The 68469-nt window shown below is 39.0% G+C and overlaps 8 protein-coding genes across 29 annotated transcripts in view; 3 read left to right on the forward strand and 5 right to left on the reverse strand.

Annotated features, from left to right (window-relative positions):
* LOC112286529 (uncharacterized) overlaps nucleotides 1–4310 on the reverse strand; it is a 7650-nt gene extending 3340 nt beyond the window's left edge. The window contains exons 1-3 of the mRNA XM_024528476.3: nucleotides 2748–4310; nucleotides 896–2622; nucleotides 229–359 (exon numbers count right to left, since the gene is read on the reverse strand). Coding sequence (XP_024384244.1) covers nucleotides 229–359; nucleotides 896–2587 — 1823 coding nt within the window. The 5' untranslated portion in view covers nucleotides 2588–2622; nucleotides 2748–4310. The remainder of the gene's footprint in view (nucleotides 1–228; nucleotides 360–895; nucleotides 2623–2747) is intronic.
* A 10319-nt stretch (nucleotides 4311–14629) lies between these two features.
* Nucleotides 14630–16888, reverse strand: LOC141045811 (uncharacterized). 7 transcript variants are annotated; one of them, XR_012218271.1, is made up of 5 exons: nucleotides 16814–16888; nucleotides 16352–16696; nucleotides 15247–16251; nucleotides 14862–15131; nucleotides 14630–14663 (listed from the first exon to the last, which is right to left on the reverse strand). XR_012218271.1 is itself a non-coding variant. In XM_073536458.2 (4 exons), exons 2-3 carry the CDS (start codon nucleotides 15292–15294, stop codon nucleotides 14901–14903), a joined length of 279 nt encoding a protein of 92 aa, XP_073392559.1. In that variant the 5' UTR covers nucleotides 15295–16251; nucleotides 16352–16793; the 3' UTR covers nucleotides 14630–14663; nucleotides 14862–14900. The 7 variants fall into 7 exon arrangements, 1 of the variants encoding a protein (XP_073392559.1); XR_012218275.2 differs by lacking the exon at nucleotides 16814–16888 and having other exon boundaries at nucleotides 15247–15842; nucleotides 16191–16251; nucleotides 16352–16781; XR_012218276.2 differs by lacking the exon at nucleotides 16814–16888 and having other exon boundaries at nucleotides 15247–15871; nucleotides 16191–16251; nucleotides 16352–16781.
* LOC112286286 (uncharacterized) lies at nucleotides 16865–24525 on the forward strand. 3 transcript variants are annotated; one of them, XM_073536440.2, is made up of 21 exons: nucleotides 16865–17019; nucleotides 17236–17608; nucleotides 18022–18146; nucleotides 18311–18661; nucleotides 18865–19050; nucleotides 19259–19457; nucleotides 19772–19917; nucleotides 20059–20119; nucleotides 20317–20405; nucleotides 20565–20669; nucleotides 20817–20915; nucleotides 21080–21205; nucleotides 21373–21480; nucleotides 21852–21932; nucleotides 22138–22284; nucleotides 22443–22622; nucleotides 22800–22892; nucleotides 23014–23097; nucleotides 23246–23311; nucleotides 23663–23875; nucleotides 23993–24525. In XM_073536440.2, exons 2-21 carry the CDS (start codon nucleotides 17473–17475, stop codon nucleotides 24239–24241), a joined length of 2844 nt encoding a protein of 947 aa, XP_073392541.1. In that variant the 5' UTR covers nucleotides 16865–17019; nucleotides 17236–17472; the 3' UTR covers nucleotides 24242–24525. The 3 variants fall into 3 exon arrangements, with proteins under 3 accessions (XP_073392541.1, XP_073392542.1, XP_073392543.1); XM_073536441.2 differs by having other exon boundaries at nucleotides 16865–17608; nucleotides 20326–20405; XM_073536442.2 differs by lacking the exons at nucleotides 16865–17019; nucleotides 17236–17608 and having other exon boundaries at nucleotides 18072–18196.
* LOC112286775 (acetate--CoA ligase CCL3) lies at nucleotides 24398–26359 on the reverse strand. Its single transcript, XM_024529032.3, has one exon. It carries the CDS (start codon nucleotides 26357–26359, stop codon nucleotides 24542–24544), a length of 1818 nt encoding a protein of 605 aa, XP_024384800.1. The 3' UTR covers nucleotides 24398–24541.
* A 390-nt stretch (nucleotides 26360–26749) lies between these two features.
* On the forward strand, nucleotides 26750–27842 carry LOC112286778 (uncharacterized). Of its 3 annotated transcripts, none has more exons than XM_090252968.1 (2): nucleotides 26750–26886; nucleotides 27148–27842. In XM_090252968.1, exon 2 carries the CDS (start codon nucleotides 27211–27213, stop codon nucleotides 27481–27483), a length of 273 nt encoding a protein of 90 aa, XP_090109094.1. In that variant the 5' UTR covers nucleotides 26750–26886; nucleotides 27148–27210; the 3' UTR covers nucleotides 27484–27842. The 3 variants fall into 3 exon arrangements, with proteins under 3 accessions (XP_090109094.1, XP_073392560.1, XP_090109095.1); XM_073536459.2 differs by having other exon boundaries at nucleotides 26861–27049; XM_090252969.1 differs by having other exon boundaries at nucleotides 26875–26963.
* A 362-nt stretch (nucleotides 27843–28204) lies between these two features.
* LOC112286779 (uncharacterized) lies at nucleotides 28205–30338 on the reverse strand. 11 transcript variants are annotated; one of them, XM_073536450.2, is made up of 3 exons: nucleotides 29944–30338; nucleotides 29596–29651; nucleotides 28205–29196 (listed from the first exon to the last, which is right to left on the reverse strand). In XM_073536450.2, exons 1-3 carry the CDS (start codon nucleotides 30043–30045, stop codon nucleotides 29175–29177), a joined length of 180 nt encoding a protein of 59 aa, XP_073392551.2. In that variant the 5' UTR covers nucleotides 30046–30338; the 3' UTR covers nucleotides 28205–29174. The 11 variants fall into 11 exon arrangements, with proteins under 11 accessions (XP_073392551.2, XP_073392548.2, XP_073392546.2 ...); XM_073536447.2 differs by having other exon boundaries at nucleotides 29780–30334; XM_073536445.2 differs by having other exon boundaries at nucleotides 28205–29185; nucleotides 29758–30332.
* A 244-nt stretch (nucleotides 30339–30582) lies between these two features.
* On the forward strand, nucleotides 30583–34278 carry LOC112286774 (pentatricopeptide repeat-containing protein At5g46580, chloroplastic). Of its 2 annotated transcripts, XM_024529030.3 has the most exons (4): nucleotides 30583–31139; nucleotides 31286–31692; nucleotides 31872–32196; nucleotides 32334–34278. In XM_024529030.3, the coding sequence occupies exons 2-4, from the start codon at nucleotides 31295–31297 to the stop codon at nucleotides 33762–33764; spliced, it is 2154 nt and encodes a 717-aa protein (XP_024384798.1). In that variant the 5' UTR covers nucleotides 30583–31139; nucleotides 31286–31294; the 3' UTR covers nucleotides 33765–34278. The 2 variants fall into 2 exon arrangements, with proteins under 2 accessions (XP_024384798.1, XP_024384799.1); XM_024529031.3 differs by having other exon boundaries at nucleotides 30605–31692.
* A 1379-nt stretch (nucleotides 34279–35657) lies between these two features.
* LOC112286777 (uncharacterized) lies at nucleotides 35658–37935 on the reverse strand. Its single transcript, XM_024529033.3, has one exon. The coding sequence runs from the start codon at nucleotides 37547–37549 to the stop codon at nucleotides 36047–36049; it is 1503 nt and encodes a 500-aa protein (XP_024384801.1). The 5' UTR covers nucleotides 37550–37935; the 3' UTR covers nucleotides 35658–36046.
* Between the last annotated feature and the right edge of the window lie 30534 nt (nucleotides 37936–68469).

Genomic DNA, 68469 nt, shown 5'->3' on the forward strand with positions numbered 1-68469 from the left:
TGAACTGGTGGACCCTATGAGTGAATTAAGAGGCGACAAACCAAGATTTCCATGTAATATTTTGATATCTCCTCTTTATAAAGTCAGGTAATGTTTAGGGATTAATTAAAGTTGGGACTGTAAGTCAGAAAGACTGTGTTTCAATACTATATACAAAATCAGACAGGTCATGAAAGGATAAGTCTTCCTTCAAGCTGCCAACGGAGACATGAAGCATAGAATGCAAACCTGAAGTGACGGGACATTGCTTGGAGGGCCAATATTGTGTAAGGAGTCGCTGTACTAGGTCCTGCTTGGGAATTGAATCCGGTGATGACTAGCTGCAGGTGCTCACAGTACCGGCGATACCTGGTTTCAACCTGCAAATGACCAGGATTTTCTATAAGAAAACAGCATCACTACATGGAGTATCAGAACAGAAATAGCCTGCTCGATACGGATACGCACGATGAAAACGTTGTAAAAATGAGGACTAATTTGTTTGTATAGCAAGGACTAGAAGTAAAAATGCGAGCGTTGGGAATTCAGCACTTGTTTGTACTGTGAACGCACAATAAATAACAACATTTTCCAAATATCACTGGACTTAATCATCTTGGTACCTTCGATTCAGGTGACTTTAACTCTAGAATATAAGAACTCTGGCAATTTTTTTCGATTTAGAGTAATCCAAGACACGCTAGCTCAGCCGAGAGAAAGAGCGCACTTGATCGATTGTAGATTCAGCTCTTCCAAAGAACTATAATAGTGGCAGTTAATGACATCAGATATCCCTTCGAATTCTACAAATGCCCAAGGGTCAAGGTAACGCCATATAATATGTAGCGTTCCAGTTCATTTCGCGTTACAGTTTTCCTTTTGTAAAAACAATTGATAAAGAACAGATCAAAATTACCTCATCGAGCATAAGGTTGAGCTTTTGCTTTTTCAGCTCTAGATCAACTCGGTTTTCACACCTGGCTGCATCTGCAAGTTCCTGAACCGTCTCTGAGTCAAGAGGAAGTTGAGAGACAGTCACAAGTGATGATGCGGTGACGAACAATGCTGGATCTCTGACGGAATCAACTTCGCCGGCGAGCATTGCAGAACGGTCGTCTCTCCCAGTATAAGTTAGGTTTGCGTCAGCACCTATAGATCTTCCACCAGCAACGCTCCAATGCTGCTGGTCAGGAGATCTAATAGGCTTTGGAGGTCGTTTCAGCGGCGTCACACTACAGACTTCGTTGAGAATGGCTTGTGCAGATCGTTCGAATTTAGAGGCTGAGATGTGGTTACTCGATCCGGCTGTACCTGATGGGCCACTGTAGTTACTGGATTCTAAATGCTTTCTACCTCCACCGCTGTTGTGCTTTTGTAGAAATCTTGCCCCTATTCCCACAACATCATCCCTTGATGGGGTTCGGAAACGACTCAGGTCAGCATTAGCTCCTGTCAGATACCTTGAGGCTAGCTCCTTAGTCTTAGCCATTGCAGCTGCTTGTGCTGCAACAGCATTCATGTGTTCAGATTCAGATAGTTGTCCTCCCGATGAATTGAATTGGGATTGATGTGAAGATAAAGACAGAGACAAGACCTGACCAGTGGTGGATGATCCGTGTGAACGGTCCATGTGCAAGCTAATTTCAGATTGGAGATGATCTGTTCGTTGCATGTGTGATAGATCTGCGTGACTTGCACGTGACATAGCATATTGCGGCAAATCTGTATCAAACTGGGATTGATGGTTTTGGTTCGACTCTGCATTCATCGGAAGAAATGGGTGCTCGTTTCCTCCATTTCGCCAGTTGTAGTGATGATTTCCGTCGTGGCTTCCTGAGTGTTCGTGAAGAGATAGAATTGGGACTGCTCCTGTAGATTCAAGAGCTCGCTGTCTCACTGAACCGTGTGCAAGAGACGCATGGGATATGAATGGAACGCCAAATTGTTGTTGGCTTTGGTCCGTGGAAGATTGTTGGGCAGAAGTACCTCCGTGCTGTGAAGGATACAGTGATGTGGTAACTAGTCCAGCTTGGCGTCCATCAGAATGAAACCCTGGGTTTGAGAATCCTGCCGCTGCATTTACATAGTACAACTGTGCCATTGAGTCATCATGGTGGTTAGATGAAGTGTAATAGATACTCCCTTGATCACTTTCACTGCCATCATTAAAGGACCCTCCATGCAATCCACCGATAAGTAGCTGCGCAGTTGTTGTGCTTGTGGGAGCCGCCATCATCCCACTTCCACTAATGAGAATGTTTTGCATATTAGAATTACCATACAATCCTCCTCCATTTATATTATCCCAGCTATTGCACTCGGGAGCTGGTGACGATCGACCTGGAAAGCTTCCGGAAGATGGAGAAGGCTCATGATTTGTATATAGAGTCTCGATCGAGGGGCCTGATGAGTTTTGAGCTGCTCCTTCTTTGGATGATTTATGCGCATGTGTCGACTCGTTTTGTTCTTTGAGAGGGACATCAAGGACACCTGCCCCGGTCAGAAAGTTATACGAGTCGGAAGCCATCAGTGACCCGTTGTAGGAATCAGTCTGCAAGTTCTTGTCGGAATCAGCCCCGTAAGCTCGAAGAGGCTCCGATGGATCCATGTGAAGACTTTCGAAATGCAATGATCCTTCGGTACCTGCGCAGAATGATCACGTAGCATGTTCAATAAAACTGAAACACTGTCTGAATCAAAAATATGCTTTATGCACTACCGAGAAAAGAATTTTCATATGGGTAGCAGGGAAAGTATAACGGACATACCTCAAATGGTACGGAAGAATGGCGATAAGCAGAAGAGCATTAATATAGGCTGTAAAGCCCTACTGAAAGCTGAGCTTGTTGAGAGTCGAGACCACTATGAAACAAGTCGGTAGGCGCTTGGTAGAAACAAACTCGACACGATGTTCCACTGACTTCATCACGATTGGAGCATTTCAGTGTTGATTTTCTGAGGTCATGCAGCAGAGCCCATCGATTGTCGATATCGTCCCATCGGAGCATGAAACTTATCCCTTTTCATAACTGTTGCAGCCTCCGCAACGACCCCTCCACAACACTGTACTTCAACCAGATGGGGAGTTGAGTATATAATAAACCGTGTAGGACTTTTACAATCTGAAAGTCTGTATTCAAGGCAGTACCGACTGCAATAGTAGTAGTACAGACAACATAAAAGTTAAACTATTGTACAAAAGCTCTTTTCGGCTCCAGCATTAGCAATGAAAACTGGTTGTCCTTTGGCGCTGTTCTCGATCACCATATTTTTTAACTTCCAGCTTTACGGCCCAAGACTTCCGTATTAGCCATGTATCTACATTATCGAAGAGCCAATCTATCGCTGTGGCACGTTCGTCAAGCAGAGTTCTGTAGATTACTCAACACCGATGTAACCTTATAGAATATTCAACATTGCTTTCCAGCGGAGTGACAATGCGTAGATATTCTACTTAACAATTTCAGTCCTCCATTATCCGAATCCATTAGTCATTCATGAATCACTAACACAAACTTCTAGCGAATTACTTCTATGTTTTAGCTCCTTAGTCGAAACTCTTCGACTGATTTAAAGCGTCACGAAGGCGCATGAAGTCGCCACCAGAAGATCGGCATTAGCTCTGTCATCAAAAAATGCAGGGGCGCAACCTAGCCACGTTCAATTACCTCCTGAATCCACTCTAACGTCCTCGACAAAAAGTTTTCCTAAAAAACCAAAAGTGCTCAGTAAACTACAGCCATATCCAGGCGCTGCCAAAGCATCGCACCACTTTCCACGTACACCTCTAATCTTTCCTTGGCACCTCACCTCGCACAAAATATCTACTTTCACCTTCGGGAACTTACACAGCCGCCTAACCCTGATCTCGTCCTCTCACGACTCCATCTTTCTTCCAATCTTCCACCACCACTTCCAACACTACAGCCACTGAGTCAATGTAGTTGACGAAAACACCTCCAGTTGAAATCTTCGGTGGCTGCAATAACAACTTGACCAAGTTCAGCTCTACCAGCGCCACCTTCTCGCTCCCAACTGAGTGTATGAGATGATGTATCCCGACATTTTCCTTCCTTTTACTTTCAATGTCCCTTCCGCCCCCCTTGAAGGTGGCTGAGCCTCTCCCAAACTCCGAACACAATCGCACTTACACTCAATCACGTCGAACGTCGTCGTCTGAAATCTCCGGCCCTCTTCCACACCCGGCAGCAGCGCACGAGCGTTGCCGTCGTCTACGATGGAGAGAGACGTCTCCCCTCCCGATGATGCATCTATTGATCGCCTCTTGTCTCGTCGTCCCCTTCCCTCTCAAGCATCTCCCTACTAAGCCTTCTCCCCCTTCCTGTCTCCTGTCTCCTCTCTCACCTCCCCCTCGAGAATCCCTCCCACATCCCCTAAAGTTTGTCCTTCCGAGCCAGCCCCAGCGCCCGCCGGGCAGAGTAAGATAATGTAAACTTCCACCCTCTTCGGCAATCACTTCCCATTACCTCCATTAATAAACACCATTACATGAGCCAAGCTCTTATGTACCAAATCCTGTTTCTAACAAAACTTCTTCATCCTTGCTGCTGCTCCCTCGCACCCTCCACCACGTCATCTACTACATCAGAGTTTGCTCTCCAACATTTTGCCTGCCTGGCTATCTTTCTCTCTTTTCGCCGCTTCTCTTTCTGTCGCGGCTGCCCGGACTTGGAGGTCTGCCCGGACTTGGAGGTCTGCCCTGTTCAGATCACCCTTTGTCCCTCGTCACGTTGCAAGGTACAAAACTAAATATATGTAGGTTCTGTGGATGGTTAAAAAATTTCCCTGTTTCGTTCTTTTTGCCGGCAGCAAAGGGCCGTGAATCGACTGTTTTGAAATCCAGCCGTAGTTGCTTCTGCAACCACGATTTAGATTGTCCACTGTCCAGTGTAGAGATTTAACAAAATTTGTGTTGGAATTTGTGTCTTAAGTTCAATCTTACTTAGACTAAACAGGGCTGTGTGTAATTGTGTTTAGCCGCTGGCTAGTCGATTGTTTTGAAAATCTCCAGGTGGTTCTTTCTACCCACGTTTGGGATTGGAGACGCAACATTTTGTACCGAGGTTCATTGAATCGAACTTAGACTAATCCAAGCTGCGTAATTAGTATTAGTAGTTGGTGACATGACATTAAAGTTCTAATCAAGCTTCTTCCTATTAAAGTTACATAATAGGCTTTGAGTGCATTAGCAACAATCATGGCGTTCGATGGTGAGTTTGCTAGACAGCTGCATTGATTACCTTGGCAAAATGTGGAGCGTGCTGAATTCTTCTTGAATGATTTCTCAAGAAGCTCGCCGTTGATTTTAATGCGTCTCCCTTTTTCTGCTTCAGAACCGATTTCTTGCCTTAATCAGCACACCAAAGCTATTCATCTTCAACCAGGTTACGAAAATTTACGCATCGAAGCATCACCTCTTTCCTCGTCTCTATTGGCTTTCATTTTGAGCTCCAGTTTTGGTTTTTTTTAAAAGCATATTCCACTTTGTACACGATTGCGACTGAAGCGACTTGCAAAACTCTAGGCAGTGACAAGGTGAAATAATGCATCCTAAGCTTGATTTTGATCGCGTAGCGTTTCGCAGTACAAAAGACAAAGTGACTGATTCCGCCGAAGTGGAAGAAAAGAAAAAATCCTCGGTCATTCTCGCAGCCTCACCTCACAACTTATCTGCAATACACAAAGAATTAAGTCGTAGCTCAACAAGGAAAAGGGGATCCCCATTCAGACGGAGGTGTGAAATGAGATATTTTCTATCCAATGCAGATGCTTGTGAAACATTATTTTGGTGTGAAATCAAAAGGGTGAAACATAGCTTGATTAACAAAATACACACGCATGTTTTGCTCTTCATAGGGAGCTGTTAAAGCCACACCCCAATGTTGTTAGGGAATGACACATACGAATGCATTGTGTTTTCACAAAAATGCATTGTTCCTAATTGTATTTTCAAATTCTAAATAAAGGACTATTGATATTTGTCATGTCAAATCATAACAATTTTTTTTCAGTCATGGTTTTGAGATTATGGTTGTAAGAAAAAGCTAGTTATCAACTTAAATTAGTTATCAACTTAAATTAAACATTTTAAATCTTAATCAATATTAATGTTGCATAGCATTGAGAAAAGTACTAGTATACTTTGCAAATTTTAAGTGCTTTTATTCTATTATTGTTGTATATTATTATTAAAAGAAACTTTAAAAGCTGAAAAATTTAAGAAATTAGAATGAAAATTTTAATTTTAAAATATTTTATAAAATATAAAGTTTGAGTTATATATATATATATATATATATATATATATATGATAAAATCAATCTTGATTCATTCAACTAATACTATTTTTTATAATATCATTGAGAATATAATTATAATAATAATGATATAATAATGATATAATTTATTCTTAAATTTAAATCTATAATTAAAACTTATAAATGTTTTTAACAATTTCATCTAATATTTTCTACTAAATTCTTAAAGTTTTATAATTTATTATAAAAATAAGTATTGTTTGTATAGTGGTATATAAACCTAGTTCTCTATTGTTGATTGTAGTATAATCTCTTATTTTCTATTATTTAAACTTATGTATTTTTTATTTATAAATTACACCAGTTTTGGGTACTTATTTATTTCTAAGAATTAAGTAACTATAAATTAAAATATTATATAAAATTCTATTAATATTTTCTTACTATCAAAATGTTAGAAAAATGTTAAGATTTTTTTTTAATAGACATAATTATAGATTGTAAAAAATTTAAATATTTTCCATTATGTAGAAAAAACATTACTGCTATTTTTAACATATGATATAAAATATAGTTTATTTCTATATATTAACATAGCTATAGCATTATAGACTATAAATGATATTATAGACATAATTAAGCAATTTGACATCAATAGTTTTTACGTTATAAAGATATTCTAGTAAATTTAGATGATATTATATTAATGCAAATATATATATATATATATATATATATATATATATATATGTATATATCTTATTTTTTTATTTAGAAGAGGTGTTGTAATGTTATAGTCTTGGCATAGGATGATTATTTTATCAAAAAAATGAACAATGTATGTAAACTTTAGGAATAGATATTTATTAGGATTTATGCAAAAATGCTTATTCATATTTGACAAGGAGACTAATACATAAATAAAACAACTTATAGCTATGGGACTTTGGAATTGCTACAAAAATATTTAGTATAAAAAAAAATCATAATTAAGTTATGAATAAATAATCTTATGCAAACAAGATTAATATGTATTATTAAAAACTATTAGTATAAAATATGATGATAAAATAGTCATTTTAAAGAAAAATATAAAATTTTAAGATTATAAAATAAAGATTTTAGAATTTCAAAAAAACCTTAATTCTATTGATATATAAATATACACACACATATATATATATATATATATATATATATACACATTTGGAAGCAAAACCTTGTAATTAATGTTTTTGGTAGTTTATTACCTATGCTATTAAGAAATTAATTAAATTTTTTGACCAAGACATTAAAGACGCCTCTATAATACCTAATACAAAAACTCATCATTGAAGTTATTTTTGTAAGCTTCTAAGTATATATTTTTAATCAGATCTACGTTTTAAATTTTATTATAATATTTTTTAAAACTTTTTTATAAAAAAACAACATGTATCTAATATTTTATAATTTTAAAAAATAAAATTTTTTAATATAGAATTGTTTTAAATATATATATATATATATATATATATATATATATATATATTCTAAAAAGTTTTATTTTGATACTCAAACCATCACTATTTAAAATTATATTAAAGAATTTCTAATTTTTTAAAGTTTCTTTTAATATTTTTACATTGAACAGACTATTTAAATTAAGAAAATATTTAGAGAGCAATTGTATGAGAATCTCAACGTAAAGACTTGATTTGGTACTCTCTTCTTACACTAAATTATCAAAATGTTGTGAAAAATGAATATTCTTACAGCATTTAAGGGTGAGGTAACCAAATATGGTGACAATGCTAACATATGTTTTTTTTTTTTATATATTTGCACTAATATACCATGTATTCTAACTTTATGCATCTTAGCATTACATTTGATAATTTTTTTCAGCTCTATATCTTTTTGATTTATATTTTCTTAAAAAATTAAATAGTATGTGATATTAATTTAGTTTTTATTCTTTTTGATATATATATATATATATATATATATATAATAAATTTAATTTCATATAGATAATTGTAAAACTTTTGGAAATTGAGTCTTTATTTACGATAAAAATAACATTAATAAATTTTCTTTGATGAATTCAATTAATTTATATTTTAAATTAAAGTAGCAAAATTTAATCTATTAAATTTTTTAAAATTATTTTCCAAACGTAATTTAAAAAAAAAAAATTATCAATTTTTGAGTAAAATACCTTAAATATTTTCTTAATTACATCTATAAAAATAAAAATTAAAGAAAAAAATGTTTTAGACCTAAATTTTATTCATCTATAGATTTTATGATAAGGTTTTTTAGCCAATTTTATTTGATATTTTTTCTAACATCAAAGGATTTATTTATTTATTCATTTATATATTTTTTAAAATTTTATAACTTCTAAAAAAACAATATATATACTATTATTATAATTAAATTACTACAAACGGTATTAAAAATTAATAATCATAACTATTCAATAACTACTCACATTTTCTGATAATTATATAAATTTTGTGCATTTATTTAATTTTTAAAATTATATTAAAAAAATATGTATTATTATTTTTATTATTATTCTATGTGCAACTTTAATTACAACTACTATTGTCACTCATATTCTAAGTAGGAAATATGATTGTAATAATAATGTTTCTAAATAGTACATCTAGTATTTGATATTTTACTAGTTAAAAATTTATATTCTTAAAACTATTGAATTTTTTCAAATTCCACTTGATTTAAAAGTAACTAATGGCATAATTGTTTAAATATTAAGTTAGAAATCTTCAAATGAATATATACTATATCTTTCATAAAATATATTTTTGTGCAATATAGAAAAAAATATTTAATATAAATAATAATATCTTATTTGATAGACCATAATTAAAAGTTATTAGAGTGATTTGTAAATTGACAAATAAATATAAGAATATAGTAAAATTTAAACTTCAATCATCAATATAAGAAAATTGGTTTAAATTCTATTTTTCAAATTATACTCATTTGCTACAATATCGAAACAAACATCTAGTACATTATGATTTCAATACCTTTAATAATTTTACAGATAGATATAAATGTATAGAGAGAGGGAGGAGGAGAGAGAGAATGAGAGTAAGAAAGAGAAGTACATATATTTCTTTAAATTCTTAATAAGACATTTAATTTTTTTTATAATATTTAAAAATTTATAATTATATTTTAATAAAGATTTAAATAAAGATAATCTTGTCAAAAGATATTATTTTTTTGTACTATTAAAAAAACCAAAAAGTGGTAAATTAATAAAACTAGAAGATACTCTAATGGCAATTTTTAGATACAAAATAAAGAGCCTTGAACAAAGATTTGAATGGATAAAAGGCATAATAATGGTTTAAGGAATGATAGGCATTATTTCTATGTAAACTGTCATAGAGACATAGATTACTTTAATAAATGCAAGAAAGTAAAAATGAATAGAAATAATTTAAATACATAATACCTTCTTAAAGGAACATAAATATAAAAATCAAATCTTAAGGTATTCTTAAATGCTTTGTGTTGCTAAATAAAATTCTCCTAAAATATTTTTATATTTAATAAGCTATTATAGATGTTTTCTACATCTTAAATACTTAATCTAAAAGCCTTGCACTTCTCAAAGAGCTACTAAATGGACTTATTAATTATATATATATATATATATATATATATATATATATATATATTACATTATGGCTATTTTGAATCTTTTCAATGCCTTTCTTGTACATTACTCTTGGCTTTATATTTTCTAATTTCTTTAAACTTAAAAATACTTATTTCAATATTTTTCTAACTTATTAATATGACTCCATTTGGTCTATTTTTTTTGTATTTTATACATGTAATTTTTTATAATTTGAAAAATAAAGTGGTCCTCTTTTTAATAGAACCAAAATTCTTAAAATAAAGTTGATTACTTTCTTCTAATTATATTTTATATTGATTTTTATTTTTATTTTCTGATTTTTTTACAATAGAATTATTTAATATTATAAAGAAAATTAAAAATTTATTTGTAATTTGTAATAAGATTTTTTTAAATCCTTTGATTTGAATTAATACTTATTGAACATTACAACCACGATTTAAAGAAATTAAACTATTTGTATTAAGAAATATATTTTGTTTTTACAAAAAAATACACCATTAGAAAAAAAAATTAATACTTTTAAAAATATTAATCAATAAATTATCTTTTCTTAGCCATCTATATATGGTTTGTTACAAAAAATTTAATTTTGGCATTTGAGATTTTAAATAGTCTTCTCAATAAATTTGATAGACTTTTGTAAAGTAAAATATTTTTATAAATCATATAAATAAAATAAATTAAGAAAAAAAAGGTATTATAAAGAAAATTAACAATTAAAATTTTATAAAATAGTTCACATTTACATAAATTAAAATTTCAACTTTGAAATTTATAAGATTTATAATAATTTGTACAATAAAAACTTACCATAGAATTATTAGAATAAATATAGATTAAAGCTAATTATATGGTTGATGACTTGGAGCTATAGACTTTTCTCTTGTATTAAAAAATCTTTTAAATTTTTATTTTTATTTTTATTTTTCATAGACCAATAATCATTTTAAGATGTAATTTACTTTTTGTTAACGCCATCAGATTTCTTAAAAATATATATATTATAGTATACTTAAATATTGCAAAATTTGCACTAGTCTTACAAATGTGTGAATATGTAGTGTATTATATAGAGAAATGTTTTCATATGATAATGTTTTTTCACCTAGCATGCTTCTGCAATGCATTTACAATACATTTACAAAGTTTTTACAACACTAATTACAGTATCTCTCTTGCTTCAGCTCCAGTCTGACTTGTTGTTAGAATTTGCATATCCCAAGTGTAGTTCTAACAATAGAGAACACATTGCTACGGCTAAGGATCATTGAGCTATTGTTTTCAATGGCTTGGTGAGATGATTGTACTGAAGATACTATTGCAACACCAATTTTAAAGGAAACTTCCACTGCATTGCTGTGCAAACTCTTCTCTAGAAACAAACCAATATTTAAATACAAACCTATACAGTGACCATGGAGCTATTGCTAGTAAATGTGTGTGTGTATATGTATATATATATATATATATATATATATTGTGTTTTTTTTGAATTGAATAATACATACATGAATAACTATTTGATGTATTTTTTTCTTTTTATTCATTAACTTTTTTTTCCTTATTTTTTTATTAATTTTTTTTCGTATTTTTAATATCTCATAAATGACTTATTTTATGAGTTATGAAAAGTTAGCATGAGACATGTTGTGAAAAGTTATCATTGGTTTTATGTTCAAATTTAATTATGTATTTCTATAATTATAATTTTAAAGTTGCAAAATCAAATGTTTTAATTTTATCTATGGAAGTATATATATAATAAATTAGTGGTGTCTAATTGCATTGTCTCTAATTTTATTATATTTTCTTATTATTACTGGGATGTTAGCATCAAATTATCTCATGCATTGAATCCTACATTTAAACTTTTAAAACTATATTTCATTAAAATTAATTTATAAAATGTATTTTTACTTATTAAAATGTATGTGGAACTTATTTAATTTTCGACCTATGATTATCTTCTTAATGTAGTGGTTTAAGCTAAGTGGCACCAGTTTTAAAAAAATACATTTAATATTTTCAAGATAACAATCTTTAACATTAAAGAATGAAATTCTTTGTACTATCTTTAAAACTATGTCTAAATTGAAAAATAAGTTGACCTTTTCTAATTAATTAATATTACATACAAGTTGCAAAAAGTTACAAGAATATGTATATATATATATATATATATATATATCCACATACAAGCATGATTTGATTTTTATTAAACATTTTGAAATTCTGTTTCAAGAACCCTGTCTCAAACCTTCTTGATTCTCAAATTTTCTGATATGTATGTATGTACATATATATATATATATATTTATATATATAAAGTGAAATCAAAAGCAAACAAACAAATTGTATCATGACACACATCATAGTGGATGAAGCAGAAACGCCTCAGTTGCAATAAGTAAAAAATAAATAAAATAGATGGGAAAATATTTGAGCATGTTGGAAGTAGAGTGAGTGACTAGTGAGTGGGGGAAGGAGGGGGGAGTGTGTGTGAACAATTAAAAGGGCAGAAAGAAGCAGCAGCACAGCCACCAAAAGCAGCACTGAAAGAAAGATGGGAAGGGAAGGAAGGGGCCAGGGAGACTTGTGAGTGAGTGAGTCTGTCTGAAAGCCAAATAGTAGTAGGCCAGGGGGTGGGGGTGGGCACTGGATGGTTAGCTGAATGCCTGAATGACTTATTACTAAGGGAGGGGAGGGGAGGGGTGGGGGAGCTTCATCATCTTCTTCTTCTATGGAATCAGGGCCCATGATGCATCTCTTTCATGGAAACATGGCCCACTTGAACCCCCCCCCCCCCCCCTGCCCATTAGAGAATGGAGTGTCTTTTTTGGTTGGCATGTTTCAAAAACATGATAGAAGTGTCATTAAATAGATGCTTCAAACTACATTGTTTATATTATCAACCACATTGAATCACATCCACATAGAAAGATGCTTCCACCCTTAGTTATTAGTGTTATATATTTTCCAAACCTCAATATTGTTTATTTATTTTTTTTTTTTTTGTTAGTGTATCCCACAACCCAAGAGTCAAATCATCCCCTACAACTACAATTGGAGTTGATATGTAAAGAGTTATGCATGTAATCAACCAAGCACTACATTCAAAGTCCATCCATCCATCCATCGCTTCATGGGCTCCATGGCTCCCCACCAATTTCGGCATCTGGGGTTCCGGAGATTGTTCTGTTGCGGTGGATTTGATGCTCTCTTTTCCTGTCGAGGGGATGGCTTTGTTGTGGAGCATGAATCGTGGAGGAGCCGAGGTATTTAGTCTCGCTCAGTAGCAATCACGTCTCGTCGTTGCTTGTACCACCGATTCCGCGTCTGCACGCATCGTTGTTTACCTGGGGGAGCTTTCAAACCACCAATGCGGAGTATATTGGTAGTCGCCCTCCCCCGTGCCCTCGATTTCAAAGTGGTGAGCTTGCTTCAAGACAAGTGCTTTTTGCCCCTGCTGATGGGTGCCCCCACTCCTGTATTGATGCTGCCATGGTGGCGCCTACGCTCACCCATTTATTTTACAATAAATATCTTTTAAGTAAATAAACATATGTTAGCTAGAAAACGTGCAGCCCTTGGTGGCGTGGACCTTTCGCAATGTGCAAGAGCCACTGCAGCAATGGAGCTGGGTTTTGTTTAATCGTTGGCTCTGTAATCCATCTCTACTTGTGAACCCAGTTGAAAATGACCCACATTCTTTTCCAAGCGTATAGAGTAAAGAAGAAGATATAAAAGGATATATGAATACACACACACACATATGTATATGTCTATTATATAAGGCAGCTTGGGTACAAGATAAAGAGACAAAAAAGCCTTCTGATTGGCTGTAATACATATACAAGCGATGGCTGGGACCTTTCTACACCTTCAAAAAAACTTGCAAGGTGCTTCTTACCCTCTTCGTTGGAAGAACAATTGCACTTGGATCCATGCTCCATTGCCAGCCAGGTCAAACATTGCAGCCTACCACTTCTCAGTGGAAAGCAAGTGTGACAATGCAGCACATGTATCCCTGAGGATGGGGCATTACAAAATTGACAAGCTCTGCAGAATCAACAGAAACTGACAATTGCTATGTCAGTTCTGAAATTCCTAGCGTCGGAGAGGTACTTATTACGATATTTCATCCCTCTGAATCTCGTCGTTGCAAGGATGCTTTGTGCTGCGCGAGTGGGGGCTGTTGGATAGGGCTTTCGCTGCAGCCACAGTATTAGTTGGACTTGACCAGGATTGAAATAGAAATTGGTCTGCAAGCTCACAGAAGAACCATGTTCTCTAAAGCTGTGTGATGTTCGTGTTTCCTAACTGACTTTTGCAGATTCTGTTTATAGAGCACTGACATCAATTGCTGGTCTGTTGGCTGCGGCGATCCAGCTTGTGTGAAGTGTGAAATCATCTTTTAGTTTTGCGCTTCAAATGAATCCAAGATTAAGTTTATGTGCTGGATAGTAATGAATTGGAGCGCATTTGCCACGGTTTTATATAGATCCTTGCTTTGAATATGCATGTCTTCTAAGATGTTCGGGGACGTCGTCATATTACAGGGCATTTGAAATAAGCAAATTCGCCGAGGTTTCGAATAAGAAAAGAAAAAATACAAGAAAGGCTTTCGCTGCCGACAAAGGCCACGTGCCTCCTGTCACAACTTTTCCATGAAGAATCACCACTAAACACGGTGCAGTATTACATACTGTTGCTGCATGTCAATCTCGGCATGACGATGCCTTGAATAGACAGATAAATAAGAGCTTGTTTAGATTGTGAATTACATGGATGTCAACGGGATGTCAAAAACACAAGGAAATCCGAAAGCGTGAAAACAAAAAGAAAATAGAAAACAATTGAGGGTTACATCGGCTCCTGTTGATAGCCACAGATTCGTTGTTCTCTTTCACAATTTCTCACCAGGTAGTGTAAGATACCTCGAATTTCACTTTTGGTATGGCCTTCCAGACTTTCACTCATTTACGCAATCGACTGACAGATGCCGGGCGTCGCTGCACGATCACACCTCCGGTAAGCATTGAGCGCATTTGATGTTCACCAAGCACTAGGTTCAGTGACACTGGTTTTCTTCTCGGACAGAAAACGCAAGGGGGTGTGCGGAAGGGATACTGACTCCAGTTTGAACGACTGAATTTTTTCCAGGGTACGAAGATTTTGTTGGGCAGAGAGCATTGCCAGAGACTCATCTGCAAAAATCATAGAAAAATACAATAACCTATCTCAACATTCTATTATTGAGATGTGACAAAAAGCATCATGGCGTTAATGAGTAGTGAATACTAATCACGGGCTCAATGATACCTGTTGTCGAGTCTTGCAGGGCGATTGTACGTCGGAAGCCAATTGCATAACTGCAGTTGCGTCCCACAATTTTGGTTAGTCTCGGGCTTTTGTCAGAGCTATAAAAACCATGGTAGCGATGCCTGGATGTCAGCTGACAAACTTGTACCCCAGGCATTCAAACTTTTTGTGTACTGCGCTTGTATGATTCATTGTGAGGCTCAGGTACATGGAACATGCCGAACGATACATGGAACCATACTGGGAATGATTCCTCTTTTATAGTTGAAGTCTATATGTTTGAGAGCGAGATGTTGGCAAGGATTGTTAATGAGCCCTCGCTGTTGCCGGTCTCATCATTAGCCTGTTTCAAAATTTTGTTTACCCTGGACAGAATGGAGCCATGGAGTAGTACTCTAAGAGTGTGGATAACAGATCTCTTTTCACAAATGTGGGTGTGGCGGTGATTACGATCATGTCTGTTGGTGCATGCAGAACATCAGACAAGTATCTCACTGAATGGATGTTTCAATGACTTTGCCCACATAATGTGGTAAAATCTTCGTTTCCATGGTGAAGGAACTTCACGTTATGGTCTTCATACCCCACGGCATCCGCTGCGTTGCACATCACACACTGTTCAGGGCTGCTATCACACAAGAAAAAAGGCTGAGTATGGCCCAGTTGTCGCAATTAACTGAACCGGACCTCGACTTCACTTCTGCATGGCAGCCTCAAAGCTTTTTTTTAATCCTCCGAGCAGGCTCTTGAATATTTGCTCGACAAAAGACCGGGTAGTACTGAATTTCAAACATCCAGGAATTGTCAAGAAAACTACCTGGAGAAGGCTACAGGAGTCTGCATGCAGGACACTTGATGCGAGGATCTTAGGTATCAATTACGCTTTTAGTAAATGTTCGTTAACTAAAAGCACGAGTGCAGCAAGAGGCCATGAGGATTGATACATTTTTGACGACTTCAGTAATTGCTTCTCTGAATGTGGGTATGTATCTCCAGAGCAATCCTCTGCAACGCATTGCAAAATGTATTGAGTAATGTTTTGCAAACTGATCATAGGAAAAGATGAGCCAAAGCAAGGAGCACAAGTAGAGATCAAAACGTATACCTTGACAGTCGTTCTTGGCAAATCAACCTTGTGCTTGTTGGGGGGCAAGCAACACTATTGAAATCGTGGCTGCTTTTTATACAATTTCTTGCAGGCACTCGGAAGTAGTGATGAATTCCACGAAAACCAGGCCATACATCGACCTTATCGCTGCTTTTGTACGTGGATCTTTCGTATGTGAAACACTACCTAGCACAATTCGTCAACCGTGACACATCTAACGAGTATTCTAATCTGTTTCGAAATGTGCTCCACATAACCTTGACTTACGAGATGAGAAATTCTCCTTCAGACTCTCGACTCCGGACACTCAAGGTCACATTCTTTGAGCTCTCTAAGGGTGCTCTGCACTCACAAGTCAGCAGCAGCAAATAACTCATTATTAATTATTCTTACCGGTCCAACGTCACCAAACTCATGCAATCGACACTACGTGAGGCGTTGTTCCGATGCTTGGTTCACCTGATTCTCTTGGTTGACAGTCGTTCTTGGCACACTGGTGGAACCTGTGGTCAGAATATGCGATGGGGTGCCACCGTAACCGGAATTATTTATCCTCCGTTTAAATACCGTTATGAGTTTATCGGGGGTAACCGTCTTTGGAGTGTTCCTAGCGCACCCAATGTGTGGAGTTTCGCAGCTCCGCTCGTTTTAAAACCACAGTGCAGGTGAGCCTCTTACAAAGGCTTTCCTTGATGCTATTTGTCTAAAGACACAAGCACCTTCCGCAAATCATATTCCAGACTTCAAGAGAAGGTTCTGTCTCTGGGCTGTAAATTAATTAAAATCAATACACGAAAACTTTGTGCGCCATGATTTCTTACATTCGCGAGAAGCCATAGCTCGAGAGTTTAACGAATGTTATGGTCTATGATACACGGTAGCAAATGCGAGGAATAGGCACCAGGCTGCATTCAGCTCAGAAAGGTCGAAATCAGCTTGCACTGTGAGTGATCGTCGTCCGGAGCACATCATGTAACACCGCAATTTGGGGAGTCGTGAGAGAAAATGGCGAATGGCCACACAACTGCGTAGTGGGGAGCGACGACTCTTGCCGAAATTCAAGTTCGATAGTTTGTGTCAATTGCCGTCGACGTTGTGGTGCTGGAGGGCTTGGCATCATGGTGGCTCAAAAAGAAGACGTCCTGCTAAAGGATGGGAAGAGTGAGCTCGACCTTGGAATTGAGAGGAGTATCCGTCGCTGTGAAGATCTTCTTTCCATGGTCCCAATCTCTTTGCAATCCACATTTGCTGATGGTATTTCACACCCAACCTCCATTCTGACGCATAATCTGTTCGCATTATGACAGTAGGTTTTAAGGCAATTTCATGGTCGTGATATAAAAAACGATTTGTATATTTCCCCTGTTAAGTTGCTCCCCTATTGAAAAAATATTTGGGGCTTTTCCTTATGTTCTGCGGTTCACAAACTTACGAGGTTATTAGAGCGGGATTATTAAAACCCACAACTGGAATACTCAATAGCTGTGTAGCTACACTTGTCCTTCACCCTGACTTCATCTTTTGTTGTACTCGAATTAGTTGGCTGTCGTAGAAGGAAAACCTCTGAAGCTTTCCTCAGCCCAATTGCTATGTAGCTTGAAAAAGACAAGTTGGGGTAGCTTTGGTGAGCAGTATTGACTAAAAAACACGAAATACACATTGTGTAGGAGCATTCAAGAGAGTTTCGCTCAGAAAAGATGTGGCAGTACCGCAGTTCGAGAGCAAATTAAGCGGACTGGAGTTTGAGTGGACAAGGAACATGGGGCTTCTCAGCGGCATGAATCCTTCCACGGCATGAAGCAACCTATGACCTGTTTTCCATCACCATGAACAATCTCTTTGGTATCTTGGACTAGTTTTGAATTTTCTTTGTTTCGTGTGCAAGTTCAACTGGGTCATCCTTGAAATAGCGGACGCATTAAAGAGAAATGAAATGAAAGGTAAAATGTGGTGCAGGTGGATGAATCCGACACACGAAGTATTGACGATTCGGCCTTTTCGGAGAAACTTTTGGAGAAGCCTCAGAATCGAATGTTGATATCAGCACCGTCAAAATCCACAAGCAATTCATCACTATCCAGTCAGCAGGTCAACTGTACACCACTGCAGGGTGGAGTTAGAGGCGCAACCGATGAGGTATTTCTTAAGAAGATTCACGTTAAAAGACGGTGCGCTCGCAGCAATGACGGACTGCACACCGTCAGTGCTTCAGAAGATTGGACAGTTAATTTTTCTGAGACATCAGGGACTACCACCTCTACTTCTCTGAGTGGAACCCAGAATGACCACGGCGTTGAATTCGCGAGGGTAAGCATAACCACGACCTTCTCCTTCCGCATGCATGTTCTCCTTTGCCTCGAACTTTGCTGGGTCCTAACACTACCGTCAACACCTGCAGAACTAAAACTTAAAGTGCAGGATACTAGTTCATCCAAGAAGGACGCTGGTTGTGGAATTCTAAATTCGTATCACCTAACCAGCTGATTATGAAAACGTATTTTTGAATGCAGGTCGAAGGTGCCAAAGAATCCTCTCCAAATAAGGAAAGTGAGAAGCAAACAAAAAGTGGAATGGGGTCGTCATTTAGAATGGAGAAAAACGACAAGAAAACTTTCCTAATTTGCGGTGAAGCGGTTCAAATGGAAGATGTGTCCCAACTTAAACCGCATCTACCGTCAAAAACGGTCAGTCCAACTGTAAGTCCCGATCCAGCAGCTCAATGGCCTAATCCAACCCTCTGTCATTGCGTCCAGTAGGACTAGTTTTATAATGCCACGAGCACTGCTCGGCAACGTTTTTTTTTTTTTTTTTTCTGGCGTTTTTAAGTGTGAAATTATTCCTCAAAGATATCATAATTATGTATGTACCTTGTTTAATGCCGAGATTTGAAACTTTTACTTTCAGGAAGGGGGTGAGGCAGAAAAACTTGGTACAAGAAAAGTTGGCATATCCATGCACTCGAACACAAGCAGAAGCTCTGAGGGAACGTTCGAGGCTCCCTGTTTCACGAGTACGAGTCCAAAGAATTGTGAAGAGGCTTGGGAGTGGCTTGACAAGCGTTCTAATGTTCAGAATATATTGCCATCTGATCTCAATTATGAAGGTGCAGAAGCTGGGAAACATGGTTGAATGAGAAATAGGCGTTGTTGTCAGCATCACTTCATTCCCAAACTTAAGTGTTCGAATCTTAATTTTGAGAGACGCAGTTGGAAGTTCAGTTCTCAGAGTTCTGTGAAAGGAGGCTTCCAGCTTCTCTTGTTTAACATCACGGAACTGATGTTTCTCATGACACTTCGCGACCTACTAGAGGGGACCAAATAATTGTGAAGCTGTTAACTAATGGCTGGGATATTTTAAACCTGGACCACAACCATGGAACCAAAAGTTGAACATGCACCTCAATTGGGCTGTATGCAGGAGGCATCATACATGAAACTAATCTTGAAACCTCAGATAAGAAAGTTCAGCATTTACTGCGGCCACGGTTGCAATCCGATGGAAAAATCCTAGATCAGTTGCATCTGTCTCTCAAGTCTGCTGAAAAGACAGCCACATTAAAACCAGTAAGTGAACGTTACCAAGAAAAAAATGTCTTATAACTTTTGACACGTGATACAACCGGAAGGTCCCTTCAGACATTACTTGTTTTGCCACATCTGAGAGGTAACTAATTCAAAGTGACCTTTCGTGTGGTAATGATGCAGAGAGGAACCACAACCAATTCAAGACGGACGCAGGAAATGCCTGCGATGGACAGAGCAATTAGTAACCAGCTTAAAATCCTTCAACTAAGCTTTTTAGTGAAATCCTCTAGTTATTGTCTGATGCGTTTGAGAAGCTGTATATAGGTTTGTAATGAAACTGAATGGGCCCTGGTTCGTCTGATGGAGTCATTTCAATATCAGGTTAAGGAATGCCGGCTCTTTGAATTTTTCTCATTTTAGAAATGTGCTTGTGGTAAGGGTGCCAAGACGGAAGGCAAACTTTGTCCAGAGAATCACATAAATTGGGCACTACAGATGGGAAACTAAAAACCCACGTTGCAGCGATGGTAATATATATAAAACCTCGGTTTCCCGCATTGTACACCTAGTTCCTTAATTTTCGGTTGTTGCTATGACGGTTACATGATTACGGAGAAGATCATGCTGCTTTGATCAAAAGTAAAATTCACCAATGCGTCTTGTGTGCAATGGGGTGCCAAATCCAGGCAAGGCTCAGGCGGCTGGCAAAACCTCGAACTGCACTACATCAGCGGTGTGCACAAATCAGAGCTTTGAAGGAAGAAGAACAGATGTCTGAGTGCTCGTTTAAGGTACATGTAATCAAAAAAAAAAAAAAAAAAAAAAAAAACACTTCTCAGCCTTGTGATCCAATAATGTATCTGAATTTTGAGTAAAATTTTATTGTTGTGATTTTGAAAGCCAGGAATTGAATAATTTTATATTTGAGTTTTGTACAGCCTAATGTGGGAAGGAGACCGAGTCCTGGCTCACCACTATTGGTGCCCATCTTTGATCGCATTGGTGAGATGAAACAGCGAATTGAACTCCGGAAACGAGTATGTGACTTCCCAATCTTACGTTGTGATAGTCTTTTTTCCTTGTTGAAAGTTGACAAGTAATGATGTGATAAAAATACAATCATTACTTGCTCATTGATTGTTTTTGGAATACATTACACCCATGTTGAGAATGAGCAATTCAATGGGATGTGAAACTGCAGGCACGAAAAATTATAGAAAAGGAGGAATTGGAACAGTGTTCTTTCAGGCCAAAAATCAACTTAACCTCGGTGTACCTGGATAAGGAGGCATATCAGCCCATTCAAGAGCGACTTCAAGAGCTTCTGGTAACGCTCTCAGCTTCAAGTGCATGACGATAGAAGTCCTAATATGGTTAGCACGAACAGCCAATTTCATGCGAAGGAATCAACTTCAAACGATGTGATGGAAGAGAGTAAACTTATGTGCACTCGTTCAACTTAGGAAAGCTTACTTTTTGTCATTCTGAATATAGAGGAAAAGGCATGAAAGAATTGCTTTAGCACGAGCCCAAGATGCTAAAGAAAAAGGACTCACTTTCAAGCCCGCCATTAACAGAAAATCTGTTCGCCTATTCAAGCAGGTTATCTTAAATCACCCCCATTTCATTAGCTCTCCTTCATGACGTTCATGTGGATAATCTACTGACTACTCGATATTCATCTAATAATTTTCAGATTTTTGTTTAAATTATAAATGTCTTCTCTTCTTTGAACCTTCTTAATAAACCGGTCGCTTCGATCTTTGACCTCATTACATTATCTGAATTCTTCTCGTCTATGCTCTAAAGTTAACCATTTTCATGTGAAGCATAATTCATGAGCAGTTAACAAATGTTTTGAATTTGTGATTTCTGTCCTCGTTTGTCAAACACGTCACAAAAAACTCTGATATTGTCATTAGAGCTGCTTATGCATCGAGTTTAAACTAAAGACTCACTTGTCCCATGCTCAGAAAGGTTTGGAAGCGATCAAAGTTTCCGATCGTTTGTCCAGCAGCACACCATCTCCGTCCGATGGACATGGAGACTGTCGGGTACATTCTCATGCCAGACTTGGTCATAAATTCTTCATGACAAGGTTGCACGAGATTAAAATGTCGTCGGAAGGAATGGATAGTTGCCTAAGTTACCCTCCGGCCACTTCGGCCCTCTCCTGATCGTGATTTACTGTGCGTGTGCGTGGTCCATTAATCTGAATTCAAGCGTTACATAACTACTTACAATGAGTATGCTTCGCAGGCAAGAAAGTACAGGCCAAAGGATGAGTGCACGTTCGCCCCAGAGATAAACCCCAACACGGATTATATACTGTCCGGGTCTGCACTCGACGGATTTAGCTTTTTGACGCGTCAGCAACAATTCCTGCGTAGACTTGAGCAAAGGAAGGTTAGTGGCTTCTAGATGTAGCAGGTTCCTGACATCAACTTATCAGCCGTAAACAATAATGCACCGTCATGCTTTTTCTTCTAGAATTAAAGAAAACATCACGACTTATCCGACTGAATCAAGAGGAAGGATTGATGAAGTTTAAATACACAACGCAGAAGCAGAAGGAGATGGAACTGCCCTGCGGTCACACATTCCGGCCCAACATTGGAAATGCGTCTATGATTCTACAATGTTCTACTCTGCAAGATGGCAATGAGAAAACGCTTAATGAGAGATTGGAACGACTTTCTCATAGAGACAATCAACGACGTTATTACATTCGCCAAAAGATTTCAGTAAGTATTCTACTCTCATTAAGTGTCTTCACATCTTCAGCATAATCCCAGAATAGCCAACCACAATAACATTAAATTAAGGATCTTTAAAAATGAGCAGTGCGAGCGAAGGCAACCTATATTGTAATGTTGCTGAAGAACCTCGATCTCATGAATTCTGGTTGGAACAAAATGCAGGATAACTACTACTCGCAATTCAAGTTCCAACCAAAGATTGATCAAATGTCAAAGATTCTTTCTGCATCTACAAACCTACATGAACTTTACAAGGTTAAGCAATTGCTCATTCCTCGTGTGTGGGTCTTTCCGACAGGAGTATACATGTATGTATGGAGAGTACATCAAGGGTAATCATTTACTGATAAAGACGTGTCTGTTAACATGCAAACAGAATGAGAAAGGTAAGCGGACAAAGGAAGCACTTCAACAAGCTGCAGAGCAAGAATTTGTGCAAACGTGCACTTTCCATCCTGAGGTGAATATTTCCCTCACAAAAATTGTGACACTGATTACAACCAAGATAATCCTTGGTTTTATGATTGCTTTCAGAGGTGTCGTTGAGCTTAAGCCATGGTGCGAGCAACCGTTGCCAAGTACTAATATTTGTGGCTTGGTGAACTCAGGTAAACACACGTAAATCAGCAATCTCAGTGGATAGTGTTCTTCGAAATCGTCGGAAGTTTCGCGAGGTAACATCATCTCGCCTGTCCATTATTCAATAATCTCATGGGCATTCTCGACTAATGAATAGCTCTAGGAGCAGTGTAGTGTGTGCTCCGCTTCATTCCAGTTCTACTGAACATAGTAGAAAGTACGGTGGAAAATCTTAACATTGTTAGAAGAGTTTTCTGAGTGTCATGCTGTACGTTCCAAAATTACGGCAGTTTGGTGATTGAAACCTGAGGCATGGTTAGCTCTTCCCGATTTTATGACGTGTTAACGAGCGGAGCAGGAGTCAGCAGTGACTGAATCGAAACCAAGTCAAAATATTCCTATTATTTGACGAGCACTGAAGTCAGTACACGGGTTCGCCATGGCAGGATAAAGCGAAGAACTTTGAACAGCTCCGGTTGCAGATGGAGATGCAGGAGGTCAAGGAATGCACATTTAAACCTGATGTTCATCCAGTGCCTCCCAAAGAAAAAGAACCAGTGGTTATCAAAGGCTTGGGACGCCATCTAGAGCTCCAGGATCTAGCCAAACAAATGAAGAAGGAGCAGGAAGAATGGGAGCGCAAAGTCTTCCTTACCCGTGTAAATGAATTACCTTTCGCTTTCAGAGTTCTTAAATTGGCGTGGAAAAAACTTAGCAGTTGACATGGTCCCAATCGAACACTAAACAAACTAACACATGTGTGATGGTGACAACAGGTACATGATTTGCCAAAACGACAGTACACAATACCTAAGCCATTCACTCTTCATAGTGGACGCACTACTCAGAAGGTTACAGCACCACAAAATGACATCAACAACCTTCCAGCCACACCAAAGACCATATGCTCGAGTGGGTCAGATCATGCTGAAAGCGACGGTAACACCAAAATAGATAGTTGCAGTAACATGTCAATATGCACTTCCTCTTGTGAGAAAAGAGAAACAGAGTGCAATACCTTGTAACTTTAACGATTAGGATAGCTGTGTTGCACTTCCAACTTCTGGCACGTTTTAGTCACCAATGCATAGAGAATAGTACCATCTTTGCTGAGTTCGCACTATTTACAGCATGGATCTCCTGTGGAGGATAGCCAAAAAAAAAACAAACCACAAAGAAAAGAAAAGAAAAGGTAAAAAATTTTAAAATATAGAAAAAAAGAGTATATGGTGAAGGGACGATTTCTCCAACTTAAATAGCATGTATTCAGACCATACCAATTCAAGTACCTCCAGACTGGAAGCCCAAATCTGCAGCAGATAATACTACATACGACTCCTGGGATTTTTGTTAAGGTTTCCCAACGCCTTGGCTTTCGTCCTCAGTACGTGCTTCTGAATCTTACCAGTGGCAGTCTTCGGCAAGGGACCAAACACGACAGATCGAGGTACCATGTAATGTGGCAACTCCTTTCGACAGAACTGTATCACATCAGCCTCAGTGATTGGAACCTTGCCATTTGGTGTAATAAATGCACAGGGAGTTTCCCCCCATTGCTCATCAGGCCTTGCCACCACCGAAGCTTCCAGTATGCCAGGATGTCGGTAAAGAATACTCTCCACCTCCAGAGAACTAATATTCTCCCCACCCGATATGATAATGTCTTTGGCTCTGTCTTTAATCTCTATATACCCGTCTGGATGCTTAACAGCGATGTCTCCAGAGTGATACCATCCCCCTTGAAAACTTTCCTCCGTGGCTTTAGGGTTGTTTAAGTACCCTTTCATAACCATGTTCCCTCGCATCACTACTTCACCAAGCGTAGCTCCATCAGCGGGCACAGGTACCATCGACTTCAAGTCCACAACGTCAAGTCCCTCTAATCCAACATAACGAACACCTTGTCGAGAATTTAGCCGAGCTCTGTCGGCAACAGGTAAGCTGTCCCACTCTGGCTTCCAGGCGCAGATCGTGCTTGGCCCAAAAGTCTCCGTCAATCCATAAGTATGTGTCACCCTAAACCCCTGTTCCTCCATTTTGGATAGAACAATCGCTGGCGGAGCCGCTCCCGCAGTCATGACATGAATTGTATGTGACATCGGAGCTCTCTCGGATACGGGTGAATTTATCAACATGTTCAGCACTACTGGAGCGCCACAAAAATGTGTGACTCCATACTTTCGAATGGCATTATAAATCCCAGTGGCAGTAACGTGACGAAGACAGACATTCGTACCCGCATGGGCTGCAATGCCCCAGGAGTAGCACCATCCGTTGCAATGAAACAAGGGGAGGGTCCACAAATAGACGGCTCCAATGGGGACCTCCCAGACGAGGAGATTGCTCAGAGCTGCAACATAAGCTCCTCTATGGGAGAGAAGAACGCCCTTAGGGCTCGATGTTGTACCTGAAGTGTAACCTAGGGCAATTGAGTCCCACTCATCCGCAGGAGGAGCCCATACAAAGGCCGGATCGCCTTCAGATAAAAACGATTCGTACTCAATTGCTCCCCTGGCTAGAGCAGCTGCAAAGCCGCCGTGCTTCTGCCGATCAATACCCCCTTGTCCTTCCTCGGCCACAACCAGGAGCGGCATCTCGATCGACCCCAACTTACTACTAAGGATTCCAAGCGCCTCATCAATGAGTGGGAAAAATTCTTCGTCTACAATCAGGGCTTTAGTCTTCGAATGCTCCAGAAAGAACGCGGTCATACGAGCATCAAGGCGGATGTTTATGGCATTCAGCACCATCCCCGCCATAGGTACTCCGAAATGCGCTTCATAAATGCAGGGCACGTTGGGAGCTACAACGGAGACGATGTCACCGCGAGACAAGCCTCGCTTTACCAGTGCAGACGCCATTCTCCTGCATCGCTCGTAGGTCTGTGCCCAAGTATACCTCACATCTCCGTAGATGACCGATGTTCTGCTGCCATACACAAACGCAGATCTCTCCAAAAACCCCAACGGTGTCAAAGGGGTGTAATTCGCTGCCACTTTGGGCAACGACATTGCTTCTCCACCCCTGGATCTTTTGCTAAGAACAAGTACAGATCCGCTAACACTCCACACTAAAATCACAGCACAAAGCAGAAAAGTCTTCCAGACTGAACACGGACAACCTCTTATTGATCTGCCAACCATCCGCCGCACACCACTACCTGTGATCAAGAGCAACAACGAATACTTCCACTCCAACTGAGAGTTAGTGCGGCCATATAAAGTTGTCGAGAATTGAGATGCGGTTCCAGGAGAAATTTTCGCTTCTCATAATACCTTCTCTAATGTTCGATGAATGTTTCGAAAATCCTTGGAATTTACTTCGTTTCAACACCATGCTCATCGTTTCCGTCGATTATCTGCCGTTGCTAGAACCGAAGGGTATTCTCTGCTCCCTTAAACTTAAGAACGTTCCTGTTTGACACGAGAATCAGAAGTTTACAAGTCCATGTAGATCTCTGGATTACTAGTGGTCAATTCTGTAGAAATCCCCATAAATTTATTAGTCTCAAGCTTTTACTTGGTGATTCCATGGTGACGTGGTTGATGAGGTCCTCCAGCCCAGCGAAGGGCCCACTGTGGCACAACAAGGCAGCCCATTTTCTATAATTATCACAAGTCCACATTCTGGTAACAAGGTTGTGATTCGCAAGGATCTTTGCATCTGCCGTGTGAGTTATAACCTCTCATAATTTTGTGCATGTCACTGTGTCGAATATTTTTACGGTAGTTGCCCCTTGGAATTTTTGTAAGTTTGTGAGGACTCGCATTTTACATGTTCTGACATATACAAGTTGTTCAAGGCGTATTCGTTCGGTTTCAGCGTCGAAAAAGGTCCTCAACTAGTGACGTTTTCTTCTCTCGCTGCTTTCTTGGATTGTGTGCATATGTGTAGATTCCTGAAGCATCGTCCTGCTTTCTGCTGTGTGTAGATCGAATTGGGGTTTTGAAGGAGCTACTCGATTTGTTGAAAAGGTTGTGAGCAATACATCCAGATGGCACCGCCCCCACCATCTCCCGCTCAAGCACGACAGCTCTACAAAGCACTCATGAGGGAAGCTCGAAAATTTTCGAACTACAACGTCCGTGAATATGTGAAGAGGAGGACTGTTGTTGGATTTCGAGACCATGGTGCAGCGTCGGACTCTGAAGCTGCAGCCGCAGCTTACATTCTGGGAAAAGACCAGCTGGAATTGGCAAAGCGCCAAGCAATTGTGTACAACTTGTATTCTCCGGGGGTGAAGAGCATCATGGACTTAAGTTCTTAGATTGTCTGGAGGCAATCACGAATTGTCGCTGGCAATGGGTCAGCACCTCATTGGACGTATTTCGTGTCTAGGGTTTCGACAAATTTCAAGTATTGCATCCACTTCCTTCTGCTGTCTGGCTCCTCAGATCAAGCATTTTAATTTTAGTGGATTATGCCATCGGTCCTTTACAAGACGTGATTGCAGTATATGGGTGAAATTCTACTTTGCGTAATTTACAATTATGCGATATCTAGAATATCGGATCGGGAACCTAATTATTTTAGGCTGAAAATTATAAACTCCTCGTTGTGTTTTTAGGGTCGAGAGTGTAGAAGTCTGTATCACAATTTATTGGTGAATGAAAGACAAGTTCTGAATGGTTGGGAGCACAAACAGGGTGATTCTTCCTCCATGCATTCTGGGTCGTATGTAAGTTGGTGTTTGGGGTAATTGCGGATTATCAGAACAGAGTTTCTGTGTTATCATTACACATGCCCTAAGAATTGTTGATTCTGTTCAAGGCGTGGATGCCCAGATTGCCAAGTACGTCATACTCGTTCACCTTTTCTATTCTTACACTGTTCCAATTGCTGAAACTTTCCAGCATAAATGAAATGAAGTGTGCGAAAAGTTTCAGCATGATCTTGTGCATAGTTTTGTAGTCGAATGCGCTCATTGCTTCTAAAGTCTACACCGTACATGAATGTTGAATTTCGACTTCGTGAATTTGCTCAAAGTATGCATTCAAAAGCTAGTTGTTAAAATAAAATATGAGAAAGAACCTTCTTCAGTTTCAGGAACGATTCTTATATCGGATGGACCCATGCAGCGACTTTGAGCTGGACTTCATTTCTGTTTCTGAACATCACTCTCATTTTCCCACTCGTTTCTTATATTTTACATAATCCTGGGCTAAACTGTGCAATTGAGCGATTGCAGACTCTGAATAATCTACCTGAGACACCAACCATCTTAGAAGAAACTCTGAACTCGTAGATTCTTAATCTCGTTGCCACGTATATGTATCACCTCTCCTCGATCAAAGCTGCTACATCGTTGCTGTCGATTTGAATCTTAAGCTTCCAATTCAAGAGTCGAAGGCATCATTTGCAAAATCCACACTTGATGACCCTTTAAAGCTCTAGGGGTTAAATTACTGTGACCAGTTAGTATGCTTGGCGAGGCACCGCATTCATTCTTCGAGCTCCTGAGGATATCCTGCGTCGCTCTTTATAAAAATCTGCAAGACCAGTCGAGGTTTAATTCACACGGCAAGGAAGCATTGCGGCATGAAAGTTGTGCAAATGGGTCTTGGAAGCCGCTGCCCGCCATGGCTGAGCGAGCGGGGGCGTTGCAAAGCCAGTTTCTTCTTCATCCACCTCGCTCCGTGTGGAAGACCATTGCAATTCCACGACACCATTGCCCACGCGGTTGCCTTCACCCTCTCTAACCTGTTCTTCATCTTCTCACGCGTCGTCGGCTTCCTGGTGAATGTGTAGCTGCGCAGATACTCCTGCCTGCTGCTCCCACGCTCCCGTCGTGCAGTCTCGAAATCGAAATCGAAATCATCATCGCTGTCGTCTCCGAACTCGTTCTGCAATGGGGAGTAGCTTAGGTGTGCCATTGCCCACCAAGACTACTTTTATGTGGACTGTGTATTAATGTTCCCTGAATATGCAACGTTCAGCTTCGGAGTTGAAGGCCTTGTCTCAGATTTCGTCTGCAACGCAACTGAAGGAAATCTCAGTAGCGGCTCCAACAAGAACCTACATAGCATTGCATGAATTCAAAACAAACAATGCTACAGAAATTCGCCAACAACCGAATACGTTACTCCCACGTTAGACTTTCGTGGTGAGAACTTATCACCTCTTGACGGGACCCATTTCACAACACAAACTGTGCTCGAACTACATCCAGAACATTCACAGAGAAGTACGTAAAGCAAATGTCCTGTCATTCCCCAATCTCGAACAACATGCGTCATTGTCACCAAAAAGGACATGATTTGTCTTTCACAAGCAACCACCACCACCAACTGCCAACCAGCTGCATAAACTTTTCCAACAACTTGAGAGAACTGAAACGGAAGACGCAGACATTAATTGATCATCAGAAAAAGAGGCCAACCCATGAATCGGACTCGGAATAATGCGAGCAGTGCAACAGAGGCAACGTTGAGGTGCCTGTGGGGCCACAACAAAGAGAACAGTCAAGAGAGTCACCACGTTTCCATGAATCTGAAGGCTCAGCAATGACAACAATTGTACAAGACTAAAACAGCGGAATCACATGGAAGGCTGGAGGGGGCAACGGCTTTGCTTTTGGGTCTCTTTCCACTGTGCTGCCTCGGTAGGTGTGCAGAGGCCATGCAAATTCCTCTTTCCCGCTTCTTCAAGAATCCTCCTCATCTGAAAGTTGAAACTAATAGATAAACCTCGACACAACAGCTTACAACAATGCTCTCTCCACACTTACAGCGCCCACCCTGAAGCCCATCCTTGCAACTTCTGATCCTAGTTGTTCCTGTTTCGCCCCTGGTTTTCGCCAACATATTGAATTCTGAACTCGACTGTTCATTCTTTCTCTAATTTTACTTCAAATGAACCACAGTAGAAATACTGTTAGTCGTAGTAGTAGTAGTAGAAATAGGTCTTTCTAATCTGAACTCAGCATTCAGGTGCAAGGTTTGGAATTTCGGACAATACTAGTACTACCCTCTAACTGAAAGGCCCATATTCTGGAGCCTCAGTCATAAGGCGATGCAGCACTTACAGACCAAAAATCTAACCCCATCCAGGTAGAATGCAGGCCAGGGTAGGCACACACCAAATCAGAGTGGACGACAGGGACGGGCGAGGAAACCCATTTATCCATGCGCATTCTCGACTGCTCTTCTTGACATGAAAATTGTAGGCAGGGAGTTATGTTGCGGAGTTCGCGATGCGGTTGTTCAACCACCATTGACGGTTGAATTAGGAGCCGATGATGATTCCACGGCTTCCTTAACGCGTCTCGCGGTTTCACGTGATGGTTGGAACCGTATCTTCACATTTTGTGAAGCAAAAGCCTAGTTGGGCCTTAGACATGTGATTATTTTGGCAGTTCATTATAGGGATTCGGTCTTCCTGGTCGCCCCTAAAATCTAACTCAGCTTGTTAAAACTCCACGCTCCATTTATGTGGACCCTTGCATTATGTTTGGATTCCGATGACGTGCTTTGGAAGCTGTAATTAGACGTCGTTCGATTGATTGTTACAACCAAATAGACGATTGCATGAATCCACCATGTTCCTACAGCATCGTATGATTAGCTTTTATTCTGACCTAATTGACTATTCGCATAGATGCCCTATTTTTATTCTTATTATATCACATACAGAGCAAATCCTTCACCTGGCATCGCTACGGCCTTTAGATTGATACTTCGACGACCATCGCCCTTCCAGCCACGGATTAATGAGAATCATCAAAAGTGAGATGAATGTACCCAGAAACAAGCAGGCTTATCCAGAAGCATAGCTTCTTCCTGTTTGGCAAACTCTACCGCAGTCCAGATGCTGGAGGTTTACAGCAGGGTTTAAGACTTTCTGATACAGGTCTTCGCTTCATACATTGCTGTCGGATTCGCAGATTCTGTCTCGTGGGAGGGTTTCTCCTTCGGCACTTAAGAAGTAGGTTCTGAATTTTTCAGCTGCGTGAGCTTCAGTAGGACTTTTCATTTCCGTGAAGAATTATTTCTGGAGTAGTTTGAGCTGAGCGACAGGACATAGAATAGCTCTATGATTGGATTTGAGCAGTTTATGTTGTGATTTTTCAGGGAAGTGTAATGGCTCTAGCTCCCAAGTATCTTGACCATGGGAGCTGCATGCCTGTACATCCTTCACGCCCAGGACAAGTTGCCGTTTTCACGAGAACAAGACTTAGGGTGAGTTGCAGTAGTAGTACCTTGCACAATGAGGAAATAGCGCAAGGTGAGATTCCTCGGCGCATCAGCAGTAGCAAAAATGGTAGTGAGAGCCAGGGTACCGGTGGTGAGCAGCACAAGACGTTGCAGGATCAATTGCGCATGTTGAACCTGAATAGCATGAGTAAGAGGGGATCGGGGACGAGGTTCGTAAATATGGAGACGCCTGTTAAGAGCAGAAGTCGCAGCGATAGCCTAACAAAGGGCAGGGGTGGTAAAGCCTTGTCGAGAGCACCTTCTTTTCAACAAGTTCTTGACATGTGAGACTCTTGGTTGCTTGATTTTTCACAAGATTTCAGTGATGCTTACTCCCTTCATTAAACCTTAAATTCACTGAGACACAACAACCCTTCTTTTCTAACTCTCTTCCTTCTAAAGCGTACGTTTGTTTCCTGTTTCCTGTTTCTTATCCCTCTGAATTTTTTCTATTGCGATGCAGATTGAAGGGTGCAAATGAGAGTGAGGAAGGAGTTGCGTTGGTAATGAAACATTTTGAAGGATCACTTAACCCTTACGACGTAGTCGCCATCCTCAATACGCTAAAGAGTTGGAAAGTGGCGCTATCATTGTTTAAGTGGTTGCAAGCCGAGCAGAACTTCAATCTCAACATCTACACCTATAATGTGATGCTGAAGGTGCTACGGCGCGGGCAGCAATGGGAGCTTTCTCAACAAATTGCCGAGGATATGATCAATGCCGGAATTCGTCCTGATAACATTACGTACAGTACGCTCATCAGTTGTGCTAATCGTTGTAATTACCAGGTATATCAAACCCTACCCCTAATTATTTTCACAATTGGAGAAACAACCCCATTCACCAAGAGTTGTCATCTTATCGCTTGTTGCATTTTGTCTTCTTTGTCTTCGCTTACACAGCTCCTTGTCTCGTCTTCTGGCAGGACGCCGCAATGGCATGGTTTGACAGGATGCATGATGCACAGTGTGTTCCGGATGCTGTCACTTACAGCACCATGATAGACGTGTATGGAAAGGTGGGCAAATACGACGAAGCTGTTGCGCTTTATGAAAGTGTGAAAAAATCAGGCTGGAAGCCGGACAAGGTCACTTACGGCACCATGGTTCGGCTATTTGGAAGAGCGGGTTACATTAGTGCAGCAGTCTCTATATTTGACGAAATGAAAGGGTCTGGCATCCAACCTGGCTCAGTTGTGTACAACATCATGATTTCTTGTCTTGGTCGCGCGGGTAGGATGGGCCATGCATTAAAGGTTTTCCAAGAGATGAAGCAAGCAGGTGTGAAGCCAAATGCAGTGACACTGAGCACAGTGATGGAAATTTATAGCAGATCTGGCAAGGTGATGGAGGGCTTGGGGATTTTTCATCATATGAGACAGGACTTAGCTTGTGATATCATTGTGTACAATGCAGTGATCAAGATGTGCAGAGAAGCTGGATTGGTACCCGAAGCAGAGCAATATTTGAGAGAGATGGTAGAGTATGGGCATCAGCCCAATGACTGGACTTACAGAAATATGATCAGTTTGTATGCCAAGAACGGTATGGCTGTGGAGGCGCAGAGAATGTTTTCACAGTTGGTTGAAGCTGGATACCAACCTGATGTTATGTCTTACACTAGCCTTCTTCAGGGGTATGGAAATGCCAAAGATTACGAAAAGGTTCAAGAGATTCTGCATGAGATGGTGTCTGCGAACTGTGCTCCTGACGAACGTCTGTGGTGTGTAATCCTCAATCTTCTCGACGCATGTGATACGGACGTAGAGTTTGAGATTCTCCGAAGCTGCCTGCGAATGTGCAACCCAACGATGGATAACATTGTTGGACACATATTCGAAGAGAACCTCGTGTTGAAGAAATTGGGGGACGGATTGCAGTCATTGTTGAGTGATATGGCAGAGGAGGCTCACAAGCCAATTTGCAACTCCTTGCTGCAGTTGATTTGGCACAAGGGGGATCGCAACTACGCATTCAAGCTTCTGTCCCTATTCTGTTCGTCGGGCGTGTACACTGGCTTGCAGACGAAATCCTCAATCATGTGGTCTCTGCATCTGAAGTCTCTTTCAACTGGCGCGGCCCACTGTGCCCTTCTGAGCTGGTTGTCGTCTGTGAGGTACGCAATTCAAGAAGGTCAGGAACTTCCCAGTAGGTTTATGATTGAGACTGGAGTTGGTAATCAACTAAATGCGGATGAGTTGCGGTTAGTCGTTGTGATCTCTTCACTTCTGAAAGAGTTCACTTCTCCCTTCATAGAATGCGTCGATCGAAAGGACTGGTTGGAAGCCTCGGGTGTAGACGTTAGGCAATGGCTCGAGACTGCAGCTCCGTACCTTCCCAGAGTTGACACAAATTAGCTCAGCTGATACCATCACCAGTGGAGTAGCTTTAACAAGCTGGCTCGGCTCTGCGTACCAATTAGGTAGAAGTTATGTGATCATGAATCTTATGCCATCTCAGGGCATGAGCAGTATATAATTAGAAGGCTGAGAATCTCACATCTCATAGAAACTCCCACTACCCAGTAATCAATGAAGACCCTCAACGCATAGCCTATTTTCCGTCTATGAAAGTTTAATTTAGGCTCGAAGGCTTATGATTAATCATTTTGATCGTAAATAATGGAGTGGGCATCAGAAGTGGGTACCTCTGAAAGCCTTCGTAGTTGATGCGTTCTCTCCAGGCCCTAGTTGTAGGAGTGTTTCACTAAATTTTGCAGTTTAGCACAGATATTGTGGCATGGAAGTGAATGCAGCTAAATGAGGAACCATGTTTTCGAGATCAATATTCCAGATAGGCGATTTACATTTGTGGTGCACAGTGACACACGGAACTCTTACATCTGAATGCAAATGCAATCTCTGTTCAAAATTGGCCCGCGTCTGATCTCTCCATTCACACTGCACGAACATATGGCAATGTGAAGGTCCGTTCATGTGACATGAACACTCTCCTGTTTGTGGGGCTGCATTAGAATGTCACTTATTATTGGAAGTGATCGAAGGGTGATGTAAATTATCACATCTTTATGATTTTCCGTTGAACACCTGATTGAAGAGTCTCGCATTAGCCGATAGCCCTGAAGTTGGGTGCTTGCTGAGGAATAGCTATTGCCAGTCCAATCTTTCACTTGGTAGACGTTTATATTTGGTGGCTTGGAACACCTTGATGCACACACCTACACGTGTGTAATAACGGGACAGGTGATAGTGTGAGCTTTTATGTATTTTTTGTGTCAACCATGCCTGTTGTTAGATTTAGAGAGTGATCCCACAAGAAATCTGAGTTCATCACTTGTCCAAGGACTGTCTTCGTGACTCCTGTGGCAGTTTAGAATCCACCCATCATTGTGTGCCTTCATAGCCTAAGGAGTTGTTATTTTGAAGCCTTCTTTTCACATCGAGACTCATCCCAACTGTGTATCGGGAGTGAGTTCGGTGGTCCTCTCCGAAAGGCCCGTGAGAAAGTCGTCAATGTACCCATCCTATTCTGGTAAGTTCAAAACCCTGCCACATGTTTTCCAACTTTCGGTCTAACTCTCGGAATATCAATTCTGTAAGACCAAGACCAATTATATACGAGGTAGATTGTAAAAGTACACACATGAAGTCTTTCAACCATCCATCATTCGTACTTGAGATATTTGAGTAACTTTTTGTGGGGTGGATTCCCAAAATTCATTTCCCAAAACGTCCCTTCCTTTCTTTCGGCTAGGCCCATCCAGAATTCGTGCATCTGCTATTAAATCCTCAATTGCCACGTCATACAACCAGCAAGATTTATAAGACGTAAATGAACAAGAAAATGAAAGCCTCGCTACTTATGTTATGCAGAATATGTAGTATTACAGAAAATTTCACATCAATGTAACCCATGCTTCCATATCTTTTCCTTCACTACGCATTATAGAAGCATCTCTCTGTCGATGTTACAAGCTGGAGACAATCAGCCAGTGTTCTAGACCCAAAACTTAGCTGCTAGAGGCTTGCGATTCCAGGCATATCAAGTCATTCATGTAGACGCTCGCTCGGGTTGTGTGATAGTATTGTCAAGAAGAATAATATTAGCTTAAAAAATAACCAGACAATTGAAGAGAGATATGACGTAAATTGCTTCACTTGATGTAAAATGCTAGACTTCATGCAAAATGTTCGATTTTAAGCTTGGATTATTTCAGCTACAACATGAGATGAAACAACCCAACCATTCAAAGACAGAAATAATAGGGTTGAGTGCTAGACTTTGGCGTGTCGATGCAGGTTGTAGCTCATTGCTTTTCATTGAAAACTCGCACTAAAAGATGAGATCCACAGCAGTTCATTTCAAATAACCAACCTTGGAGAATTGCATATGCAAATTCACCGGCTCAGAAATCTAGTATCCTAGGGGTGCATGCCATAGGTGATATGGTAATCACAAAGACATACTCAGAGTATCATTCAGTAAGTATCTACACGAACTCTTTGCAAGAAATTAGCTAGTGGACGTCTCTTCCTCGCCGTATCATCGTACTAACCATATAGCCTATGCCCTGTGATAGCGAGTACACTAGTGCTAAAGCGTTTGACTATATCCACCTCTCACGCCAGGCAAAAAGAAGTACCAGAAACATAAATTGTACGAATCAATGAGGGGTTTTTCAACATGGCCAGAGGTCTCCCCATCGTGATTTTCGAGCTTGTGGATGCAGCGGAGCAGCGTTCCCTTTTCGTGAGCAGATAATACGAGTGACTTCCCCCCGAGAGCCATCCCTCTCAGTTGCGGCACACAAATCTAATATTGTCCGACGGCCTCGCCGTATAGGAGTCCTGACTATTCTAGCCCATCCACTTCCAACATCGGCTGTGCTATTCCCTACTATTACATCATCTTCCTCCTCTTCAAACTCGTCTGATTCGTGTGAATCGTTACCCGACTCTTCATCCGCGTCATCAGTTGCAACTGCATCAAGCTTGCCCATAGGATCCTCAATGAATTCAAAGTCTTCCTCCTCTGCTGGCTCAATTGTCAGTCCTTCCAGAGGATAAGGGACATTAGGACGACTGCCGCGTCGGAGAATCACGAAAGAAAATTTTTCGTCCTCATACGCTCGCAATGGCGTCGGCTTGGTATGCCTCTTCGTCACACGTTGAGAGGTTGTTCGTTCTAGACGTTGAACAAAATGGCACCAATTACTGGTTTTATCCATTGGACACTGCCCATCATGCGGACAAGGAGCAACAACAAATGCACCAGGTCGTTCTTCAGACTCTAATAGGAAACCATCTCCTTGGTCGCTTTGAGCAGATCGTCGCAATTTCTTCTTTTCCATGTGGAGTATGTGAGCTCGCATCTCTCGCACAATGCTTGAGCCTTGTGGGGTTCCCGGCTCAATTAACACAAGAACGTCACTCGTGAGAGCCCACAGCTGACGAACAGTGGTAATGCGCTCGGCTGGCGTCAACAATTCACCTAACGCATATGATGAAATGACAAGATCATGCAAACGTCTGTCCTTTCGTAAACCGCGAGTATACAAGGAAAGGCTTGGGTGAACTTTGACTAGCGGGATGTTTTCCAAATCCTGCAAGAGAGTGCGGCAAGCTGCGGCCATGGCTCTTGACGGTTCAACCAAGTTGACATGCTCCACTCCCTGAGGCCAAAGCTCCCTCATGGCCCAGAGCACAGTTCCGGGACCAGATCCAAAATCCAGAACGCGAGTGGGGGTAAAATCAGGAAGACGAGTCGAAATCTCTGACAAAACGCGATAGACAGCACCATACACTGCAGGCATACGAGCTGCTACATACGCAGCCACATTTTTCTCATCGTACTCGTACCGAACGGGAGCCTGAGCAGGGGCAAAAAGCTCCTTATTCAACCGCACCTGCGTCGCCGTGGTCTTCCCCAAGTACTCTTCCACGGCTGCACGAGCATCGTCCGAGCCCTCCACCGCTTGCGTGCCCACTACAATCCTCGCTGCCTCCTTCCGCACCTTCATATTGGACGTCAGCTTCGCCACGCTCTGTTTCACTTCCCTTGTTGGAATATCTCCAATAAATGCAGCTATGGCAGCTTGTAGAGAATTCGGCAACCGTAATAAACCCTGCGTCTGGCACGACGCGGCACGCAGCCCCGCCAAGGTGAAACTCCGCTGCGCCATCACAATGGCATTCAATCCATTTTCCTACTCCTTACCCCACTCACAGAATCCGCCGAACCCAAGACACCATCTCTTAGAAACCACAAATCCGACCCAAAACCTCAAACCCACAGCCTCCCACGAGCCTCAACTCCTATTCCTCAACCCACTCACGGGGGTGTAAGAACGTTTCTCCTGTTTCACAATCAGAACACTAAAACTGCGAAAATCCAGCAAAATACAACAGAGGACTGCAAACCCATTCAGCCCTAAACCTGAAACCTTCATGGAAACTCGACTGCGAATCATTAACAGAAACGCCTGAACCTCCAGCTGAAGATTGAAATCCCATCTTCAGTTTCGCACCACGACGCATTCCCAAGCAACATGAAATTCGAAAGAGGAAAATTCACTGGCTGGACTAAAACCCTAAACCCTTCTAAAACCTCAATTGATGATCTCCAAACTTTAAAGTAGCTGTAGTCTCACTAGCCTACGCTTTTGGAGCAAGGTTTTTGTATAATAAACTGATTCAAAATTCAATCTAAGTGCAAGTTATAATTTTATATCCAATAATTATAAATATACATAATTAAAAATAATCAAGTTATTATTTGCTTAGGAGGTCTTTATGCTTAAGAGACAAAGTGAAAAGTCATAATTTGTAAAAAATTTGATTATTTAAAGTTGTTAAGCCTCACTAAGTTAGCTTTTTATTTAGAAAAATTAGTCCAAATATCCTAAGAGAAAAAGATAAGATGGAATGTATTTTATTCTTCCATGGCATAAATAGTATTGTGTGTTAATAATTTTATTGAATCCATCCTAAAAAAAAGTTTTAAAAAAATTTGAAAAGTCCTATGATTTTTTAATTTTTTTTAATTTTTTTTGAAATAAGCATTACAAAAATCAACTTTTTGAACATCTTACAATTGTTACAATCAAGACATGAGCTGTTATTAGGGACATAGTCCTTAGAACCTTCTAGAGACAAGTTTCTACAACCTTCTAGAGACAAGCTTCTAGAACCTTCTAGAAGCAAGTCTCTGGAATCTTCTAGAAGCTTCTTAGTTGATAGAAGATGTTAGGGACATAGTCCTTAGAACCTTCTAGAGATAAGTTTCTAGAACCTTCTAGAGATAAGTTTCTAGAACCTTCTAGAAGCAAGTCTCTGGAACCTTCTAGAAGCTTCCTAGTTGGTAGAAGTTGCTTGAGAAGCTTCCTAAATAGGAGTATATATTGGAATCAAGGCTGAAGAGTTCTTCAGTCTCGACAACACATCTTTTGGAGCTCTAGCTCACCTCTCTGGTGTTGTTCTTGTATTCATCTAATTAATCTAGTTCTTGCCAGTTCTTCTTGAACTTTTTGGTAGATATCAAGTCTGTATTCTGTATCCATGACAGTTTGTCGAGACTTCACTCAACTTAGATATCAGAGCTAGTTCTTCTTTGTTAGAGTGTGGATTACCCCTCTGCTTGGAAGTGTACTAGCATTTTAGAGGTTGCGGATTACCCTCCTCTAAACTGATACTTCTTTTGTTACAATATTGGAGTCTTATTCTTCTTTGAGAGAGTGGATTACCCCTTTTCTTGAAGCTCTTAAGGCATTTTAGAGGTTGCGGAGTACCCTCCTCTAAACCAATATTGTCTTCTTGTAGAGTCATTTCTGTCCTTCTCTTAGAATGGCCGGGGGTCAAGACATTAGTATGACGGAAAGTTCAGAGTCCAAGTTAGATGCTATCATGAATGCCTTCGCTACGTTATCGCAAAGAACTGCAGAGATTGAAGGAGTCGTGGCAAGGCTTCATAATGATGGAACATCTGGGATGGCACAATCTAGGTTGCACCAGCCTCAAACTTCTGCATTTGGAGAAGCAACTTTGCCCCAGGTTCGACAAGCACCACTGGTTCTAGAACATAAGGAGCCCCGAGTTAGCCTTTCGGACAAGTTCGATGGTACGCGTTGTCGTGTTGTAACACGAGTATACCGTGAAAATATAAAGAAAGAGGACTTTTATTAATATTCAGTTACCTCGAATATTGGGAGCAACGACCAACTCCAGTACAAATACTGAGTGGTCAGGTTCAGTCACCCCATTACAGTCAGCCGGGGCATACTGAAATGCTCAGTTCGATTCCAATAATGGGAGTCAGCAGGAAGGAAAAGGACCAATTCACACGACGGGTGAGCCTGGTTTGAAGAGCCAATTGGATCCAATTTCAAGAATCCAATCCGGATCCTCTTATCCAATATGACACCTGAATTGGTCGGGCAACCCAATGCAGTCTAATTACGGAAAAATCCAAGTCTTACTACGGGCCTCAGCCAATCTGACGCGAAGGACCAATTGGATCCAATTACGGGGACATTCGGGTCTTACTATTGGACTCTTAGCCAATATGAGACCTGAATTGGTCGGGCGACTCAATATGGTCCCGATTACGGGGTTTCGATTTTGTTTTAGGCTGTCATATTCCCTGTGCCATTTCAGGGAACGTTGTTTTCGATAAAAAGATCTCTTAAAGGTAAAAGCGGGGGAGAAAGCTTTGACGATGAGAGCCAATTTCGGATCCAAGCTCTGATGATGGGAGCCAATTCTGGATCCAAGACGGAAGATTGAAAAAATTCAGAGGATAAGGTTAGGGGAGAGAATAAGTTTTGGGGGGGGGGTTTTTTTTTTTTTTGGAGATCGGGGTTTTTTGGATCGAAGAGCTAGCTTCAAGTTTTTTTTTCAAGGTTACTAGTTCGGTTTCATTAGGGGGTTTTTTTTGAAGATCAGGGGGATTGGAGAGGAGCTTCATGCTTCGGATCGGGGAAGAAAAGATGGAGAATTGGGTTTTTCTTCTTCATAGGGTTTTGGGAAGACTGAGACAATCGTTGCTGAAGTCAGTGTTGTAATGGTGAATCGGGATTTTTTAATGAAGTGGGTTTGATTACTCTTGACTGTTTTGTGAAATCGAGTTATGTCTGTGATTGAAGAATTAAAAGGGTGTCTATAGGATTGAGTATGCGGAGTGCATGAAATTTATTGGGTTAATCTAACAAGACAGTCAGTGGATACAAGATCGTAAGTAAAAAGCGGTACCGGAGATTAGTAGATTGGGTTGTTTGGGGTTCTCTGTAATGTCTAGAGACCTACCGGCTGGGGCAAAAAGGACTTCGACAAGCAATCGAAGGGCATCCGTATAGATTTACGGTGTATTCTTGTAGTCGTTTATATTCCAGCAGTCAAAAACTGATAGACTGCTTGACTATTGGTAAATCTCCATACTACCTTCTACAGCCAGATGCCCGGCGCATTCTCGAGCAGAAAAGCATGCAATACGACAAAAGTGGTGAACCCGACGTGAAAGCTTGAGGTGGAAGGTATTGGATTTCGGTTGATTTTATCTTTATTTTTATGGAAAACGAAAATAAAAATTTTGAAGGATTTTTGGGAGAAGTTTCTGGTGGAGGTTCTTCTAAAGGATAAGGTATGCACATGGATCCGTCTATTGCTAGTATGTTTCAAGCCTTCTCATTATCAATGCACCAACAGCAAAGCAATGATCGAAAGGAAGCTTTGGCAACTAAAGCATTGCAAGCAGTGGTCAATAAAATTGATCAATTTGATGGAAGGAATATTTCAAGGTATTTAAGATGTTATGTTTGTGAAATGGAATTAAATCGGGTTTCAGAGAAGAAAATGGTTGAATTATTTGGACTTGCCATGATACATGAGATAAGAGACCACATTACATTGATTACGGATCGTTATGAGAATTCATGGGAGATTTTTTCACATGCATTGAAAGACGAATATTTCTTGGAAGATGCAAATCGTGTTACTAAGAAGCTGTTTCTGGAATGGATTGAATGGCCCAATAAGAATTTGCAAGCAACCGAGCTACTAAGGGAATTTGAGAGGCAGTACTCTCAATTGTCGAAGGTAGAAAAATTGACATTGGAGCCAAACAAAGTTGATCTATTTCTTCAAGCTACTGATGGAGAATTGCAAGGAAAATTAGAACTCCTTCTTGAAGACAAAGAAGAAGATGAAGGATTGACAACGAAGTGGAAGAACGTTGAAGATACTGTGGGGTTGCTTACAAAAAGAGAAAGGAAGAAGGATAGGAGCAATATTCCGAAAACAGTACAAGCATCCAAAGCTCCAGTACGTACAACACCACCAACAATGCCTACAATTCAACCTTCGACATCCTTATCAAAGAAAGCAGATATGGGGATGGAAGAAATTATACGAGGAATGCGAGATCTTCAAATCAAATTGGTAAGACTTGAAGAGAATACTTCTATAAACAATTCGAAGAATGTTTCAAAACAAGGATATGTACAAAGATGCATTTGGTGTGATGATGCTTCACACACTAGAAAAGATTGCAATGAATTTAATAATATGATACGGCAGGGAATTATTTGCTGGAAAGATGGAAAGATAGCATTGAAAAATAGGGATGATCTTCTTCAAACCAATTTTGGCAAGGGAGGAATGAGAGCATTGGTTCAAGATTACCTAAAAGAGCATGAAACAGCAGCACGAGAAAGTGCAAGTTATGGTGCTAGAGTAGATGATGAAATTGGTGGAAGTACGGAAACTAGTGAGTTTTGGGCTTCTGCCATTTCTACAATGCAAGAAGGGAAATTACCTCGAGAAGCGTTATTGAGGAGTGCAGCTACAATACGAGGTGTAACAGGTTGGAGGATCCTGTTGAGTCTCTTTCAGTTCATGCATATATTGCTAAGAGCCAACATGAAGCTTTGATGGAAGAAAAGAGACGAGGAAATTTTGATGATACTAGAGAAGGAAATTCTTCTAAGAGGCAAACTCGAGGAGACAAGGCTCGGGAGGCAACTTCACAAGAATTGCCTGTAAAGGATACCTCAGCATCATTGGGAGAAAAAACAACGGAGACAAAAGGTAAGGGCAAATCAATTGCTTATAAACTACTTTCTGACATTGAAGCGGCAACAAATTATAAAGAAGTGCTGGAAGAACGTATATTAAATGCTAAGGTGGAATTCACATTGAAAGAAGTCTTGGGAATTGCAAAGAAGGAGTTTCATGATGTCATCATTGACAGCATTAAGCAAAAGAGGCAATTAATGGGCGAAACTGGAATGAGTCGTGCTATTGATGCAAGAATATATAGAGATGAAGAAGAGGTTGATATTGGTTACAAGCAACCAACAAATGAAAAGAATGGGTATAATCAACGAGTACATTTTGAAGATTCTAGTGACAAAGAAATGGAAACTTTGAGCCATTATACTCGAAAGCATTGGGCCAAGGCAACTACTGAGGTATTGGTGAAAGTAGAAGATATAGAAGAACCAATAGTTACTTTAGTCGACCATGGTTCTGAAATAAATCTCATGTCTAAAGATCTTTGTAAGAAGCAAAAATGGCCAATTGATATGGAACATGGATGGGCAATTCGAGCAGCTAATAACACACGGGGCGAATCATATGGAGCTTGTCCAGATGTCAAAATTCGGATTGGGGATGTTGCGACGGAGCAACATTTCTTTGTTCAAGATACAACGTCTTATCCGTTGATTTTAGGACAACCTTATATTACGGCAATACGGATGGAAACAAAAGTACTTGACGATGGTTCTGCTTATGCAAGGGTACGGAGCGAAGATGGGAGGAAAGCTGTACAATTTCTAACAGTACCTCCTAACCATGAACGGAATCGAGATAGGTTGAGGGAGAAACTATTGCCAAAGATTGTTGAAGGATTTAAGGATTTTGAAGAGATACCACTGTAAAGCGAGATTATGGAGATACAAAAGAGGAGGTACTCTCGCGAGATGAAGGTGCCTTTGATGCGAGTTTTATTGATATATTGGAGAATGGAAATATTATATATAAGAAAGTTGATGATTTTAAAAGAAAAGAAAGAAAAAGATTATATGATATTGAAAGACAGTTATGCAAGATAGGTACATTGCAAGATGATGAGAGGATTTTGGGTGTTTATGAAGAAAATGGGCTGGAAGATTCATTGGAATTGATTACATCTATTGGGTTAGGGGATAATGATAAGATTGTTGAGATTCATTCGAGAGAGGTTTATACCATGCTTGAATCTTTTCAAGCACCAGAAGTCACTGTAGAGACGAGATATAAAACGGCAGATAAGAAGGTAAAGCCTGTTGCCGGACCATTACCAGAAGATTCTAAAGAACAAATGGGAGAAGCATCAAAAGAAGCAAGTTTAAGAGATCCAATGAGTATTGGACACCAGTTTACTAGAGAGACTTTGAAGAATTGAAGATTGGTTCTGATGGTTCTTTATTACCGGAGGAAATTACTTGCTTCAAAAAAATGTTGGCTAAACAAGGTAGAACGTTTGCCTTCGAATCTCATGAAATTGGGTGTGTGGATCCAAATATTGTAACACCTATGGTTATCTTCACTGTACCGCATGTACTTTGGAATCTAAGACCGATTCCAGTACCGAGGGCACATTTACCTAAATTGGTGGAACTATTGAAAGAAAAGATAAAGATGAAAATATTAGAACCTTCATTTGCGCCGTATTCTAGTCGATGGTTTACGGTACCTAAGAAGAATGGGTCACTACGGTTTATTTAAGATATGCAACCGGTGAATGCAGTAACTGTCAGGAATGCAGGAATTGGGCCTATTGTGGATGAATTTACTGAGGCGTTTGCTGGAAGGGCGATCTATTCAATGGGTGACTTGTATTCAGGTTATGATCAATTTCAACTTGCCGAAGGAAGTAGAGATATGACAACTATGAGGACACTACTTGGATTGGTTAAAATGTGCACTCTTCCTCAAGGCGCGACTAACTCAGTTGCGCATATGATGAATGGGATGAATAAGGTATTGAGAGATTTTATTCCGGAAAAGACTATGCCTTTTCTGGATGATGTCCCTATAAAAGGGTGCAGAGAAGGAGACAAGGATGAAACTTTAGATACGAGGGGGTGTCGCAAATATGTTGTTGATCATATACAAGATTGTGAAAAGATTTTAAATGCGCTTGGAGAAGTTCATCTTACATTATCGGATATGAAGTCCATATTTGAAGTACGAGAGATTGTAATTGTTGGACATTTATGTAGATCTTACGGAAGAAAACCAGATCCGACTAAAGTTGATGCAATTGGAAGGATGAAAGAGGATTGTGGTTCTTTAACAGAGGTTCGCAGGTTTTTGGGTGCATGTATATTTTATCGAATCTGGATCCCTCATTTTGCTCACATAGCGGATCCATTATATGAACTGTTACGCAAGGATTACCGATTTGAATGGAAAGAAAGGCATATTCAGGCAATGCAAAGATTGAAGAAATTATTGATGTCACCTCCAATATTGAGGAAGGTTGATTATAAGTGCAATAGACCAGTGATTCTTACTGTAGACGCTAGTCCAATTGCCGTTGGATGGGCTATGGGTTAAAATGATTTCAGTGGGAATAGATTTGCAGTTTGATTTGGAGCTAAAGTTTTAAGTATTCGTCAGCGTACATATTCGCAAGTCAAAAGGGAACTTTGGGGAGTTGTTTCGGCTATGAAAGCTGAAAAAGACTATTTGATTGGGGCAGTAGTAGTAATTGAAACAGATTGCTTGCCATTGCTTGGAATGATTATTAACTGTTCAACGCCAGATATTGCAATGTTGAGATGGATTGCTTATATTAAGTCACTAAATCCAGAATTTAAGCATATCACTGGAAAGGACAATTTAGTAGCAGACATGCTATCTCGAGCAAGATACGAGAGGGAGGACGAAATGGTTGAAGACATTGATGATGTCGGATTGAAATTCTATTCAATATCGAATCTCAACAGAGAAGAGAAGCTATTTCTTGAAGAATCTTATCAAGGAGAATTATTGGATATTGATCATTATTTGAATACCTTGTCTAAGCAGGGGAATTGGTCTACAGAAAAATTCAAACAAATAAGAAAAAAAGCATATGGATTTTTACTTCGAGATGGATTCTTATGGAAGAGATCGAAGAAAGGAATCGGGATGCCACGACGAGTGATAGGTAATAAAGAAGAAAAACTAAAATTATTAAAGGAGTTTCATGATAGTTTATGGGTAGGGCATAGAGGAATCTGGGCTACTTTTGCTAAACTCAAGGAACGATATTGGTGGAAAAATATGTATCGAGATGTACTCTCATTTGTAGAGTCATGTGAAATCTGTCAATCGTATTCTAATATCCGACATCGAGATGGTCTTCATCCTACGTATCCTCTGGCTATTCATTTTAAATGGATTGTTGATTTGGTTATTATGCCAGTTGGGTTATGGCAGATGAGATATTTGGTTTTAGCTCGTGAAGATTTATCAAATCTAGTAGAAGGAAGAGCATTGAGGACAAAATCTATAGAGGGGATTTGTAGGTTTTTGCTTGAAGATGTCATTTGCCGTTACGGGTGCGTAGGAAAAATCACTGCAGATCGTGGAGAATTAAATGCACAAGAAGCTCGTAAGTTCTTTGAAAAATGTGGAGTTAAACTATCACTGACTACTGCTTATAATCTGAAAGGGAATGCGAAAAGCGAACGCGGTCACCCACCGATTGTGAAAGCATTGGTTAAAGCTTGTAATGGAAAAGTTAAAGAGTGGCCACGGCTTTTGTCATTTGCATTATAGGTTGATCGAATAACACATAGTTCGGTGACAGGATATATGCCGGTAGAACTTATGACAGGTCAAAAACCAATTATGCCGATTGAAGAAAAGGTACTTACTTGGAGTATGCTACCATGGGAAGATGGATTGACAAGAGAAGAACTTCTGGCTATAAGGATTCGACAATTGGAGCAAAGAACGGAAGATATCCAGATAGCATTGGAAAGGTTAAAAAGAGCAAGGTTACAAAACAAGGCGCGATTCGATAAGCAACATCGATTGAGACCAAAAGCAATCGAAGAAGGTGACTGGGTACTTGTTTATGACAATAGTCTGGATAATCAACATAGTACTTTGCAGAAATTTTCAAAACGTTGGTTTGGACCATATGTTATAACAACTGTTCATGATAATGCGACTTACTCATTACGGGAGTTAGATGGTACAAAATTAAAAATACCAAATACAGGGAAGCGAGTAAAAATATTTAAATGAAGACATGCGGAGATGAATATGGAAGACCTTAATGAAGGTATAGAGATTCCGCAGCAAGAAGATGAAAGTGATTTGGATAATGAAGGTGACGAAGACAAACTGGACAAAGACGTAGGGGATATATTCTGAATCAAACAGCAATTAGGTAAATTGGTGCATACCGGAGGATGCACAGGTTCAGAGGAGGTGGATGTCGTGTAGTAACACGAGTATTCCGTGAAAATATAAAGAAAGAGGAATTTTATTAATGTTCAGTTACCTTGAATATTGGGAGCAACGACCAATTGTAGTGCAAATATTGAGTGGCCAGGTTCAGTTACCCCGTTACAATTAGCCGGGGCATACTGAAATGCTCCGTTCGATTTCAATAACGGGAGTCAGTAGGAAGGGGAAGGACCAATTTACACAATGGATGAGCCTGGTTCGAAGAGCCAATTGGATCCAATTTCAAGAATCCAATCCGGATCCTCTTACCCAATATGGGACCTGAATTGGTCGGGCAACCCAATGCAGTCAAATTACGAGAAAATCCAAGTCTTACTACGGGCCTCAGCCAATCTGACGCGAAGGACCAATTGGATCCAATTACGGGGACATTCGGGTCTTACTACTGGACTCTTAGCCAATACGAGACTTGAATTGGTCGGGCGACTCAATATGGTCCCGATTGCGGGGTTTCGATTCTGTTTCAGGCTGTCCTATTCCCTGTGCCGTTTCAAGGAATGTTGTTTTCGATAAAAAGATCTTTTAAAGGTAAAAGCAGGGGAGAAAGCTTTGACGACGAGAGCTAATTTCGGATCCAAGCTTTGACGGTGGGAGCCAATTCTGGATCCAAGACGGAAGATTGAAAAAATTCAGAGGATAAGATTAGGGGAGAGAATAAGTTTTGGGGGGGGGGTTTTTTTTTTTTGTGGAGATCGGGGTTTTTTGGATCGAAGAGCTAGCTTCAAGTTTTTTTTTCAAGGTTGCTAGTTCGGTTTCATTAGGGGTTTTTTTTTGAAGATCAGGGGGATTGGAGAGGAGCTTCATGCTTCGGGTCGGGGAAGAAAAGATGGAGAATTGGGTTTTTCTTCTTCATAGGGTTTTGGGAAGACTGAGGCAATCATTGCTGAAGTCAGTGTTGTAATGGTGAATCGGGATTTTTTAATGAAGTGGGTTTGATTACTCTTGACTGTTTTGTGAAATCGAGTTACGTCTGTGATTGAAAAATTAAAAGGGTGTCTATAGGATTGAGTATGCGGAGTGCATGAAATTTATTGAGTTAATCTAACAAGACAGTCAGTGGATATAAGATCGTAAGTACAAAGCGGTATCGGAGATTAGTAAATTGGCTTGTTTGGGGTTCTCTGTAACGTCTAGAGACCTACCGGCTGGGGCAAAAAGGACTTCGACAAGTAGTCGAAGGGCATCCGTATAGATTTACGGTATATTCTTGCAGTCGTTTATATTCCAGCAGTCAAAAACTGATAGACTGCTTGACTATTGGTAAATCTCCATACTACCTTCTACAGCCAGACGCCCGGCACGTTCTTGAGCAAGAAAGCAGGTAATACGATAACGTTCCAAGTTTCGAGGATTCGTCAACCAAATCAAGTTGATAACAGTTTTACAACCCGAATGCTATCCAACGGAGGAGTCACGTGTTGGGCTTGTTGGAACCTTACTTACAGGATAAGCTCTATCATGGTTTGCTCTTTTGTTTGAGAAACGATCTTCCATACTAAACAACTTTGAAACCTTTTTGGAGGCGTTTGCGGAAGCATTTGGTGAACACGACAAGGTTCGATGGGCTATAACAAAGATCCGGTCACTACGACAAGGGATGCATTCTACATCAATCTATGCATCAGACTTCAGGCATTTAGCATGAGACATCAATTGGGACAAAGAAGCGTTGATGAGTCAATTCTTTTGGGGTTTAAAGGACGATGTGAAGGATTTGCTGTTAACTCTTCTTGATCCGCAAATGCTCAACGAAGCTATTAGGCAAGCTGTGAAGTGCGATAACCGCCTATTCCAACGTCGCCAAGACCAACGTTCAAGACAACATACGGTTTGCCACATCCCAACTATGTCGGCAAGCAGCGTGAATTCACATTCAGAGGTAGAAGACATGCAAATTGATGCGGTACGTGTCAAATCTCTTACTCTAAAAGAAAAAAAACGGCGTATGGAGGAAGGTCTATGCTTGTATTGTGGTGAAGAAGGCCACAAAGTTGGAAAGTGCCCCAAGAAGCAAAATCGACGTATTATCAAGACTAGAGGTGCGTTTATTCGGGAAAACGAGGATGCACAGCCACAATAGGAACCGTGCGGCTGGACAGTGAAATATCGCAACAACAACCAGGTTCCTTTCTTTCCGCTCAACTTGTCCTTTGTTTTACAATCCCTTTGTTTATTAGCCCTCAGAAACTGAGAACCTTAGCATTATTAGATTCAAGAGCATCTGCTTGTTTCTTAGACGAAGAATTTGCGAAGCATCATAAGATCTTTTTAGTACAAAAATCCAAACCTGTTCACATTGAGGTCATAGATGGACGACCTTTATTATCCGGTAGTGTCACCCATGAATCAGAACCTATAAAAGTGACGTTTAAGGACCACAGTAGTCATATTATTTTCAATATTATTAGAATCCTATCAAATCCTATTATTTTTGGTCTTTTCTGGTTGAAAAAGCATAATCCATCCATAGATTGGAAGTTGCGGAAGATGAACTTTCCCACAAAACCACCCAAGAGCAAGCCTAGTAGAAAACCCCGAATAGAGAAATCCTTATTTATTGGAGCAAGAGCGTTTATAAGATCGTCTAAAGAAGGCACACCGTTTGTCATTTATACGACTCCAACTACCGGGGAGAAGATCTTGACAGCAAGTATACCGGAGCAATATAAGGATTTTAAAGACGTATTTCAAAAGAAAAATGTCGACATGCTACCGGAACACAGACCATATGATTGCGCCATAGACTTACAGGAAAGAGCACAACTGCCTTTTGGCCCAATCTACAATCTATCGCAGACGGAGTTGGCGGAATTGCGGAAGTACATCGACGAGAATCTAGCCAAGAACTTCATCCGTCATTCAAAATCGTCAAATGGAGCACCCATCTTATTTGTAAAGAAGAAAGATGGTTCATTGCGGATGTGCGTGGACTATCGAGGTCTCAATAAGATAACAAAGAAGAATTGTTACACGTTGTCGTGTTGTGGTTCGGCTACTATATGAAAATAATGTAATTATGTACTTAATATATAATTTATTAAGTAACATGGTAAGAGCCATGTTAGTAGATTTTAGTTGGTTGTAGGATATAATTTGATTATTACTTTGAGAAGAGGTTGTTTAAAAAGGTTACTATAGAATTTTTATAACTTTGATTTCTTTTTCATAGTGGCTTTTAAGATTGGTTTAGTTCATAGTGACTTCTAAATAATTAGAATCACCTGTGTTAGACATTGGTGACCTTTGAAAACTTTTTTTGGATTTTTTATTTGGTGTTAAAAAGACTCATTATAAAAATCTTATAAAAAAAAGGGATGAAGAAGAGGATTTTGGTAGCAAAGGGAGGAATTAGGGCACCAATATAGATGAATGGAGATGAAAAATAAAAATCTCCATTCCTATTGGTCAAAAATCATGACCAATGGGCTTTGAGGAGGCTGCCCGAGGCCATATTAGGGATTAGGGTTAGTTTCCGGCGGCCATTCGAGTTTTTGAGGCTAGGGTCAGAAGGTTTAGGTTTTTGGATATGGTTTTGGTGCAAAATTTGTGTCATTTGGGGTTTATATGAAGAAGTTATAGGCGCTCAAAGTTAAGGTGTAAGTTTTCGACGTACTGTCACTCTTTTGAGTATACCGCACGCGTACGGACAGCAAACGAGGATCGGCGACCGGATTTGAAGAGAAAACTTTTTCGGCTACAGTTTGTGCATACTTTTTATCGAATTCCAAGCTTTATTGAAGGAGATATTGGCAGTTGAAGTCAGCACTTGATATCTAAGGGTAGTAAGTAGCCCGAATTACTTGTGCTTGTGATTTGAGCTATATCTTAGACAATTTGATGAGGTTTTAGCTAAAAAATTTCAAGATTGAGTGTAATCTTGTTATAAAGCTTTCTATACAAGTATTGTGTGATTTGGAGCTTGGGTTTAAGAGATATAAGGAAAATAGTTTTCGGGTGCTTGTAAGTTAGGGTTTTGTGTACCTGCTAGGATTTCTTAGATGCCGAACGATCGGTGATAGATGTACGGTTCAATTTGTTTGTGGTAAAAGTTAAGTATAGCATCTAGCTTATGTAGAAATTGGAAACAAAGTGAACGGTTCGATTTGCTTTTATAAATTTTCAAAGTCTGATGTAAAAAGGTCCTTGGCGGGAAGAAATATATTTTGAAGAATTTTAAGATATTTTGAATTTTTATACAAAGCAAGGAGTTTTTTTTTGGGAGCTAAGGCATTATATAAAAAAGAAACCTAAACTCTCTACAGCTAGATACCCGGTGTATTCCCAGATAGAAAATCACGCCATATGACAACGTTATCCTTGATTTCTGGTCTCTTAGAACAACTTGGACGTGCAAGGATTTTTACAAAATTTGATCTAAGGGGAGCTTACAACCTCGTACGAATCAAAGAAGGAGATGAGTGGAAGATAGCGTTCCGTACAAGGTATGGCCATTTTGAGTATAATGTCATGCCCTTTGGTCTTACCAATGCTCCAGCGGTCTTTCAACATATGATGAATGACATTTTCTGAGAGTACCTTGACGATTTTGTTGTCATCTATTTGGATGATATTCTGATATTCTCCAAAAATGACAAAGAGCATGAAAAGCACGTTTGTTTGGTCTTGGAGAAACTACGCTAGCGAGGACTATATGCGAAGTTGGAGAAGTGTTTATTTCACTAAATAGAGATGGAGTTTTTGGGGTTCATTGCGACTACGGAAGGCTTGAAGATGGACCCTAAGAAGGTGGAAGCAATCGTGTCCTGGGAGGTTCCAAAGACGGTTAGAGACGTACAATGCTTTCTTGGTTTTGCTAACTTCTATCAGATCTTTATCAAGAATTACTCTCAAGTTGCTGCTCCTCTCACTTGGTTAACATGCAAGGATAAGTTGGAATGGGGACCTCTAACAGAGAAGGCGTTTCAAGACTTGAAGACCGCATTTACTACGGCTCCAATCTTGGTACATCCAGACTTTATAAAGGCCTTTTATTTAGAAAATGATGCTTCGGATTTTGCTTTAGGAGCTGTACTTTCACAAATGGGAGAAGACAAGAAGCTCCATCTAGTTGCATTCTATTCTCGAAAGTTCTCTACTGCTGAAATCAATTATGAGATCCACGATAAGGAACTTCTTGTTATAGTGGATTCTTTCCAAGAATGGCGTCACTTTCTTGAAGGAGCTGCACATCCAGTGACCGTATATACAGATCACAAGAATTTGGAGTATTTCATGTCGGCTCGAGTTCTAAATCGAGGTCAAGCTCGATGGAGTATGTTGCTATCTAAGTTCGATTTTATTATCTCTTATCGACCTGGAAAGCAGCAAGGACTATCTGATGCCTTATCGAGAAGATCATATCTTGTACCAAAGGCTGGAGAAGCAACGTTTGATCAACAATGTACGACATTGTTGAAGCCAGAGCAATTTCAACTTTGCACTACTATTGTACCAATTGATACTGACTTCCTGAATCAGGTACGTGCCGTGACCATTGAAGATTCAATAGCCAATGATATTAAGCAACATGCCAATGACGACAAGTTCAAGGTGGAGGGAGATCTTTTATACTTTGAAGCGTGATTATAAATCCCAAAAGGACCAGCACGACTACGAGTTCTTCAATCTCGCCACGATTTTCCAATTGCGGGATATTTTGGATTCAACAAGTCCTTTGAGCTTATTTCTAGAGATTTTTGGTGGCCCAAATGTGGAAGGATGTGAAAGATTTTGTCCTCTCCTGTGACATCTATTCAAGATCCAAGAATCCTCAGCATCGCCCTTATGGACTCCTATAGCCATTGCCGATTCCACGTCGACCATGGTCTTCAATTTCCATGGACTTCATCACGGACCTGCCATCATCGGACTCATTTGACAGCATCTTTGTCGTGGTAGATCGGCTTACAAAAATGACACACTTTATCCCTTGCAAGAAGACATCATCCAGTGAAGTCAGAGCAAGGCTCTTTCTCGATAATGTGTATCGTTATCATGGACTACCAGATGATATCATATCAGATCAAGGAACCCAGTTCGTATCAAAGTTTTGGAGATCTCTCTTTGAGATACTGAAGGTGGATATCAAGCTTTCTTCGGCTTTTCATCCTCAAACTGACAGCCAAATGGAAAGGGTGAACCAAGTCTTGGAACAATACTTACGATGCAGCATCAACTATCAGCAAGACGATTGGATCGCATATCTGCCGCTAGCTGAGTTTGCATATAACAACACACTCCATGCATCGATTCAATACACATCTTTCTTTTCTAACTATGGATATCATCCAAAGCTTGATTTATTGAGTCCATCAACAAATAACAATCCAGCAGCTGAAGGATTTGCGAAACCACTATCAGAGCTTCAAAATACGTTGAAGCTTCAATTACAATCTGCTCAAGAATCCTACAAGGCGTCTGCAGATAGATTTCGGAATCAAGCACCTACTTTCAAAATTGGAGATAAAGCATGGCTTCTTCGACGGAATATCAAGACCAAGCGACCATGTGATAAGTTGGACTATCGAAGATTGGGACCATTTATCATCTAGAAGCAAATCAATCCAGTGGCGTACCATCTGGAATTACCGGCTTCTATGAAGGTACATCCAGTCTTTCATGTTTCTCTGTTGTAGCCTTATCGAGAGTCGTCTTTTCCTGGAAGAGTGCAATGTCTGCCACCTAGTATTGAGATCAAGAACCATGAGAAATACAAGGTTGAAAAGGTACTGGATTCACGGCAAAGGTGGGGCAAGTTGGAGTATCTTGTTCATTGGTGTGGCTACGACATTAATAAGCGAACGTTGTCGTGTAGTAACACGAGTATACAGTGAAAATAAAAAGAAAGGGGAATTTTATTAATATTCAGTTACCTCGAATATTGGGAGCATCAACCAACTCCAGTACAAATACTGAGTGGTCAGGTTCAGTCACTCCGTTACAGTCAGCCGGGGCATACTGAAATGCTCCGTTCGATTCCAATAACGGGAGTCAGCAGGAAGAGAAGGACCAATTCACACGACGGGTTCGAGGAGCCAATTGGATCCAATTTTGATAATCCAATCTGGGTCCTCTTATCCAATATGAGACCTGAATTGGCCGGTCAACCCAATGCAGTCTAATTACGAGAAAATCCAGGTCTTACTACGGGTCTTAGCCAATCTGACGCAAGGACCAATTTGACCCAATTACGGGAACATCCAGGTAACTACGAGCATCTTTTCCAATATAGGACCTGAATTGGTTGGGCGACTCAATGTAGTCCCGATTACGGGGTTCGATTCTGTTTCAGGCTGTCCTGTTCTCTGTGCCGTTTCAGAGAACGTTGTTTTCGGTAAATGGATTTCTTAAAGGTAAAAACGGAGGAGAAAGCTTGACGGCGAGAGCCAATTTCGGATCCAAGCTTGAGGTGGGAGCCAATTCCGGATCTAAGACGGAAGATTGAAGAAATTCAGAGGATAAGGTTAGGGGGGGATATAGTTTTGAGGGGGGAGGTTTTTTTTTTTTTTTTTTTTTTTTTTCTTTCGGGGGTTTTTTGGATCAAGGAGCTAGCTTCAAGCTCTTTTCAAGGTTACTAGTTCGGTTTTCATTGGAGGATTTTGGAGATCAAGGGAATTAGAGAGAGGAGCTTCATGCTTCGGGTCGAGGAAGGAAAGACATAGAATTTGGATTTTTCTTCTTCGTAGAGTTTTGGGAAGACTGAGGCAATCGCTGCTGAAGTCAGTGTTGTAATGGTGAATCAGGATTTTTAAATGAAGTGGGTTTGAATACTCTTGACTGTTTTGTAAAATCGAGTTACGTTTGTGATTGAAGGATTAAAGGGGTGTCTATAGGATTGAGTATGCGGAGTGAATGAAATTTATTGGGTTAATCTAACAGGACAGTTAGTGGATACAAGATCGTAAGTACAAAGGGGTATTGAAGATTAACAGTTTGGGATGTTCGGGGTTCTCTGTAACGTCTAGAGACCTATCGACTGGGAAAAAAAAAAAAAAAAGACTTCGACAAGCAGTCGAAGAGCATCCGTATAGATTTACGGTACATTGTTGCAGTCGTTTATATTCCAGCAGTCAAAAACTGATAGACTGCTTCACTATCGGCGAATCTCCATACTACCTTCTACAGCCAGACACCCGGCGCGTTCTCGAGCAGGAAAGCACGTAATACGACATAAGTGGTGAACCCGACATGAAAGCTTGAGGTGGAAGGTATTGGATTTCGGTTGATTTTATCTTTATTTTTATGGAAAACGAAAATAAAAATTTTGAAGAATTTTTGGGAGAAGTTTCTGGTGGAGGTTCTTCTAAAGGACAAGGTATGCACATGGATCTGTCTATTGCTAGTATGTTTCAAGCCTTCTCATTATCAATGCACCAACAGCAAAGCAATGATCGAAAGGAAGCTTTGGCAACCAAAGCATTGCAAGCAGTGGTCAATAAAGTTGATCAATTTGATGGGAGGAATATTTCAAGGTATTTAAGATGTTATGTTCGTGAAATGGAATTAAATTGGATTTCTGAGAAGAAAATGGTTGCACTATTTGGACTTGCCACGATACCGGAGATAAGGGACCACATTACATCGATTACGGATCGTTATGGGAATTCATGGGAGGATTTTTCACATGCATTGAAAGACGAATATTTCTTGGAAGATGCAAATCGTGTTACTAAGAAGCTGTTTCTGGAATGGATTGAACGGCCCAATAAGAATTTGCAAGCAACCGAGCTATTAAGGGAATTTGAGAGGCAGTACTCTCAATTATCGAAGGTAGAAAAATTGACATTGGAGCCGAACAAAGTTGATCTATTTCTTCAAGCTACTGATGGAGAATTGCAAGAGAAAATTAGAACCCCTTCTTGAAGACAAAGAAGAAGATGAAGGATTGACAACAAAGTGGAAGAACGTTGAAGATGCGGTGGGGTTGCTTATAAAAAAAGAAAGGAGGAAGGATAGGAGCAATATTCCGAAAACAGTACAAGCACCCAAAGCTCCAGTACGTACAACACCACCGACAATGCCTACAATTCAACCTTCGACATCCTTGTCAAAGAAAGCAGATATGGGGATCTAAGAAATTATACGAGGAATGCGAGATCTTCAAATCAAATTGGCAAGACTTGAAGAGAATACTTCTATAAACAATTTGAAGAATGTTTCAAAACAAGGATATGTACAAAGATGCATTTGGTGTGATGATGCTTCACACACTAGAAAAGATTGCAATGAATTTAATAATATGATACGGTAGGGAATTATTTGCTGGAAAGATGGAAAGATAGCATTGAAAGATAGGGAGGATCTTCTTCAAACCAATTTTGGCAAGGGAGGAATGAGAGCATTGGTTCAAGATTACTTAAAAGAACATGAAACAGTAGTACGAGAAAGTGCAAGTTATGGTGCTAGAGTAGATGATGAAATTGGTGGAAGTACGGAAACTAGTGAGTTTTGGGCTTCTGCCATTTCTACAATGCAAGAAGAAAAATTACCTCGAGAAGCGTTATTGAGAACTGCAGCTACAATACGAGGAAGAACAGGTTGGGAGGATCCTGTTGAGTCTCTTTCAGTTCATGCATATATTGCTAAGAGCCAACATGAAGCTTTGATGGAAGAAAAGAGACGAGGAAATTTTGATGATACTAGAGAAGGAAATTCTTTTAAGAGGCAAACTCGAGGAGACAAGGCTCGGGAGGCAGCTTCACAAGAATTGCCTGTAAAGGATACCTCAGCATCATTGGGAGAAAAAACAACGGAGACAAAAGATAAGGGCAAATCAATTGCTTATAAGCTACTTTCTGACATTGAAGCGGCAACAAATTATAAAGAAGTGCTGGAAGAACGTATATTAAATGCTAAGGTGGAATTCACATTGAAAGAAGTCTTGGGAATTGCAAAGGAGTTTCATGATGTCATCATTGACAATATTAAGCGAAAGAGGCAATTGATGGGCGAAACTGGAATGAGTCATGCTATTGATGCAAGAATATATAAAGATGAAGAAGAGGTTGATATTGGTTACGAACAACCAACAAATGAAAAGAATGGGTATAATCAACGAGTACATTTTGAAGATTCTAGTGACAAAGAAATGGAAACTTTGAGCCATTATACTCGAAAGCATTGGGCCAAGGCAACTACTGAGGTATTGGTGAAAGTAGAAGATATAGAAGAACCAATAGTTACTTTAGTCGACCATGGTTCTGAAATAAATCTCATGTCTAAAGATCTTTATAAGAAGCAAAAATGGCCAATTGATATGGAACATGGATGGGCAATACGAGCAGCTAATAACACACGAGGCGAATTATATGGAGCTTGTCCAGATGTCAAAATTCGGATTGGGGATGTTGCAATGGAGCAACATTTCTTCGTTCAAGATACAACGTCTTATCCGTTGATTTTAGGACAACCTTATATCACGGCAACACGGATGGAAACAAAGTTACTTGACGATGGTTTTGCTTATGCAAGGGTACGGAGCGAAGATGAGAGGAAAGCTGTAAAATTTCTAATAGTACCTCCTAACCATGAACGGAATCGAGATAGGTTGAGGGAGAAACCATTGCCAAAGATTGTTGAAGGATTTAAGGATTTTGAAGAGATACCACTGTAAAGCGAGATTATGGAGATACAAAAGAGGAGGTACTCTCGCGAGATAAAGGTGCCTTTGATGCGAGTTTTATTGGTATATTGGAGAATGGAAATATTATATATAAGAAAGTTGATGATTTTAAAAGAAAAGAAAGAAAAAGATTATATGATATTGAAGGACAGTTACGCAAGATAGGTACATTGCAAGATGATGAGAGGATTTTGGGTGTTTATGAAGAAAATGGGCTGGAAGATTCATTGGAATTGATTACATCTATTGGGTTAGGGGATAATGATAAGATTGTTGAGATTCATTCGAGAGAGGTTTATACCATGCTTGAATCTTTTCAAGCACCAGAAGTCACTGTAGAGACGAGATATAAAACGGCAGATAAGAAGGTAAAGCCTGTTGCCGGACCATTACCAGAAGATTCTAAAGAACAAATGGGAGAAGCATCAAAAGAAGCAAGTTTAAGAGATCCAATGAGTATTGGACATCAGTTTACTGGAGAGACTTTTGAAGAATTGAAGATTGGTTCTGATGGTTCTTTATTACCGGAGGAAATTACTTGCTTCAAAAAAATGTTGGCTAAACAAGGTAGAACGTTTGCCTTCGAATCTCATGAAATTGGGTGTGTGGATCCAAATATTGTAACATCTATGGTTATCTTCACTGTACCGCATGTACCTTGGAATCTAAGACCGATTCCAGTACCGAGGGCACATTTACCTAAATTGGTGGAACTATTGAAAGAAAAGATAAAGATGAAAATATTAGAACCTTTATTTGCGCCGTATTCTAGTCGATGGTTTACGGTACCTAAGAAGAATGGGTCACTACGGTTTATTCAAGATATGCAACCGGTGAATGCAGTAACTGTCAGGAATGCAGGAATCGGACCTATTGTGGATGAATTTACTGAGGCGTTTGCTGGAAGGGCGATCTATTCAATGGGTGATTTGTATTCAGGTTATGATCAATTTCAACTTGCGGAAGGAAGTAGAGATATGACAATGATGAGGACACCGCTTGGATTGGTTAGAATGTGCACTCTTCTTCAAGGCGCGACCAACTCAGTTGCGCATATGATGAATGGGATGAATAAGGTATTGAGAGATTTTATTCCGGAAAAGACTATGCCTTTTCTGGATGATGTCCCTATAAAAGGGTGCAGAGAAGGAGACAAGGATGAAACTTTAGATACGAGGGGGTGTCGCAAATATGTTGTTGATCATATAGAAGATTATGAAAAGATTTTAACTCGGCTAGGAGAAGTTCATCTTACATTATCGGGTATGAAGTCCGTATTTGGATTGCGAGAGATTGTAATTGTTGGACATTTATGTGGATCTTACGGAAGAAAACCAGATCCGACTAAAGTTGATGCAATTGGAAGGATGAAAGAGGATTGTGGTTCTTTAACAGAGGTTCGCAGGTTTTTGGGTGCATGTATATTTTATCGAATCTGGATCCCTCATTTTGCTCACATAGCGGATCCATTATATGAACTGTTACGCAAGGATTACCGATTTGAATGGAAAGAAAGGCATATTCAGGCAATGCAAAGATTGAAGAAATTATTGATGTCACCTCCAATATTGAGGAAGGTTGATTATAAGTGCAATAGACCAGTGATTCTTACTGTAGACGCTAGTCCAATTGCCGTTGGATGGGCTATGGGTTAAAATGATTTCAGTGGGAATAGATTTGCAGTTTGATTTGGAGCTAAAGTTTTAAGTATTCGTCAGCGTACATATTCGCAAGTCAAAAGGGAACTTTGGGGAGTCGTTTCGGCTATGAAAGCTGAAAAGGACTATTTGATTGGGGCAGTAGTAGTAATTGAAACAGATTGCTTGCCATTGCTTGGAATGATTATTAACTGTTCAACGCCAGATATTGCAATGTTGAGATGGATTGCTTATATTAAGTCACTAAATCCAGAATTTAAGCATATCACTGGAAAGGACAATTTAGTAGCAGACATGCTATCTCGAGCAAGATACGAGAGGAAGGACGAAATGGTTGAAGACATTGATGATGTCGGATTGAAATTCTATTCAATATCGAATCTCAACAGAGAAGAGAAGCTATTTCTTGAAGAATCTTATCAAGGAGAATTATTGGATATTGATCATTATTTGAATACCTTGTCTAAGCAGGGGAATTGGTCTACAGAAAAATTCAAACAAATAAGAAAAAAAGCATATGGATTTTTACTTCGAGATGGATTCTTATGGAAGAGATCGAAGAAAGGAATCGGGATGCCACGATGAGTGATAGGTAAAAAAGAAGAAAAACTAAAATTATTGAAGGAGTTTCATGATAGTTTATGGGCAGGGCATAGAGGAATCTGGGCTACTTTTGCTAAACTCAAGGAATGATATTGGTGGAAAAATATGTATCGAGATGTACTCTCATTTATAGAGTCATGTGAAATCTGTCAATCGTATTCTAATATCCGACATCGAGATGGTCTTCATCCTACGTATCCTCTGGCTATTCATTTTAAATGGATTGTTGATTTGGTTATTATGCCAGTTGGGTTATGGCAGATGAGATATTTGGTTTTAGCTCGTGAAGATTTATCAAATCTAGTAGAAGGAAGAGCATTGAGGACAAAATCTACAGAGGGGATTTGTAGGTTTTTGCTTGAAGATGTCATTTGCCGTTACGGGTGCGTAGGAAAAATCACTGCAGATCGTGGAGAATTAAATGCACAAGAAGCTCGTAAGTTCTTTGAAAAATGTGGAGTTAAACTATCACTGACTACTGCTTATAATCTGAAAGGGAATGCGAAAAGCGAACGCGGTCACCCATCGATTGTGAAAGCATTGGTTAAAGCTTGTAATGGAAAAGTTAAAGAGTGGCCACGGCTTTTGTCATTTGCATTTTAGGTTGATCGAATAACACATAGTTCGGTGACAGAATATATGCCGGTAGAACTTATGACAGGTCAAAAACCAATTATGCCGATTGAAGAAAAGGTACTTACTTGGAGTATGCTACCATGGGAAGATGGATTGACAAGAGAAGAACTTCTGGCTATAAGGATTCGACAATTGGAGCAAAGAACGGAAGATATCCAGATAGCATTGGAAAGGTTAAAAAGAGCAAGGTTACAAAACAAGGCGCGATTCGATAAGCAACATCGATTGAGACCAAAAGCAATCGAAGAAGGTGACTGGGTACTTGTTTATGACAATAGTCTGGATAATCAACATAGTACTTTGCAGAAATTTTCAAAACGTTGGTTTGGACCATATGTTATAACAACTGTTCATGATAATGCGACTTACTCATTACGGGAGTTAGATGGTACAAAATTAAAAATACCAAATACAGGGAAGCGAGTAAAAATATTTAAATGAAGACACGCGGAGATGAATATGGAAGACCTTAATGAAGGTATAGAGATTCCGCAGCAAGAAGATGAAAGTGATTTGGATAATGAAGGTGACGAAGACAAACTGGACAAAGACGTAGGGGATATATTCTGAATCAAACAGCAATTAGGTAAATTGGTGCATACCGGAGGATGCACAGGTTCAGAGGAGGTGGATGTCGTGTTGTAACACGAGTATTCCGTGAAAATATAAAGAAAGAGGAATTTTATTAATGTTCAGTTACCTTGAATATTGGGAGCAACGACCAATTGTAGTGCAAATATTGAGTGGCCAGGTTCAGTCACCCCGTTACAATCAGCCGGGGCATACTGAAATGCTCCATTCGATTCCAATAACGGGAGTCAGCAGGAAGAGAAGGACCAATTCACATGACGGGTTCGAGGAGCCAATTGGATCCAATTTTGATAATCCAATCCGGGTCCTCTTATCCAATATGAGACCTGAATTGGCCGGTCAACCCAATGCAGTCTAATTACGAGAAAATCCAGGTCTTACTACGGGTCTTAGCCAATCTGACGTGAGGACCAATTTGACTCAATTACGGGAACATCCAGGTTACTACGAGCATCTTTCCCAATATAGGACCTGAATTGGTTTGGCGACTCAATGTGGTCCCGATTACGGGGTTCGATTCTGTTTCAGGCTGTCCTGTTCTCTGTGCCATTTCAGGGAACGTTGTTTTTGGTAAATGGATTTCTTAAAGGTAAAGACGGAGGAGAAAGCTTGACGGCAAGAGCCAATTTCGGATCCAAGCTTGAGGTGGGAGCCAATTCCGGATCTAAGACGGAAGATTGAAGAAATTCAGAGGATAAGGTTAGGGGGGGATATAGTTTTGAGGGGGGAGGTTTTTTTTTTTTTTTTTTTTTTTTTTTTTTTCTTTCGGGGGTTTTTTAGATCAAAGAGCTAGCTTCAAGCTCTTTTCAAGGTTACTAATTCGGTTTTCATTGGAGGATTTTGGAGGTCAAGGGAATTAGAGAGAGGAGCTTCATGCTTTGGGTCGAGGAAGGAAAGACATAGAATTTGGATTTTTCTTCTTCATAGAGTTTTGGGAAGACTGAGGCAATCGCTGCTGAAGTCAGTGTTGTAATGGTGAATCAGGATTTTTAAATGAAGTGGGTTTGAATACTCTTGACTGTTTTGTAAAATCGAGTTACGTCTGTGATTGAAGGATTAAAGGGGTGTCTATAGGATTGAGTATGCGGAGTGAATGAAATTTATTGGGTTAATCTAACAGGACAGTTAGTCGATACAAGATCGTAAGTACAAAGGGGTATTGAAGATTAACAGTTTGGGATGTTCGGGGTTCTCTGTAACGTCTAGAGACCTATCGGCTGGGAAAAAAAAAAAAAAAAAAAGACTTCGACAAGCAGTCGAAGAGCATCCGTATAGATTTACGGTACATTGTTGCAGTCGTTTATATTCCAGCAGTCAAAAACTAATAGACTGCTTGACTATCGACGAATCTCCATACTACCTTCTAGAGCCAGACGCGCGGCACGTTCTCGAGCAGGAAAGTACGTAATACGACAAGGTGGGAGCCAGCTGAAAATCTCGCCAATGCGCTGCAAAAGGTACAAGAGTTTCATCAACAACATCCTCATAAACCTAAGCCGGTTCGACGATAGCTTCCTTCTAAAGCTTGCTCATCCAAGAATATAAGAAAGGGGGAGAGCACCACCAAAATTCGTAGTTGATGTAGTTATTTTCTGTAAGATAAAATAGAATTTTTTCAGCAGCCATAGTTTGGTCTTCTGATATGGATAGCCAAGAGATAGATACTATGCCAGTCAGATTATCTCAACCAACTAACTCAAGAAGGCGACCCCGAGATGAAGAACCACCTACACCACGACTACGACAAAGGATACCAAGTAATCGATCACTGGTGATTGTATTTGAGTCCGAGCCTACTTACGATGGTCAGCTAGAATGCATATTTGTAGGACAATTTCACAATGAAGACACGGAAGTTCATGCTTGGTTAGAAGTTGAAGGAGTGGGCCACTACCGTTGGCTTCAAGGGTCGATGAACCACTTACCTCGTAAACAACAGTTGAAGTTTATAGCAGACATTATGCGACAGATCTTCATTTTCTTGTATTGGTACTGATTGACAACAACATTGCTTCTCAGAGACCTCGAAGCTAAAGGAGGGGGTGATGTTAGGGACATAGTCCTTAGAACCTTCTAGAGACAAGTTTCTACAACCTTCTAGAGACAAGCTTCTAGAACCTTCTAGAAGCAAGTCTCTGGAATCTTCTAGAAGCTTCTTAGTTGATAGAAGATGTTAGGGACATAGTCCTTAGAACCTTCTAGAGATAAGTTTCTAGAACCTTCTAGAAGCAAGACTTTGGAACCTTTTAGAAGCTTCCTAGTTGGTAGAAGTTGCTTGAGAAGCTTCCTAAATGGGAGTATATATTGGAATCGAGGCTGAAGAGTTCTTCAGTCTCGACAACACATCTTTTGGAGCTCTAGCTCACCTCTCTGGTGTTGTTCTTGTATTCATCTAATTAATCTAATTCTTGCCAGTTCTTCTTAAACTTCTTAGTAGATATCAAGTCTGTATTCTGTGTCCGTGACAGTTGATATATTTAGATGTATAATAATAATAATAATAAATTCATCCATTTTATTGCCTTTTCTTGCTTTATATTATATCCAAATGACAAGGCTTCTAAAAGAGGGTTTTTTTCTACTAAAGAAGTGTCGCGAACATACACATGTAAACCAATAATTACTTATAAGATTTAGATAATAGTAGATAAAAGTAGGTTAATTTCATAATATCTTCTATAGAAGCTTCATAGATGTTGCTTTGAATTTATAGGTGTCTTTAATTGATTTTTTAGATTAGAAACATAGTCAACAATTTGGCCATGTGCCACATATGTTGGTAGCTTGAAGAACAAGCTAATTATGTGGCCCACATGTAGAAAATTTTCCTTATAAGCTAAGGCATGTATCCTACAAAGCCAACACATATTAGAAGTCTTATAGAACATCGCCACATAGCTCTTAGTTAGATAGTATATATAGAAGTAAGAGTGAAGCCCTCTTCACTCTTGTCAATTCTTTTCTTGCTTCTAATCTAGATTTAAGAGTCTCTAGTTTTCTTGTCATTTGGCAATAGCAATTCCAATTTCTTTTTAATATATATACTACTTTATTTCTATTTTTCTACTTTTCTTTTAAAACAAATTTTCCAAGTTTATGCATCTTTTTCAAGTTCATATCCTTCATAAATTGAGAAGAGTACACTTACAATATTAGAGCTTTGTCTTCTCTTAATTAAGAGTATATTATCCATTTTTCTTGATAAAACATAAGCATATTAGAAGTTATGGATTATCCTCTTCTAAACTAATATTGTTCTTAGTATTTTTTTTTTTTTTTTTTTCAAGTCTCCTCTTCTACTTGTCTTAAAAAATATTAGACATTTATTTTCTAGGTATTATTATGATAGAGCTTTTTGAAATGAAGAATGCAATGGCACAAATACAAGAGCATTTGAGGGAGTTAATACTTGTGATGCATCAATTCAATTTACCACCATAAGAGCAAAAAGAATGGTAGAAAGTAAAGATATAGATATGATTGAAGCTGCTTTAATATTTGCATCCAATCATGTCCATTTTGCTATGATGGAACATCCTTCAAGTACTAGAGAAGCAAGAGTAACCTTATTTGAGAAGTTTGATGGCACAAGATTCAAGTTTTGAGGATTTATCAATCAAGTTTAACTTGTGATTGAACTTCAACTCCAAAGCTATTCAACTCCAAGATCACAATTTAGATTCATTGGTATACTTCTTTCAGATTCAACATTATCATAGTTTTCATCTTTTTTTGAACAATGAGATTCAATATTGGATAATTTATAGGCTTTTTTAGTGGAGTTTCGATCTATATATAGAAAACATGATGTAACTCAAGTTGCAACCATTAAGATTTGTCTTTTATGATAAGAAAATCGATCCATAATATTATATGCTTCATAATTTTGATAACTTGTAACTAATATCAAGTGGGATAATATTGCTTTAATTAGCCAATTTCTCTATGGATTATAATATGATGTAAAGAAATTGATGTTCAACTTACCTGATCCTCAAACATTGAGTCAAGCAATTGACTTTGCTATGAAGTGTGATAGTTGACTTTTTGAATTTCAATTTGAGAGTCGGATAAGTAGGCCTCAATGTTACTATAATTCAATAGCAACACCAATGCTTTCTCAATACATACATTCAAGAATAGAGGATATGCAAATTGATGTGGTATGTTTTAAACCTCTTATTGAGCAAAAAAAGACTCATCGCCGTCAAGAAGAATTGAGCTTATATTATGAAGAATCTAAGCACACTGCTCAACATTGTTCAAAGAAGTGATACAATTATAAAATGAAGGGTATAAATATCAAAGAAGACAATATATTAAAAAAAAAGTTTGTCCAACTACAATAGGAACCGTGTGTCTGAAACTTTATATAATACCTAATGAAGGTCCTATTCTCTTCTCAAAACCCTCTCCTTGTTTTATATTAAACATTATTTTAGAATATATACATTACAAAGCCTTTACCTTGTTAGATTCAAGATCCTCAACATATTTCTTAGATGAAGAATTAGCTAAAAGACTTAACATATCTTTAGTAAGAAAAACTAAACATGTTTATATATAAGTCATAGATGGTTGTCCGTTATCTTCTAGAGATATTATTCACAAAATCCTTCCCATAGAAGTAATAACTAATGGTCATAATAGCTTTGTTGTATTTAATATCATTAGATTTTTTTCTAATCCAATCATTTTAGGTTTATTATAGTTAAAAAATACAACCCTTGAGTAGATTGGATTTCTCGTATTCTTAAATTTTCTAAAAGTATAATTAAGAGTATAGTTAATCAAATAAAAAATTACAAGTTTAGTATAATTAAATCTATATTTGTAGGTGCAAGAGCTTTCTTGCATGCTGCAAAATAAAAATCACCTTATGTCATTTATGCCATACCTATTTCTAATGGTGCAAAGACTTCAAATGGTATTCGAAGCCAATATCAGGATTTTCAAGATGTATTTAAAAATAAAATGTACATATTCTTTTAGAACATTGTCCATATGACCACTCAATTGACATTCAAGAAAGAAAAAAACTACTATTTGGACCAATCTATAATTTATTACAAAATGAGTTGGCCAAATTCAAGGAATATATTGAAGAGAATCTAACTAAGAACTTTATATGTCATTCCAAATCTCCAATAAGAGCCCCAATTCTATTTGTAAAAAAAAAAATATTCATTATTGTGAATGTGTATTGATTATCGAGGACTAAATAAGATCACCATCAAGAACATGTACCCACTAACTTTAATATTTGGAGTCTTTGATTAGTTGAATCAAGCTAAGATCTATACAAAAATAGATCTACGAAGAGCATACAATCTAATATGCATCAAAGAAAGAGATGAATGGAAGACTACATTTCAAACCAAGTATGGACATTTTGAATATAATGTCATGCCTTTTAGACTTACAAATGCACCAACAGTTTTTCAACATCTTATGAATGATATTTTTTGACAGTTTTTGGATAATTTTGTAGTCTGTTATTTAGACGATAACTTGATCTATTCTAAGAACACAAAAGAACATGAACTTCAAGTTTGTCATGTATTACAAAAATTAAGAGATGCAAGACTCTATGCCAAGATAGAAAAGTGTGTATTCTATACTACTTAAGTTAACTTCTTAGATTACATTATTTCAAACAATGGACTTATGATGGATCTTAAGGAAGTTCAGACTATTATGAATTGAAAGATCTCCAAAATGATCTAAGATGTCTAATATTTTTTGAGATTTGCCAATTACTATTGAATCTTCATTAAGAAATTCTTTTGAATTGCAGCTCCACTTACAAGTTTGACTTGTAAACACAAACTTCAACGGAATCAAGAAGCTAAATCAGTATTTGAAGCTTTAAAGACAACCTTTGTTTTTGTACCAATCTTGTATCACATTAACTTCTCTAAGGCATTCTTTATGGAAACAAATGCAATGGACTTTGCTTTGGGTGCCGTATTATCACAAATAAGAATAGATGATAAACTTCATCTAATAGCTTTTTATTCTAGGAAATTTTCAGTAGCCAAGATTAATTATGAGATCCATAACATAGAATTTCTTATAATTATGGATTCTTTCTAAGAATAGTATCATTATCTATAAGATACTTTTAATCTAGTCACAGTATATACGGATCACAAGAACCTCTAATATTTCATGTTAACTCGTGTTTTGAATTATTGCCAGGCTTGTTGGAGCATGTCTTTGATAAGATTTGAGTTCAATATCACTTATCGACCAAAAAAACAATAAGGTTTTTTTGATGTCCTTTCTAGATGTTCATATCTTGCACCTAAAGAAGAAGATGTAGCTTTTGATCAACAACACAATTTGATTGAAGCTAGAATAATTTCATCTTCAAGTAGTGAAATCAATATTGACTCTTGATTCAATTTTTCTCAAAAAAATTCAATCAAATATATCCTTTGATCCTCTTGTTCATGATATCAAAAATGCTTCTTCTAAGTCTCATGATATTTCTATGTTTGAATTAAAATAAAACCTATTTTATTTTGAAGGATGCTTATATATACCAAAAAAAGAAGTATGTTTATGTATTCTTCAAGCATGTCACGACTTTCTAGCTGTAGGACATTTTAGATACAAAAAGACTCTGGAGTTAATATCTAGAGTTTTTTGGTGGCTGCAAATGTGGAAGGCTGTAAAAGACTTTGTTCAATCTTGTGATATTTTTTCAAGGTCAAAAACTCCTTGACATTGACCTTATGAACTTCTTCAACCATTATCTATTCTAGAACAACTATAGTCTTTTATTTCTATGGATTTTATTATGGATCTTCTAATCTTAGGATCATATGATTCTATATTTGTGATAGTAGATTATTTTATTAAAATGGAGAATTTTGTACCATGCATAAAATCTATCACAGTTGAAGAAACCCCCAATAATACAAGGTATTCTTTTATGTAATAAACACCTTTTTTTTACCAATTATGGTTAGCATCCATGACTTCATACTTTTATCTTTTCAAAAGTTGATAATTCTAAGGCAAAAGATTTAACAAATCATTTGTCAAAGCTACATGCAAGAATGAAGGTAGAATTAAAAGAAGTTCAAAAAAGAGAAAAGATCAACGTGGATGCCTATCGAAAGGAACAACCATAATTCAATGTAGGTGACAAGATATGATTGCTTTATTGTAATATTAAGACTACTTGTCCTTGTGATAAGTTGAACTACTGTAAGCTTGGAATTTTTCTTATTTGTAGACAAATCAATCCAGTTGCTTATTGATTATATGTATTGGAGGCAATGAAGATCCATTTTGTCTTCCACATGTTTCTTCTTAAACCATACAAGACTATAAACATATCAAAAAAAAGACAAGCTCCACATCTTCCTATAAAAATGTACAATGATAAAGAATTCAAAGTAGAAGAAGTTGTAGAATCAAGGCGGCATCAAAATAAATTAGAATATCTTATCTATTGCTGTAGATATGATATTAGTGA

The sequence above is a fragment of the Physcomitrium patens genome, chromosome 9 (genome assembly GCF_059467195.1).
Source record: "Physcomitrium patens ecotype Gransden chromosome 9, ASM5946719v1, whole genome shotgun sequence".
Lineage (NCBI taxonomy): Eukaryota > Viridiplantae > Streptophyta > Bryopsida > Funariales > Funariaceae > Physcomitrium > Physcomitrium patens.

Excerpts from the sequence above, each read along its gene's own strand:
- LOC112286775 (XM_024529032.3), bottom strand. The coding sequence starts at position 26,359 with ATGGTTGGCAGATCAATAAGAGGTTGTCCGTGTTCAGTCTGGAAGACT.
- LOC141045811 (XM_073536458.2), bottom strand. The coding sequence starts at position 15,294 with ATGCAATTGGCTTCCGACGTACAATCGCCCTGCAAGACTCGACAACAG. Across the intron at positions 15,132-15,246 it reads CCTGCAAGACTCGACAACAG|ATGAGTCTCTGGCAATGCTC; the intron begins GTATCATTGAGC and ends TGATTTTTGCAG.
- LOC112286778 (XM_090252968.1), top strand. The coding sequence starts at position 27,211 with ATGGCACCGCCCCCACCATCTCCCGCTCAAGCACGACAGCTCTACAAA.
- LOC112286777 (XM_024529033.3), bottom strand. The coding sequence starts at position 37,549 with ATGGCGCAGCGGAGTTTCACCTTGGCGGGGCTGCGTGCCGCGTCGTGC.
- LOC112286774 (XM_024529030.3), top strand. The coding sequence starts at position 31,295 with ATGGCTCTAGCTCCCAAGTATCTTGACCATGGGAGCTGCATGCCTGTA. Across the intron at positions 31,693-31,871 it reads TTTCAACAAGTTCTTGACAT|ATTGAAGGGTGCAAATGAGA; the intron begins GTGAGACTCTTG and ends ATTGCGATGCAG. Across the intron at positions 32,197-32,333 it reads CTAATCGTTGTAATTACCAG|GACGCCGCAATGGCATGGTT; the intron begins GTATATCAAACC and ends GTCTTCTGGCAG.
- LOC112286779 (XM_073536444.2), bottom strand. The coding sequence starts at position 29,089 with ATGGCACACCTAAGCTACTCCCCATTGCAGAACGAGTTCGGAGACGAC.
- LOC112286286 (XM_073536440.2), top strand. The coding sequence starts at position 17,473 with ATGGTGGCTCAAAAAGAAGACGTCCTGCTAAAGGATGGGAAGAGTGAG. Across the intron at positions 23,098-23,245 it reads CGTGCACTTTCCATCCTGAG|GTAAACACACGTAAATCAGC; the intron begins GTGAATATTTCC and ends TGGTGAACTCAG. Across the intron at positions 23,312-23,662 it reads ATCGTCGGAAGTTTCGCGAG|GATAAAGCGAAGAACTTTGA; the intron begins GTAACATCATCT and ends TCGCCATGGCAG.